Source organism: Vipera ursinii (genome assembly GCF_947247035.1).
Source record: "Vipera ursinii genome assembly, chromosome: 2".
NCBI lineage: Eukaryota > Metazoa > Chordata > Lepidosauria > Squamata > Viperidae > Vipera > Vipera ursinii.
In genome coordinates this window covers 249,383,171-249,455,259 of record NC_139513.1, presented here as the reverse complement: position 1 = coordinate 249,455,259, position 72,089 = coordinate 249,383,171, and positions in this window count along the sequence as shown.

Genomic DNA, 72,089 nt, shown 5'->3' with positions numbered 1-72,089 from the left:
CCAACTTTCCTTGATTCATGGATCTTACATTCCAGGTTCCTATGGAGAAAAAATCTTTACAGCATCAGACTTTCCTTTCACCACCAGACACATCCACAGCTGAGCGTCCTTTCAGCTTTGGCCCAGTCGCTTCATTCTTTCTGGCGCTACTAGTACTAGCCCTCTGCTCTTCCCCAGTAGCATATTGGACGCCTTCCGACCTGAGGGGCTCATCTTCCAGCGTCATATCGTTTTGCCTTTTGGTACTGTCCATAGGGTTTTCATGGCAAAGATACTGGAGTGGTTTGCCATTTCCTTCTCCAGTGGATCACGTTTTGTCAGAACTCTCTGCTATGACCTGTCCGTCTTGGGTGGCCCTGCACGGCATAGCTCATAGCTTCATTGAATTACGCAAGCCCCTTCGCCACGACAAGGCAGTAATCCATGAAGGGGATATATATATATATACACACATATATATATATATATACACACACACACACACACACACATATATATATATATATATATATATATATATATATATATATATATACATATATACATATATATATATATACACATATATATATATACACATATATATACATACATACATATATATATATATATATATATATATATATATATATATATATATATATATATATATATATATATATATATATATATATGTGTGTGTAAATTACTAACAAAGAATTAAAGGGAAACTGAGATGCATTTCTGACTCCTTAGTCGTCCTCAGCCAGCCATACCCTTCTGAGATTCGAACCAGGGCTCAGAAGGGTATGGCTGGCTGAGGACGACTAAGGAGTCAGAAATGTATCTCAGTTTCCCTTTAATTCTTTGTTAGTAATTTACACAAATATATGAATTGTCCGGTGTGACTACTGCCTGTTCGATAGCCTTCAAGATAGGCTGAAAACAGGAAATAAAGATTTGCCCCATGTTTGGGGCCTAGCAAGGTAATCTAAATAGTTAACATTTGAAACATATATATATATATATATATATATGGATCCTTGGTTTTTCGGGTTTTTCCCCGCGTAGAATTAAAGGTGTAGGCGCAACGTTTCGATGGAATCCCATCCATCATCATCAGGCTTCTGTTTCCTTCTTCTGGGAGAAGCATGTGGCTGTTTGTTCCTCTTTTTTAAACTGCCAGAGGGGGTGTGTTCTGTGGAGGTGTGCTCTGATTGGGTAGGGGACCAAGTGTGTTCTGATTGGGTGGGAGTGTGTTTTGAATGGTGGGGGTGTTCTGATTGGGTGGGGGTGTGTTCTGAGTGGATGGGCTGGTCTCAGCTGCCAGCTCCAGACCTGAGCTGGTGAGTTGTGCTGCTTTTGTTCGGCTTCGTGTTTGTGGTGGTGCCATGTTTTTATAGTGGGTGTCAGTTTGCTTATTGTGTGGTTTGGAGGGGTTTAAAGTGGCTGATGTTGCAGCTGTAGTTAGGTTTCTGTTTTGTGGTTGTGTGTCTTTATCGTTGTGGGTTCGGATTTGCTTTTTGAATGGTTGTGTGGTGGTGATGTCATGTGATGTTATCATGAGTTTGGGTCTGGTATCATTCTTGGTGGTTGGGCTTCGTCTGTCAATCAAGGCGGGTTTCCAAATGGCTGGTAGACGAGAGGTATCATCTCGTTTATTCATGCTGTGGGGGCGTTTTTCTATCTCAATGGCTTCTCTGATTATTCTGTTGTTAAAATGTTCAATTTTGGCAATAGTTTTGGTTTTTTTAAAATCAATTTCATGTCCCGTGGCTTCAAAGTGTTGGACCAGGGATGAAGTTTGTTCTCCCTTTCTGAGTGAGTTTTTGTGCTCTTCAATGCGTGCACTTATTCTTCTGTTGGTCTGTCCGATGTATGTGGTGGGGCAGGTGGTGCATGGGATTTCGTATACTCCTTGGTTTTCTAACCCAATTATGTCCTTGGGGTTTCTTAGGATGGTGGATATTTTTCTGTCTGTGTAGAATGCTGTTTTGATGTTGTGTTTTTGGAGGACCTTGCTGATTCTGTCTGTGGTCCCTTTTAACACAACTTGAAGGCCATCAAACAGGCAGTAGTCACACCGGTGACAGCTCATATATTTATGTAAATTACTAACAAAGAATTAAGGGAGACTGATATGCATTTCAAACTTATTAGTTTTCATCAGTCAGCCATACCCTTCTGAGATTCGAACCTGGGCTGATTGCACATTAGGCAGTTGTTTTTACCTCTTGAGCCACAGGATCTCTCTCGCTTTGTTAGCTTTAGAAGCAAGGGGAGATATGTGTCAAATACTTGTTAACTATTTTAGATTACCTTGCTAGGCCCCAAACATGGACATGGTGATGAAAACTAATAAGTTTGAAATGCATATATATATATATATATATATATATATATATATATATATATATATATATATGTATATGTATATGTATATGTATATGTATATGTATATGTATATGTATATGTATATGTATATGTATATGTATATGTATATGTATATGTATATGTATATGTATATGTGTGTGTGTGTGTGTGTGTGTGTGGATCTTTGGTTATTCGGGTTTTTCCCCGCGTAGAACTAAAGGTGTAGGGGCGACGTTTCGACGGAATCCCATCCGTCATCATCAGGCTGGTGGCTTCTGCTTCCTTCTTCTGGGAGAAGCATGTGGCTGTTTGTTCCTCTTTTTTAAACTGCCAGAGGGGGTGTGTTCTGTGGGTGGAGGTGTGCTCTGATTGGGTGGGGGAGTAAGTGTGTTCTGATTGGGTGGGAGTGTGTTTTGAATGGTGGGTGTGTTCTGATTGGGTGGGGGTGTGTTTTGAGTGGATGGGCTGGTCTCAGCTGCCAGCCTTAGACCTGAGCTGGTGAGTTGTGCTGCTTTTGTTCGGCTTTGTGTTTGTGGTGGTGCCATGTTTTTATAGTGGGTGTCAGTTTGCTTATTGTGTGGTTTGGAGGGGTTTAAAGTGGCTGATGTTGCAACTGTAGTTAGGTTTCTGTTTTGTGGTTGTGCCTCATTATCATTGTGGGTTCGGATTTGCTTTTGGATGGTTGTGTGGTGGTGATGTCATGTGGTGTTATCATGAGTTTGGGTCTATCATTCTTGGTGGTTGGGACTCGTCTGTCAATCAAGGCGGGTTTCCAAATGGTTGGTAGGCGAGAGGTATCATCTCGTTTGTTTATGCTGTGGGGGCGTTTTTCTATCTCAATGGCTTCTCTGATTATTCTGTTGTTAAAATGTTCAATTTTGGTGATAGTTTTGGTTTTTTTAAAATCAATTTCATGTCCCGTGGCTTCAAAGTGTTGGACCAGGGATGAAGTTTGTTCTCCTTTTCTGAGTGAGTTTTTGTGCTCTTCAATGTGTGTACTTTTTCTTCTGTTGGTCTGTCCGATGTATGTGGTGGGGCAGGTGGTGCATGGGATTTCGTATACTCCTTGGTTTTCTAAGCCAATTATGTCCTTGGGGTTTCTTAGGATGGTGGATATTTTTCTGTCTGTGTAGAATGCTGTTTTCATGTTGTGTTTTTGGAGGACCTTGCTGATTCTGTCTGTGGTCCCTTTTAAGTATGGGAGGAGGGCTTTGCCATTTTCTTGTTCTCTGTCTTGGGTTTTTGTGGGTGTCTCTCTTCGGATTAAGTTGGTAATCATGTTTCTTTGGAATCCATTGGCTGTTAGTACATTAGTGAGAGTGTGTAGTTCGGTTTTTTGGTGTTGTTCGTCAGCTAGGTGTTTTGTTCTGGAGATGAGTGTCTTGGCTACGGAGTTGATCTGTGCTGAGAGTGCGTTCAGATAGCGGTTTGTGTGTGTTTTTTTATGGTAGATAGTGTGTCCTAGGGAGCCGTTGGATTTCTTGTAGACTAAGACATCAAGGAAGGGAAGTTGATTGTTAGCTTCTGTTTCCATGGTGAATTGTATTTTGGGGTGTAGGCTATTGAGGTGTGTGAGGAAGTCATCCAGTTTTTCTTTGCCGTGTGGCCAGATTACGAAGGTGTCATCTACGTATCTGAGCCAGAGTTTGGGTTTGTGGTTGGATTTTTCTAGAGCGAGGGTTTCAAAGTGTTCCATGTAGAGGTTTGCAATGACAGGTGAAAGGGGTGATCCCATGGGTGCTCCTTCCATTTGTTTGTATCTTTGTCCATTGTAGATGAAGTATGTGTTAGATAGGCAGTGGTTGGTCAGATCTAGGATGTGTTTTGGGGGGTTGTATTTATTTAGGATAGCTGTCAAGGCTTCTTTGATTGGCACTTGGGTGAAGAGGGATACGACATCGAAGCTCACAAGTAGGTCACAGGGCTGTAAGTTTAGTTTACTTATGATCTCTATGAATTGGAATGAATCTTGTACGTGTGAGGTGATGGAATTTGCGTAAGGCTGTAGTTGTTTGGCAAGAAATTTGGCTAGATTTTGTAGAGGTGAGCCTATGGAGCTGACTATGGGTCTGAGTGGGGTTCCTTCTTTGTGTATCTTGGGCAGACCATAGAGCTTAGGACATCTGGATGATTTTTCTCTGGGAATGATTGTTTTCTGGATCTCTTCACTGATGGGGGTGGCTTTTATTTTGGATTTTGTGGTTTTTTCCAGGTAGGTGGTGGGATCTGTCTTGAGGAGTTTGTATGTGGAGTCTCGGAGTAGGTTGGATAATTTGGTATGGTAGTCAGATGAGTTCATTACCACCGTGGCGTTGCCTTTGTCTGCTGGCAGAATGATTATGCTGGTGTCATTTTTTAGGTTAAGTAGTGCTGTCTGTTCCTCTTTGGGTAAGTTGCTTTTGGGTGGTTTGAATATATATATATTCTGAGAACATGTAAAAGTATTTCCATTTTCCATTATTAACTTGCCACAAGGAACCCATGGTATAATTTCCTCTAAATATTCTTCATCATTCCTTTTGTCATATCTACTGCTTAACTTTGAATGCTCTAAAATAAAGGTCTGTTGGTGTATTGTAGAGGAGGTAAATTTGGGGCCAGGCTTCTAAAATAGGATATAACAAAAGAAAAACTATTTCTGATGACTGGGCGTCAGTAACTGATTCAGGATCGAGATTACGGTAGGAAGTTAACTAGTGAAAATGAATTGAAGAAAGAAGTTGAGATGAATAGGGCAGTATAAAAACTGAAGAATTTATTTGTAAAAAATTGGATGTAAAAATGATTTGATTGCTGTCTATGAAATTTAAATTCTAATAATGTTAACATTGTATGAATATAAATTAACATATAATTTTTGTCATTTTTTAGTTGAATATCTATAGTCACAACATTATTTAAGAAAGAAGGGCTCACTTCTAAGTCATTCTAAAATCTATGTCTCAGATTCAATGTACTATTGTTGTTTTTTTAAATCCCATTTATATCCCGCCCTTCTCCGAAGACTCAGGGCGGCTTGCAATCTAAAGCACAATGTGCTTAGCAATAGCCTTCATTCTATGTATATACCTGCTTATTAGGGCTTTCGCCCCCTAAGCGGCATTTTTACAAAGTCAGCTTATTGCCCCCAACAATCTGGGTCCTCATTTTACCTACCTTGGAAGGATGGAAGGCATAGTCAACCTTGAGCCTGGTGGGATGCGAACCTGCACTATTGTTTCACTGAAGTAGCTCATAACTACTTCTCTGTGGGCGTTCTCTGTGGGTGCACCGGATTTATGGAACCATCTTCTGGTCGAGCTCCGGATGGCGCCCGATCTCCGCTCCTTCCGGCACGATCTTAAAACCCATCTCTTTAAACAAGCTGGCCTGGCCTGATGGGACGGGGTGGGATTTTATAAATGGACTTCAATTTTTAATCTGTATTAATTTATTATCGGCATTGTTTAATTACTTTTTAATAATTTTTAATTTTTGTATCTAGTTTTTATGTATTGCCCTGTTCACCGCCCTGAGTCCTTCGGGAGAAGGGTGGTATATAAATTAAATTAATAAAATAAATAATAATAAATAACATAGCACCAAAAGCCTTTAACACTATGATTCTATTCCATGGTTATACAGAGGGATTTAATTTAGATATTGATATTAAGCCATGAATCAGTGGCCCAAATGGCCCCTCCAACTATATAATTCTAACCCTTGAATACCTTGACTATCATTAATATTATAATTAACATACCTGAAATAATGGATATGAAATGAATATACTGTCTGAGTAATAGATTTTTACCAAAAAGATAGAAATATGATCCTTTTTTCTTTTTTCTTTCTTCTTCATTCTTCTGTACATTTTAGGAATAATACAAATATATATTCTAAAACTGATGGATGTTTTAGGTTTTGAAAATGGTTTTGAGTTAAGCTACTTCTGCCCAAACTGGAGCTTTTCACAAATTTCATTTGATGAGTCTTTTTATATATGTCCCTAAAGTGCATCTCTCTTTGAAAAATAAGCTGCAAGATATAACCACTTCTTCAGCTTTTCCTAGGTATATTGATTTTGCCTTTAGCTCCACACTTCTCTCTACAACAAACTATCTCCAAAACCCACTTCCTTCCTAGACCAGATAATAAGCAAGGCAGAAAAATCAATATCAATTAGCCTCCATTCAGTAATGAATAGCAAATCAGTAAAGTATATATCGAAGAAAATGTAGACTCCATGTATGTCTATAGCAAAGCCGAGAGGTTGAATAACTGCATGAGAAAAAATAATAATAATAGATTAATTTCTACTTCTTTTCTTCAGCAGTCTGCATTTTACTTATTGCACATCATGCTTCATTTCATCTTTTTTGTTAATGGTCAACATTGATATGCTGTTTTTCTCTTTTCTCTTCTTAAATAAAACTGTCACCCACAATTCATGATGTAGATTTCAAATCACTACAAAAAGTTTTACAGAGAAAAAACATTAGGTCTTATTGAGCCTTGTATATGGTGCCTAACCTATTATTTTTAAACCCGATGGAAATCTTTAGGATTATTTCAAGGGCTCATGATTAACACAGTATAAATCTAGGACAGGAAATGTATCTAAATTTTGGGCTATAGTTGAAAAACTATTATATATTTTTTTAAATATAAGAGCATTTGTCATGAGAGCATTGCAAATGTAAATGTTAGTATAGGATTAGTATCTGTAAAAGAGATTGAACAATCTTTTGTTGTTGCTATTGCAGGGCCCACAATGATGAAGAAATAGGTAAGTAGGAGTAGCCAGGTGGGAGCCATTTTGAAGAAGATGACACCCTAACCCCTTGGGACATCTTCCTTGTTCTGATACAGCAGAACAGGTAGCTCTTTCATTTCTACCCTCCATTTTAGGAACATGGAGCCTTTGTTGCAAGAAAGAATTGAGGGTTTAGCTTCAAAGAAACAAAGTAACAGTGTTCCAAAGTTTTGTTTTAAAACGAAAATGTTTTCAAAATAAAGGGAAGGGATGGAAAGGGAAGCTTTACAGTACTGTGGATATTTAATACCAGTGAAATATGCAAGGACTGAATGTAGTATTAGTTTCTTTGTTTAAGGACAGTTCATTTACGGTTCTTTTACTTAATGGGCCATCATTGGCTCTATTGATGTATCTATCATTAGACCTGCCTTATTCAACTGTCTTTGCTCCAGAGATTCAGATGGTCCCAAAGTTGCTGATTTTTCCAGAGGGCTGTGAAAACTGGGATTTTCCCCACCACCAGGAAATGGAGTGCTGTAGAACATGATGTCATGGTGTTTTTGACAGTGGCTCCAATATGTTATGTTTACTTGGTCTGCATATTATGTTTTATCATAACTACTGATCAGTAGAGAACACAATAATCTATCCTAGATTGAAACAGCTGCATGGGGTAGAGACCAGCTCTTTTGGGAAGTGGGCATGTCAAGTACTACACTGATTCACAGCTGGGGCTACTTAGAACCCACGGAAGCACCACAGACCATTTGCTCTGAAACACTTAAGATAACTAAGGTTTGAAAACACAGGAATAGGGGTACATTTGTCCTAGGCTGGAAATGGAAGAGACAGTACTGTCAGTTCCTGCACTCCAGTATTTATTTATTTATTTATTTATTTATTTATTTATTTATTTATTTATTTATTTATTTATTTAATTTTAATTCCATTTATATCCCGCCCTTCTCCGAAGACTCAGGGCAGCTTACAAGCTTAGCAGTAGCCTTCATTCTATGTATATGCCTGCTTATTAGGGCTTTCACACACCCCAAGCAGCATTATTACAAAGTCAGCTTATTAAATTAAAGAGTCATGTGAATGAAGATGTTAATTTTTCAACCTCTTTAAAGTGTCACACCATTAAATTGGTGCCATCACAAAATTACACTGATATAATCATATTTACTTTACTGAATTAAGTACTTTATCTGTATACTTTAGGATAAAGTAGAGAAAAAGATAATGCTTTATACTGGAATGTCAGGCAAAACTTCAATAAGTTTTTTTTTTTTAAGAAACAAAAAGTTGCCAGAACAGAAGTATGACAGGTTTGTTATAATTTGTATAAATCTTATGTGGTTTCAGTTACAGGTAGAAGATGATGTTGATATTGATGATGCTGATGCTGATAATGGGAATAGTGCAACATCAAATAACCAAAATATAATTCATTTCTTTCACGGCTGTTCCAATAACTGAAAAACTGAGAAGCAATGAAAAGGTTGATTAAAACAGGTTTCCAATCTTCCTGTGTCAACATTTATAGAAAGAGAAAATTCTGCAAATTAATACCACCAAGTAATACACATCAGAAACATGCAGAAAATAAACTAGCTTGTCAACTGCATCTTATAAAAACATGCAGAGCTTTGATTAGGTCTTTATTTCAAATGAAGATTCAGACTGAAATATGAGCAAAATGTTTAGTAACCTGATCGCATACAAAAACAGAAATAAAAGAAAAATAAGCTTTAAGAAATTATTCTTTTGAGTTTGCACCTAGGAAAGAAAATTAAAACATGCAAATGAGTAAAAAGTATAATCATACTGAAAGTAAAATACAAGTTTTGAAATTTGAACAATGTATTTCTTGAAGGCAGTGAAATTTGTCCTATTTATTGTTACAAATATAAACTGGCTTATGCTTGATGATATTTCATTCATAAACAGAAAAGGGAATTTAAAAAAAATTAAGTCACTATTTGATTATCTTCCACATTTGCTTTCAAATATTGAGAATCAAAATTCCTAACAGGTAACTAATGAGCACCAGGTAAAATTCTGAAAACATAAAAAAAGGAAATCAATTTCCAATTGTAAAATAAAGAGGACTTGGAAGCTGCACCTTTTCTCAAAAAAATTAAAAACATTTTGTTTGTTCCTTAACCATTTTTATCTTAGGAATCAATCACTATTTTTTATTTTATTTTATTATTATTTTATTTTATTATTTTAAACATTTATATAGTAGCCCATTTTAATCAACTTTGAATGGCTCACAATCAAATACCAAAAACAATTAAAATCATAGGAAAACTATAAAATCAAATTGATTACATATTAAAACATCAACAACAGTAACAAAACTGGCACTTAATCCAATTTCTGAAATGTAATGATCTGGTCTTCTCCCAGTGCTTGGGGTGAAAGTCGTCTTCAAAGCCTTATGGAAGAGCCTTGGTGGAGCAGTGGGCTAATGCCTCCTTAAGTAACACCAGCTGCCTACAATTAGCGCAGGTTTGCATCCCACCAGGCTCAAGGTTGACTCAGCCTTCCATCCTTCCGAGGTAGGTAAAATGAGGACACAGATTGTTGGGGGCAATTAAGCTGACTTTGTAATAATGCCGCTTGAGTGTGTGTGTGAAAGCCCTAATAAGCAGGCATATACATAGAATGAAGGCTACTGCTAAGCTTGTAAGCCGCCCTGAGTCTTTGGAGAAGGGCGGGATACAAATGGAATTAAAATAAAAAATAAAAATAAAATAAAACTGGTGAAGGCTTGGTGAAGTTCAGTGGGGTGGAGTATTCCATAGGCTAGGAAAAGTCATGCTGTCCATCAGATGGCAATGTTTAGGGGAAAGAGGAGGAGAAAGAGGGTGGTGAAAGGATGTGATTCACACAAGTTTTGTTCTATTTGATATTTAATAAATCATTTAAGTATCTGGAATTTGCATTTTCAAAAGTGGGGGCTCACAAGCATCTCTTATTTATTTATTTCTCCCAGCAAACTTTGGGAGTGTCAGGACCCACCCCAATCCACATCTTAGGAAAATAAAGAACTCTTGGAGTCAGGTCTTGTCCAAAAGGAGTTTTTATTAGGACATGATCGGTTGTGGAAATACAAGACAGGATCTGGCATTGTGTTACACTTTGATACCTTATAAAGAGTTCCCGATTCAACCCCCCTCCCCTCAAACCCATTTGGTCAGACCCACATCAATTTAACTTAGGTGTCAAACCCTTTCATGGGAAAGAGGGATCTTACCGTGCCTTTATGACTATTGCCTCCTTCCTTTTCAGATTCAAATGGAGATACAAACCAGATCTCCTTCTCCCTTCCCTCCCTTTGTTGTTCTCAGTTCAAAAGGTTTTCTCTGGTCTTTGAAGACAGCCTACAGGTAGGCTGAATAAACATCTTCTCTTCTCCCCTCGGGAAAATGGCAGAATGCAGGGAGGGGTATAATATTTTAGACATACATTTATGAATGGGATATAAATGGATTCTGACAGGGAGAATCAAACATCACTTTATAATATCTTGAGACTGAATTTGCATATCTACTGAAGAACATAGTTGAATACTAACTTAATGCTAAGACATATTTTCCTCTTACTTTCCCTTCTCCTTACTTTATTGGCACCTAACTATCTTGTATAACGTTTTTGTAAACCTGGAAACCTATGCAATGTTTTCGCAAACCTTAGTAAAGAGGTTACCTCTGTGGATTTTGGATTTTTTTTCTTTATGGCCTTTGTTGTTGTTGTTAGCTGCGAAGTCGTGTCTGACCCATTGTGACCCTATGGACAATGTTCCTCCAGGCCTTCCTGTCCTCTACCATCTTCTGGAGTCCATTTAAGCTCACGCCTACTGCTTCAGTGACTCCATCCAGCCACCTCATTCTCTGTCGTCCCCTTCTTCTATTGCCCTCAATCTTTCCCAGCATTAGGCTCTTCTCCAGTTAGTCCTTCCTTCTCATTAGATGGCCAAAGTATTTGAGTTTTAGCTTCATGATCTGGCCTTCTAAAGAGCAGTCAGGGTTGATCTCCTCTAGGACTGACCGGTTTGATCGCCTTGCAGTCCAAAGGACTCGCAGGAGTCTTCTCCAGCACCATAGTTCAAAGGCTTCAATTCTTTGGCGCTCAGCCTTTCTTATGGTCCAGCTTTCACTGCCATACATTGCAACTGGGAAGACCATAGCCCTGACTATATGCACTTTTGTTGACAGGGTGATGTCTCTGCTTTTTAGTGTGCTGTCTAGATTTGTCATGGCTTTCCTCCTGAGGAGCAAGCATCTTTTTTTTTAATTCCATTTATATCCCGCCCTTCTCCGAAGACTCAGGGCGGCTTACAAGCTTAGCAGTAGCCTTCATTCTATGTATATGCCTGCTTATTAGGGCTTTCACACACACCCCAAGTGGCATTATTACAAAGTCAGCTTAATTGCCCCCGACAATCTGGGTCCTCATTTTACCTACCTCGGAAGGATGGAAGGCTGAGTCAACCTTGAGCCTGGTGGGATGCGAACCTGCACTAATTGCAGGCAGCTGGCGTTACTTAAGGAGGCATTAGCCCACTGCTCCACCAAGGCTCTTCTTTTAATTTCTTGGCTACAGTCCCCATCTGCAGTGATCTTGGAGCCCAGGAAAATAAAATCTGTCACTACCTCCATTTCTTCCCCATCTATTTGTCAGGAATTGAGAGGGCCAGATGCCATGATCTTGGTTTTCTTAATATTAAGTTTCAACCCAAGTTTTGCACTCTCCTTCTTCACCCGCAACAAGAGGCTCTTTAGTTCTTCTTCACTTTCTGCCATTAGAGTGGTATCATCTGCATATCTTAGGTTGTTGATATTTCTTCCAGCAATCTTAATTCCAACTTTTGATTCATCTAGCCCTGCCTTTCTCATGATGTGCTCTTCATATAAGTTAAATAGGCAGGGTGACAGTATACAGCCTTGCCGGACTCCTTTCCCAATTTTGAACCAATCAGTGGTTCCATGTCCAGTTCTCACTGTTGCTTCTTGGCCCACATATAGGTTTCTCAAGAGACAAATAAGATGGTCTGGTACGCCCATCTCTTTAAGTACTTGTCACAGTTTGTTATGATCCACACAATCAAAGGCTTTAGCATAGTCAATGAAGCAGAAGTAGATGTTTTTCTGGAACTCTCTAGCTTTCTCCATGATCCAGCGTATGGCAATTTGATCTCTAATTCCTCTGCCTCTTCGAAATCCTGCCTGTACTTCTGGTAGTTCTCAATCCACATACTGCTGGAGTTTAGCTTGTAGGATTTTAAGCATAACTTTACTAGCATGAGAAATGAGTGCAATGGTGCGATAGTTTGAACATTCTTTGGCACTGCCTTTCTTTGGAATTGGAATGTAAACTGATCTTTTCCAATCCTGTGGCCACTGTTGAATTTTCCAAATTTGCTGGCAAATTGAGTGTAGCACTTTTACTGAAACGTCTTTTAAAATTTTGAATAGCTCAGCTGGAATACTGTCACCTCCACTAGCTTTGTTGTTGCTCAGCTTTTCTAAGGCCCATTTTACTTCACATTCTAGGATGTCTGGTTACTTCCAACTTATTTGAATGCAGGGCTTTTGCTCTGTTCATGTATGGGTGGCAAATGAAGGGGGATTTGGAGAAAGAAGGGAGGGATACTGCATAGGAAACAATCAATAAGAGAGGTAAGAGTGGCTTAATAGCAATGGAAAGAAACTTAGAAAGGACCTAGCCTAATGGACCACCTAGTTAAAATTTATACCTTGAAACTTGTAATATTCTATTAATGTAATCATGCAATAAAGTAAAATTAGTTCATCTAGTCTAGTGTTCCCTGTCTGATTTATCTGGAAGGGCTGATAGCTTGTTTTGCTTTAAGATTTTTTGTTGTGATTTCTCTACAGCATATTTTGATCTGAGTTTTCCTGATTAGCACATTGTTAATGTTACCCCATTCCATCTCTTGAAATCCCTATTCTCGTACTAAAATGTTCCTCAGTGTTCCTAACTTTTAGAGAAGAATGTTGTCCTCAATATGCTGCCCCAAACCAAATGTAGGCCTTGAAATGAATGAAACTTTATATTTTCCACTTAGTATGTGACAAATTTAGCATAGGTACACTGCCACAAGGCAAAAAAGCTGTAATTATTCGGCAAAGACAGATTAAAAACCCAGCCACTGAATGTCCAACTTTTGCCTTTCATTTTCATCCTTATGGCTAATATAATGAATGGATCTGTTGCTTAATGAGAAAATGCAAAACAAGTGGAAAAAAATAATACTGAAAAAAGAATTGGCAGCATGAAAAGAAACTCTGAACAAATGGCTAGCTTAAATATATATGTGGCCCTCTCTATATGCGTTGCTTGTCACTGATTTATTTTTTTCTTCATAAAAAATAAGCAGAGAATCATATCTGGCTGAGGTCCTATTGCATGACTTAAAAGAGAGAAATACTGTAAATGATAGGATAAGGCGAAATAGAAGCTTAGAATGAAGGGCAAGAATAGAGATGACATATGGAAAAAAAATAGCCTAAGGCTTTCAAGTCAATGAAATAAGATAAGCTGGAGGATATATTATATTCTTAAATAGTAGGCCTATTTCTGATCTCACAATGAGTGCTTTTCTAACACTGGTTCTCTTTCCATAGCATTGCTATAGTTTATCTCTAAGGAACAAAAGCTAAAAATAAAAATAAAAAAATCCACCTAATTGAAAAAAGCCATTTTCTGTTAGCATGTGTGTGAGGAAAAATATCTCTGTTCACCTTGCTAAAGCTTATGATGAGATATCATAATACACATGAGGTCTAAAATATGCCTTACTGATGGTTAAAAAAAGGATTAATGGTTTCCTTTAAGCTCATATAATTTGACTCAATTGTATATTACTGACATCCAGTGGCACTGCCATGAAAACAGTGGCATAAGTAGAGTGATCTTTTTGCAGTGCACATGAGAGACATTTAAACTGAGGGCACTATATGCTGATTTAATCCATAATTAAAAGTAAAGCAAGATTTTGTGCCCCACCTCCAGTATCCAAAACAGCCATAAAGGGTGTAAATCATCATGCAGAGCAAGCAAGCAGTGTTGAGAGGGGAAGTTTTCATCTTTCCATAATGCTATTTTCTAATTTAACTCTCTTATTTCCCAGAAGATTATATTTGCCCTTCAGGAAACTACATGCACATCATTACAGGTTATGGCTCTGTCCTTGGAACTATTTGATTGAAAGTGCATCTTTTTTGGCTTATAAGAGATGAATTAGAAATTAGTCTGGCTTACATTTCAATGAAAATTCGAGTTATCTTTCAGTAATTTCATCTCCTAAATTCTGGGATGAAAAAAGTACTTGTTTGTAATGTGAAAATTAGTGTAAAATTGGCATGTTGCTGAAAGTAATGTCCAAACTTGTTACCAAAAAACATTTACTTATGGAGAGTTTGTATATTCTAATGGAAGAGAATATTGATAGCTCTAGATGGAACTGTGGACTGCTTGGTGTTATCTGAGTTTGGTTGTTTGGTTGATAGATCAACTATGGTTGAAACCATGGTTTCATCTGGGTAACTGGGAACATTCTAGACCAACCAAAATGCAAAAAATATGAGGGAATTCCTAGAGGTTTGGCATTCAGGCAAATCAACCATCAATAGACACATAGAGATAAACCACATGTACATACCATTCAAAAGAAACAATAAGGAGGCTAAGAAGAAACAAAAACACAGCCTACACCCTGGACAAGCAGGGATAAATACCAAACAAATGATCAAGTAGGAAACAATACTCAAACAAGGAACTACCAAGGAGAAAACCATACCCCCACCAATGGCAAGGCAAGACATCTAAATAGAGAGCAGACGCCATACATACTAGCAATGGTGACATTACCTAATTGATTAATGAAATGTCTGCAAGCAAACAATCAAGATCAGAGAGGACTGACATTTCCATAGTTTGTATGTTATTCTATCCATGAATATTAATGGTTGATAAATACATATTGTCTTTTTTTTAAAAAAAAGAAATCCACAAAGTATGAACTTTTGTAGAGTTAGAATAAAATTATGTTTAAAAATTATGTTTAAATAAAAGGAAATTAGAGGAAACTGAGGAAGAAAACTAAGATAGAGGAAATGAGAGAAACTAAGCTAATGAAACTTAGCAGAATTTACCCATCCCTAAAATTAGCACATTGCCACATGAGTAGCACATGATAACTTGATGGTTTTGGATCTCCCTCTCAGTAGCCAAAGAAAAGTGAGTAAGAGTTATATTCAAAAAGCCCCCTTTGTCTCTTCAGCTAAATACTAGTGGCATGCAAAGCCTTTGGTTGATTTTCTGCTCTCCATTTTTTAAGTTTAAGTTTAAGTTTTATTAAATTTTTATACCGCCCTTCTCCCGAAGGACTCAGGGCGGTGAACAGGGCATATAATAAAAATACAAAAATACAAAAGTTAAAATAGAATTAAATTAATGCCCAAAATAAAACAATAAAAATATACAAATAATTAAAACCTAAATTAACTCCCCATCAGGCCAGGCCAGCTTGTTCGAATAAGTGGGTCTTTAACCCGCGCCGGAAGGAGCGGAGATCCGGTGCCATCCGGAGCTCAACCGGCAGTTGATTCCACAGAGCCGGGGCGCCCACAGAGAAGGCCCTCCCCCTGGGGGCCACCAGCCGGCATTCTCTGACCGGAGGCACCCTGAGTAGAGATGATGGAATTGTTTTATTTTATTTTACTGATAGGTCTGTAAAATCCCAGGATAGCATTGTTAACTCTTTTCCTTCAAATGTCTTTCAAAGAATTGGACAGTGTAAACAGTTGTTGTGGAAATGCCCTGAGAAAACTGCTTCTCCCCTCCACAAACTGCCTTATATTGTGACAACCTGCATGTATTACGATGACAATACTAGACATAAAGATAAAAATTCGATTTGAAGATCAATTAATACAAATAAAATTAAAAAATGCCGCTGTCTTAGGAATGTTTAAAGGTAATGCATGGAACAATTTAGGAAATGTACAAAAGAAAATCTCAATCTGAAGAGTAAATAGGAGTTCACTTGGCATAAATAACAAATTAAGGTTTTAAGAATGTTGCTTTTCTATTTCAGATATGAAGGACTGATATGACATTGTTACTGGTAACTTGTGGTATAGAAAATAATGTTGGGCACAGGATATGTTGGCAAATATTAGAACTGTAAGGCAGAAGAAACTTTTTTTTAGAATAAAATGGTGAGTTTTATTTGTCGGTATATTGTTTTGTTTTTCAATAGGGTAAAATGTACAATATATGGGCTGTGAATGAATGCCAACCGATTACTAAAGTGAGTGACTGGTATGAAGGAAGTACACAGGAGTGGTTTGATAATGAGGTCATTGTGCTATATACAGAGGATGGATGAAGACGGAATTGCCAAACAAATACATAAAGGAAGAGTGATTAGGTTGAGAGGAAGGAGAAGAATAAGCAAGTCATATTAAGAAGGAGCTGGAGTCTTCAGAAAAAGAGGGGTGAGAAGTTCAAAGACAAATAAATATGAAAAGATATAAGGACATGATTGAAGCAAGGTTGGTTTATATACAGTAGAAAGCCACGAGGATGTACAATACATGCTGTAGCATTGCTATAAACTAGATTTAATTCCACTTTCTTTTCTTTATTTCCTGCTTTTCATTTCTTTCTTTTAGTACTTTATAGTTCTTTTTTGCATACTGTGTAACTGTGCTTGACCCCAAGGAAATAGCATTAAAGCTATTTTTGCATTAGCATTAGGGTTATATTTGTGTGTGTGTGTGTGTGTGTATTTTGATTTATTGATATAAGCTGTCTTGAGTGGTACTATAAACCAAAAGGCAGAATATATATTAGATGAATTCAAATAAATGAAAACAGCATTTGTTTTAAATCTTTGAATATTTTATTTATTTGTAGATTTTTTTTCTCATATATATTTAAAACAAATCAGAGAAAAGTGTATAAAACAGGGTATCTATCAGGATAACATGTCTCCTTGTTTAAAAATTTCAGAACAAATGTGAACCAAGCCTAGCATTTTTCTAAATTATGGCAGTGCTCCTAATGGCTCAAATATGTTTTCAACTGCCACTTTAGCCATTTTCCTGAGCTATCAAGTGAAGAGGTGTAAGACAACTTCTGACATAATTCATACAAAGTGCCAGCGATTCTGATCCTCTATGACACATATTTCATTGGCAGAAGGAATCACATATTCAAACAGTATTCAGTGCTGCCACTGAAAATTGGCAACTTAAAATAGCAACGACAGACAGTAATGCAGTAGTTCAATAGAATGCTGAAAGTCACAAAGTGGAGCTTGAGTATTAATATCCTAATATCAAAAACTTAAATGTGATTTAAAGAGAGAAGTCAATGACTGTCCATTAATCAGGTTTTCTTCCAAAGGTTAACAGAACAGAAAGTGATAATTACTCATCCCTTTTATGCTTTTTTGATTATCATTTCACAGACAGACTGAATATTTATGCAATGCATTGGGTGGGGGGAGTTTTTTTGTCCCACTAGTAATTACTCTGACTGGAAATTCTCAAGCTCCTCCCAATCTATTTAACTGTATATCTGTCTACCTATCTACCTATCTCTATCTATCTATTTCCATCATCTATTCTATCATTTATTTTGCCTCGAGAGTATAAGTTTGCTTTTCTAAAGGCTTTAACATGAATTGACTGAGCAATTTCTGCTTGTTTCATTGATATTATAAGAGATGCCATGAAAAATCAAGATTTATTGTTATTCAAACTTCTACTAAACAAATCCATTATTATGATCATCCTGTGACAGTTCAGTTGAAGAAAGCCTTTTAGAGAAAACGTGATCAGGCGCTTATAGTGTGCTTACAATTTTTTATATTTACTTGTCTTAAGGGGGCAGCAAAAGCACATCATGTGTTTTGAGAACTTGTTTATCTTTTCTCTTGTTTGATTAATTGCAGCTCTTGGTAGGATTGTAGATCCTGATGGGAACAGGATGATTTTTTTGGTTGTTTTATTTTGCTTTTTGGGATTGCCACCTTTGAAAAACATTGCTGTTGCTTAACTCTGTTAATGTTTGCTACTTATATATGTGAAAGAGAAAGACAGTGTACTATCAGAAGTACATTATATTTAGAATTGCTTATATGTTTGAGAGAGTTATAAGAAATTTTATGGAGATAGTAGAAGATATGCAAATTTATTCTAGCGCAAGTGTTTAAAATCAGAATGTTTTTGGATTTTGACATTGTGATGAGTTCTGATAAATGAGTATGCAAGAACATTTTATTCTGAGTTGCTCTTCACATTCACACTGAATGAAATATGTGAAAGTATTCACATATCAAAGCTAAAGTTAAGTTTTAAAGTAAAAGAAATTCCTAAAGCAGGTTTATAATTTATAATTGTTCAATCACTTTACTCTTATACTTTCTGGATACAATAGGTTAATTCTCACAATCAGCTTACTATGATCTAAGTCATAGTAAGTCCACAATAGTCCACAGACTATTATTTCAAGGAAGGACATAATTTGGTCTTTTGTATCCCCTCCCCAAGACACTAAAGCTACTTCTAATCAACTTCTTCCTCTACATACCAAACAAAAGAAGTATTTTTGACTTGTGTCAGCACAAGAACTGTCATCTCATTGCCTACTCTGCTTCTTTTCATTGTAGCCAAATTGTGGTTCCACCTAGCTATTATGCTCTACTGTCTCTTTCTCTCTGCTATCTCACTCTCTCACATTGGTAGTTGCCTTCCAACACCATTGTTTTTACAAATTCAACAATGGAACATGAACAGTTAAACTTTTTCCTTACATATTCATTGATGAAATGTGAAATGACTTCCTTCTTTCCTCCCTCCTTCCCTCATTCCTGTAAGGAAGGTAAATCCAATATGAGGGAAGTCAAAGGAACATGATTAGTGCATGTTTTGGGATACAGAAGCAGAAGAATCCAGCCCTCAGGTACATTATTGTGCTCAAACAGAGAAAGCGACTTAAATCTGGACAGAAATTTCTTCATTTCTAGTCAATTTATTCACAGAAATAGAGCTGATTTGTTTTTAATTAGAATTAAACATAGTTTATAACAGACATGTCAAACCCACGACTGTTTTGCCATTGCTGGCAATGGGGTGGGCGCAGCTTCTGTGTGACGTGTCCGGCTCATGGGCCGGCAGTTTGGCACCCCTGGTTTATAAGGTTATTTTGCATTTTATATTATTTTTCTTTATCACATTACGATTACAATTTTGTAGTAACTTTTGAAGGTGTTTGTTGGTCACAATGAAAGTCTATAGAAACCTAATCCGACCCCAGCCTTCAGGGTCTCAGACTGTGCACCTCTGATGGAAATAGTAAGCATCTATTTGTATAAATTGCTTGTAACTACTATATTATTTTTCATTATCTTTGTATGGATTTACACTGCTTTCAATTCCTGTGGGTTATTCTTGCCGCTTCTTGTTACAATGAAAGTAGTAAAATAATCAGATTTCTTTCGAATCCCTCCATGAAAAAAGGGTTAGACAATCATAACTTGTTTAAAAAAGAGATGCCTGAATTTTGGACAGAGAGAGGAACTAACAAAATGTTAAAAATTAAAAGGAAGAAATTGTAAAATACAAATAAGTTTATGGAGACATTTGGATTTAGTTGCAGTGCCAGTGCAGGTCAGAATATTGATAAACATCTGTTCAAGCAATCCTTGTCTTGGAAAGGCTAAGTGGTATCTCAGCAAGCAGATGCATTTTTGTATTACAAGCTTTGTCTCAAAAATTTTTTGAGAGAAATTGAAATGTGCTGGTCTTCAGTAACTATTTACATAGTTCACTCTGCCTATGAATATTTATTTATTTCATTTTTATACTGCCACAGTCACCATGACATTCGGTAGTAGAAAAAGATAACACATTCAAATATATAACCACAAATGCCATAATAATAAAATCAATAGCAATAAACCCTCCCAAAGCAAAATGGCATATAGCATCCCTGTGGCATTTTCTTCCTAATTATAAAAATCATCTAAAAAGATTTCTACTTTATCTTGCTTCTTGAAGGTCAAAAGAGTTGAAGTGAATCTTACTTCTCAGAAAGATTATCCCAAAACATGAAAACCTTGACAGAAAACATCTCTTAATCATCATATCTTAGTCATCATATCTAATTTCCAGGAGGAGGAAATGGAATTTTTTTATTGCCTGTGATGTTCATATTGGACAGGTCTAGTTGAAGTACATGGTTCCAAAAAAAAAACCCCTTACCCCAAACTATATTGTGTTTTACACTGTAGATTACATCCAGCATTTTAAATTACTCAAAGAAACCTATTGGCATCTTGGTAGGATATCCAGTGATTTGCTTAACCTCCAGTTTATATTTTGTTTCAAAAATGCATATTATGTGGGCATAATCAGTAGATAAATGATTACAACATTTCTGATTTCTTTTTTAATTGTTTAAAAATGAAGCCTAATCTACTTACCTGCTACTTTCAAATATATGTACTTCTGAAAAGTTAAGAAAAGTACTTCTGAAAGTGAGAAAGAAAGAAAGAAAGAAAGAAAGAAAGAAAGAAAGAAAGAAAGAAAGAAAGAAAGAAAGAAGAAAGAAAGAAAGAAGAGAAAAGAAAGAAAGAAAGAGAAAAATCCTGGAGCAAATACTTTTGTATGCACTTATATACACGCATGCACACATACAAACACACACAGAGATTAAAGATAAGTCATGCACCCAAATCTTCTGATTTTTGACCCAACTTGCAACTCAAAAATAGTATTAAGTATCGCTTAACACAAAAGGATCCCTTAAGAAAAAATATCTACAAAACTATATTATGGGAATATTATTGGTAAAATTACACATCACAATATGTATACATGCAATAGTAACTTTATTTTTCAGAAGTTTGTGCACAGGAATAATAGAGCTTCAGTAACCTGAATGGTCCAAAACTATCATTAGTGTCTATCTCTATCTAACTGTTCACCTTCATATTAAAAAATTAATACTTATACAGAGAGAATTGTATTTGATGATATACATTAGTTGTATTAGTTGTATTTATTTATTATTTATTTATTTATTCGGTTTATATACCGCCCTATTCCCAAAGGACTCAGGGCGGTTTACAAGGCAAAATTTAAAAACAATCCAATATAAAATTAAAATAAAATTAAATTAAGTCTAGCTGCAAAAATTAAATCACAATTTAAAAACATTAAACCCCTCAGCCCAGACCAGATAGCTCAAAGAGCCAGGTTTTTAGGTCCCGGCGAAATGAATGAAGGTCGGGGGCAGTCCAGAGTTCCGTTGGCAGTTGATTCCATAGGGCAGGCGTGCCCACAGAGAACGCCCTCCCCCTGTGGATCGCCCATCGGCAATCCTTGACCGGCAGTACCCTGAGGAGGCCCTCCCTGTGGGAGCGCACAGGACGATGGGAAATTGACGCTGGCAGCAGGTGCTCCCTTAGATAATCCGGGCCCATGCCATTTAGGGCTTTATAGGTCATCACCAGCACCTTGAATCTCACCCGAATGATACACATGAAGTACAAAGTGTTGCCCATATCCAGCTGTCACTAATATAATTAAGTCCGTTCACCTAGATATTGGTCATCCTCTTTTCTTTCCTTCCACCTTTCCCAGTACTATAGATTTATCAAGAGAGCTAGGACATTGTATAAAGTGTGCAAAGTGTAATAATTTTAACCAGATAACCTGCTATAAAGCAATTCTTTCTGTATTTGGGATCTTCTTCTGGTGTATACATATGATCAAATTGCCTTTGATCAACATTCTGTATAAGACCCATGCAACCTTATGGATCTTTCGGGTGCAAGAAACCAGTGAATTGTAATAATAGACAAACTGTTTGTACTCTCTTCAATTTCTTGGTTTTTGTAATGATATTCTTGCCATGACCATTTCAAAAATGCTACCTTCACTCTCTCTTGCATCAAAGTGGTATCAACCTGGGGGAGGAGGTTGGATCGAAATTGGCAAGTTGACAGATGTTCCTTTTGAACATATATGTGACATCAGTGCACTTATAAACGAGAAAGGCCTTGCACTGAGATGTTCCATTCACCATTTTGCTGCAGGAACTAAAATACATAAAACACATTTTTAAAGGCAAGCATTTCATAGTTAGTGAAATACCATTACAGATCTTTGCTTTTCTGTGTTCCTATATACACATTTAAAAATAGACAGTCATGCTTAGTGATGTTAGTATTATGCTACCAGTCCTTTCTCATATACAATAGAGTATTTCAAATAAAAATGTCAATCATCATACCAGAACATCAATCTCGGACTGTTTTCTTTTTTTAAAAAAGAAATCGATAAAATCAAAGCTTCTTTTTGAACCAGGCATTTGAGACAGGCTGTTTCAGTTCACTAAGTATAGATTTTACATAGTGTCTCACCACTAATCAATTTCAACTATACATGTTGTTTTTAAAGATTTTAGATATGTTTTGATCAGCATATATTTATGGAAAGCAACAAGTAGATTGGTAAGCCCTGATCCTGTGACATTCAGCCTACTTCATTTTTCCTAGCTGTTTTCTGATAACAACATTCCCTGGAGTGTTGTTTCTTTTCAAATGTAATGATCACAGGATTATAAGATTTAAGCTTTCTAGGGTAAAGTGTTGGGAAGAGAAAATTAGAACAGTATTCAATAGGGTTGAGCAAATTCTTTGAAGAGGCATTTCACAATGCGCTGGAGCACATATGAAAACTCTTTTTTTGAATCAGTAATGAAATTCTATATTTTTCCATGCTCAGATGGCTGTACACACAAAGGGCAGGTAGGGATAACTTTAATGATTCAAGAGGAAGTCCTTATTTCTGCCCATGTGGATTACAAAACTCCTCTTGTGAAGAATATGGAAAACCATAGAACTGAAATAAAGAAGTATTACTAAGATTTGAGTTTTGATAGGTCACAGATTCTATGCTTGCTTGTTCCTTCCTCAAAACAAAATCCATGGTTTCCACGATAGAAAATATAGGAAGTAGGGATATTGTGGAGAAGACTGTGGAGTGGATTAACTGGTCCTCTTTGAGGCAGAATTCAAACTCAGGAAGTTACTTTGGTGGGTATCCTTCCTCAGGTAAACATCTCAGTTCTCTCAGATTTCTCAGTAGACTTTGGTACAATTGAACTCAGCATCCTGATGGTCTGCCTCTGAAAACTGGAGCTGGGTTCTCTGTTTTGTATTGATTATATTCTTTTCTAAGAGGGAATTTTGAGATGATGGGGGAAGAGAAACCCATGGTTGCTATACAGTGAAGTGCTATTGGACTTGACTTTTTAATACTTACATGGAATTACTTGTAAGGGTCATCCATTGGATTGGGGTGAGGTATCATGAATATATCAATGAAATTGAGCTATACATTTCTATCTTGGGAAGATGTGGAGGAGGTCTTAAGCTGGTATCTGGAGAAAACTCAGGGAGGAGGTTCCTTAAATATTTTCTTTTAAAGGGAGATATAATTTAAGCAGAAATCATTTGGCTCTGTGGCTTCTGTTTTGACTCTGGGTAGATCTGAATTTTCCAAGGAGCAAGTCCATGATTTTGGTTCTTCTAGATCAGACATGTCAAACACAAGTCCCGGGGGCCAGATCCGGCCCGCAAAGTGGTTTCATGTGGCCCCCAAAGCCATCCTGGAAACAATGAGGGAACGGTGCCCACTGCCTTGGCCCTGGCACAGAGGCCCTCCTTCTGCCAGAGACCCTCAGATCTGTCCCACTCCTGCCCAGGCCCCCATAGGCACCCTTGATGCTAATGATGTAGAGCTGGTAATGCCCACCCAGTAGGCCATATGCAGTCTAGCCACACCCACCCAGTAGGCCATGCCCACCCGGTCCCCCGAGGGCAACCACAATGCTGATGTGGCCCTCAATGAAATTGAGTTTGACACCCCTGTTCTAGATTCACAGCTATTGCTTAATTTCTAAGCAAAGACAATGGCTTTGTTCAGCTAGTGCACCATGGTAACCTCATGTCTCTAGGACTAGGATCCAGTGAATATTACTATTTAACTTGTTTTAATGTTTATTTTTAAATTTATTACTGGTTGTCTTATTTTTTTAACCAATAGTGTTAGAATATTCCTGGGATGTGGTTGTATAAAATAAACAAATTTGTAAACCATGGTAACATGAGCATGGGTATTCCTGATGACATCTTTTAACTCAAATAAGTAAAATAATTTCCTATCCTTCCATTAACATTTCACAAATGTTCTCTTTTCTTTCCCATTAATGAAAAGAGTTCAAAAATATTCTTCCTCCCTTTCCACAATACTACATTAGCTTTGTCCATAGAGGATCTCCTTTATTTAGTTTTCTTTGGAAAATATCCTGGAAGAATACAATATGCTTGTTATATCTCTTTATAAATTGTATGCTGAGGTTGGAATTACTTTAAAGCATTATCATTCTTTCTTCTTCAAACTAACAGAAATGGCAACATCTCCAATTGTTTTTCCTCCTCTTCATTAAACTAACTTAAACATTCAATCAACCTTCATTGTAGCAAGTCAATAGTTAGTAGCCGCATTTCCTCAAAGTCCATTATAAGTGATTAAATATAGCAAATAACTTAGTGTTTGTGCACGCACATGTGTTAGAGTAAAAAAAAAAGCTGGTTCCATTAAACCATGTACACATTTGTCTGGAGGACAATGCAGTGTTTGAGTCTACTGTATTTGGAAGTTTGAATTTGTTTTTCTTTAAATCATTCTGAGCATCACAGAAATCAGCTTCAGTTACGTGCTTAGGTTGCTATGCCTTACTTCCAGATTCCCTTCATTTTAAAGATATAGTAAAATATAGAAGTGTATGCTTAGCTTCATTTGGCACAGCAGGAATGCATTGATTATTTAAATGGAAAAGCTAGGCATGCTGAGAAAAACATCCATTATTTTGCTTTGTAAGGACTTTTATTTGATAATGATTTGACTCAAGAAATTGTCAAAAACAGGATGCATGAATCCTTTCGAAATCAACACTTTATATGTAGCCAACAGCCTTATACTTGACCTGTATCCAGACTATCATGAAAATTCTATTGTTCAATAGAGTGGAGATAAATGGATGGGGATTTAAGTTATCACAAAATTATATTCTGTTAATATAAGAAATTAATGTCTTTATGTTGAAGACTTCCACCTGTTTGATTGAGGTTACTTTCAAATGCAGTTGAAACTCAGATTTATCAACTACTGAGATCTTATTTCAATATCACAAGTTAGAGAGAAACAAGCTTTTAGTTCGGAAGTTGCTCCCATTCACTAGAGTGTCATGGACACTCAACATAAAGATTGTCTGCAAATGAATGTCTAAAAAAATGAAATTAAGTTTCTCAGAGGTAATTTTTTCAAGTGCATTGAATACTGTGGCTCTTATATCAGAATGACTATTGAATACTATATAGTTAAGAGTACCGGGTTAGATGGCAGCATTTCTTGAATATTTAATTTCTAAATATTGTTTATTTTCTTTCTCTGGGGGGAGGGAAGAGGAAGGATGATTGGTTCAAATACTTGTGATTAGAATCTTGAGTGTGAAAAAAATTAAACTGATTCAAAACATTTCTGGAATTAAAACCAGAACTATTAAGGACACAGGTGTCAAACTCAGTCATGTCACATGATGTATCGTGACGTATTACAACTTTTTTCCTTTGCAGATCTGGGGTGGGTGTGGCCTGCATGTGGCCTGCTGCCAGTTTCACACACCTGATTAAGGACAACAGTGTTTAGTAGTTAGAAAAACCAATGTAAAATCTTGTTTTGTTTTGTAGCTATGCTCCTGGCAATGAGAAAAGATCCATCTGATGTGAAAAGGAAAGAGCATAAATGAAATGGTAAAAGAAACAACTGGTTGCTCATACACACATTTTCCAAAGAATGAAAAAGCATGTGAGATGAGCATAGGGGAAAGCCCATTAAACAGTCTTCTTTTTGCCCTTTCTTAAGGTATTAACAGCCTGTATCAGAGACAACCTATAAGGGAAAACTGTCAAATCCAAATTGGTCACAAATAAAATTATGCAGCTGATTCTTCACACTGATATAATTGCACACTAGTTTCTTCTTGGGATGGCAAGCACTTATCTATGTTTGGTTGGGGCAGCTTTTGACTTCTTTACCAGCAAGGAAGGAGAAAACGGACTAATGATACAATTAAATTTTATTATATTCAGCTACATAAAAGTGTCTAAGAGCATTTTAAGATCCATGGCTGAAATAGGTATTCAGTGCTGTGAGTTAGGGTTAGGGTTAGGGTTCTTCAACTGAGAATTCTTAACTTGGATTGGACCATATCGAATAGACTTACATACTACTTTCATTTAAGGAAGGTTGGAGAAATAGGGAGGTCCCAGATAATGCTGAATGACAGCTTCATTATTGGCTATGCCAACTAGGATGTGACTAATTATAGTTTCAAAACATCTAGAAGAACACAGGTTGTCAATTTCAGTATCAATATGACCTTAGCTCTAAAGGCTTGCCTGTGGGTTGCCAGTTAGAAGTTATTAATTAATTTGGCTTATGCAGTTTCCCGATAAAATTTAATTCATTGAAGCATTTTCTGATCTTGTCCTCATCCTTAATCTAATCTTGCTAGCAATCTATGTTATGGGAATTCCTGCAAAACCTTGGCAATACAGCAGCTCAGTAAACAGCCTGAAGGGAGAAGCTTTCTTTGTTCTTCCAACAAAATTCCCATTATTTTATACACTGTAATGTAATTTCAAAATTGGATATTGCACCTTAAAATTGACCTTGTAAGTATACTTAGGAATATACCCACTTGAATAGAAAGTCTTGAGAAAGTTTATTCTCCTTTGCTTCAAGGCAGCAAGATTGTCCTGCCCGGGAGATGTTTGTATGGTTAACTTTTCCAGACTAGACATTTTTTTTAAAAAAAGTATTTATCTTTTAGTGGAGTTCTTCATATTCAAAACATTTTACTATAGGCAAGGTTATATATTTTACAGCTGTATACTTTAAAGTGTTAATCCAAGTTCAACCTGCTTTGTTGAAAATTTTTAATAATTATGAAAATGGGCTGATCTCTTTGGGTAATGTGTATATGTGTCTCTTAAACATAGGATCAGACAATGGCTAAATTAGCTGAGAATAAAGCTGAGTGAGAATAAATTTGATCTCAGTCCTCTAACCCTTGCACTGCAATGATTCCTACTGAGGAAACCTATGCAGGATTACACTGTATGTGTTCTGAAGCTAACATTCATGAAGCCAAAGATGGATTACTCCAAATAATCATTTTTAAAGGAAAGTTATTTCATTGGGTAGGTTATGGACAACTAGCAACTAGATCAATAAAGTGAGACCTTTTTCTAAGTCCCTCAATGATGAATGCAACTTTTACTTTAAAGTTATCACCAATACAATCATATAATAAGTGCAGTTTAATTTGAAATACTTGGACTTCTTATTTTAACTAGTTTTGCATGAAAGCTCAATTTATGAGCTGTGGGTGTTTAATAATTCATTATCCTGGAAGCTTCAACTTTACCTATTAGACATAAATCTATGACAAAAGCTTGAAGGTAAGAGCTTTTATTAGATTAACAGGATGCAAGTATTATATACAAGCTTTGGGGACCTAATTAGGCCATTCCTCCTTCTAGTTTTCACTATATATTACACCTGACAATGAACTAGCTGTGAACAGGGACTGTTGATAGAAGCTAGAAGCAGATTTTTTTAAAAAAAGCCTAAAATTAGCTTTACAGAATAATTTCATATCTTGCAGCCATATGTTCAACTATACACTGAATTTTCAAGAATAATGACTATCTTCAGAGGCCTTAAATAAGAAATGGATTAAAAATTCAATTTAATTTCATCAGCTCCTTATTTCCAACTTCAGCTGTGTCCCTTTCATTCCCATATCAATTAATATTTTAAAAAATCACAACTTGATCATATAAACTGTTACTTTTTTATCTTTTTATGCCACCAAGTCAATCTCCAGAGTTGAGTGGCAATACAAACTGCTTAAATAAATCATTTAAATATTATATAGTTAAAAATATATTTGCAAAGTGTCTTGAATATGCAGACCACAGTAAGTTAAGAACTTGGTTAACTATCTTGATTCAACATATCACATGCCATTCAGAACAATATTAATATTGAAAGCAAAGACACATACAATATATTAACCCAAACTCAATGTAAATTTCATCAGCTCCACCTAGAGTACATATTAGCAACAGAGAAATGGAACTTCTTACTTGGCCTGAATCCTGAATAATGTCATTTTTCAAACAGCAGCTAAGGGAAAAAATGAACTCTGTGGGCACATGTAAATGGATGCTTTACAGGTTAATAAGCAAATCTGAATGTTGAGACCCCGAGCTGGCAAAGTTCATGCTGTGTATCATGAAATGCCAGACCAGATTTTCTTTTTCTTTTTTTCACTTCTTTCTGGTCCCTTTACTAGACTATAGCTTTGCAGAGCCTGTGCGCACACTATTTTTCCACTAGTGGGATTTCAGTGTCTCCAGTTATCGGAAGGGTATCTGAAAGCTATCTCTTCAGGTTTTTCCCCACTAGTCATGACTGACTTTAGGGGTGGTGCTCATCTCCATTTATTAAGCCAAGGAGCCAGAATTATCTGGAGATGTTTCTATGGTCATGTGGCTGGCATGACATCACACTGCAGCACAGAGTGTGGGACAAAACATGGAATGCTGTTACCTCCCTACATGTTTATTTGCAGTACCTATTCATCTACTTGCATTTGCATGCTTTTGAACTGCTAAGTTGGCAATTGAACAAAAGACAAACATAGTTATTTTCTTTCCAATCAAATTTCTTCAACTTGTTTAGAAAGTTACATATCTCTTTCCACCCATTCCAGTCACAACTAATGTTACAGTTATTAGAGCAAGTGCATATTACCAAAATGCTGACATGCTATTTTTTCACTTTCAAAGATTTCAAAAGACTTTTAAATGCAGCATAGTAGAAGTGCTACCTTTGATTCCAGGAGTATTTTCTTCAAAGAAATCACTCAGGTTTTGTCAGGTTCCCGAGGCCTAAACAACCAGACAAATATACACCATAAATTTACTATAAATTTAGAATATCTGAAAACAGTTAATGCCAACAAGTGAAAATTGCAATAGGCTAAATTTACATGGATTTTTCTTCTTAAGAAAGACTCTAATCTATCTAATAAGGTAAGGCAAACCAAAAATGCTTCCCAAGAAATTACCTCAGCCAGTATCTGAGATGGCATAGCCTTCAATATACCCCAAAGGAAATGCAGCCTAATTTGAACTGAGTAAGAGAGATTAAGGGTGGGAAAAGGAACCAGTTTATAGCATTTAAAAATTAGGTTAAATAATTTCTGAATTGGGAAATATTCTTATAGGTATAAGTCTGCATGCTATTTTTTATATTTTATTAGTTTTCCAATTTTACATTTGAGTATTTAAAAAGCAACGTGGTGACTGTGTTAATCAATAATTCAATAGCAAAATCTTTAGTACAAATCTCAGGTTACAACATCAAATATTTCTTCTCTTTTTCTCTTAACATTTATTATCTCATGTTCAAACTAGTACATTTCTAGTTATATCAACTCAATATAATACATATCTTAATTACAATCTTCATAAACAATCCATATTCTGTTATTCATTTTTACATAATTTTAAACTTCTCATCAATATTCCAGTTTAACCTTTGGTATCCATAATTTTCAGACCTTGGGTAACCAAGTTTCCCTTATCTCACTTCATAACAAACTATAATGTCCAAAATACACATTTTATCTATTTAAATGTAATCTTGTTCTATTTCCTAAAAGTTATTTATTTCCCACCATATTAAGTCATCTACTTAATAATACAATATCCCCTTTAATAAATCAAAACCATTATATTTATTGCCTGAGTTAATCAATAAGCCAAACATATTCATGATAATTAATTTTCTTTTCCCTTTTAGATCTAATTTTTCAATATTAGACAAATCAAATCCTTATTTTCAACTGGTTTCCAGATATTTTAAATCTAATAACCACAATTCCCCTTATCTCAACATCTCCCTTTAACCCTCTAATTGACAATATAAAATCCCCTCTAAAGAATCAAACCACCAATTTTTTCAACCTTATTCTAGCTTTCTTCCTTTGCCAACTAGGCTTCCATATCAGCACTTTTAGATCATCAAATAGATCTCCCTTCATTCTTATGTATGTTAGTTGAATTAAAGGAGACCATTTGATTGCCAGTTTTCTGGAAAGACTAGCCCATTTGTATTCATTTAGTTGTCACCCAGTTATTCCAGTCCCCCATGTTTGCTCTGATATATATTGTCTTCAATCTGTTCTTCTTTTTCTCAAATTTCTTCTGATTTGTATAGAAAGTCATTTCCATTTTCAGTGTTGTCACTTTCTTGTCTGGGTTTTCCATCAGCTGAACTTGTTGGTCAATTGAGTTCTGTCTTAATAGTTAATTGTTCCACTTCTTTTGTTATCTTCTGCATTGCTTCTTTGGTTGTAGTCAAGGTTTGGTTTTATTCATCTAGGTTGGCATCTTGGTCTTTTATTTTAGCTCTCATTTTATCACAAGCTGAAAGAATAGTTTCATGTGTTATTTTCAACATAATTCAGCAATAATTTTTTTCTGGTCTTCATCCATCTTTCATGTATTTGTAAATAATCTTTCTAGTAAAGGTTGTTTGTTAAGCAATGGTCAATAAAAGTTTACATTCACTGTTCAAGAAGACCAATTTTACTGCCCAGCTGTTCTCTTGCAGTTGAATCTCTCACAGATGGAGCCAAGGTCAAGAAGCTTATCTATTTTCTAGGCGTTGAACCAAGTCTCTTTTTGGGAAATAACAAATTGCCATACCAAGCTTCACCATTAGATGTCACTGGTACATCTTCTTTCTCTTTTTTTAAAAAAACAAAAAAGTCCCAAATTTTTCTAATTATTTTTCCAGTTTTTTTAAAGATAAAAACAAAAGTCTCCAGTAAAGGTGGGAAAGTTTTTGGTCCCCAAATCTCAGAAACATATAAATCTAATTAGATTGAAATTGTTTTTTTTAAAGCTTTGATTCCCCTGGGTAGTCAGACGCTGCCATTCTTAGAGGGTGGGATAGAAATTCCCTTCCCTCTCTCCTCACAAGGGGAAGATACTTCAAAGAGCTTTTACAGGAAGAAGGTACTTAGGGTAAAGAGAAGATAAAATCTTACCCACTTTCATCCATGTTGCTTTCAAAGTGATTGGTAATAAATTTGACTTCAGTCCTTCAAACGGAAGGACTGCCGCCCTTCTGCAATCAAGTGGGGTTCCTCTCCTTGCTTGTCACCCCTACAGGGCATCTTTCAACCCTTTCCAGGGTCCCCCAGCGGGATAAAACTGGGCACTGGAGATGAGGCTCTCCTCCATGTGTCCAGGAGGGCTGCAGTGGCAACCGGAAGTCAAGTCTGCATGCTATTAGAATCCATCCAAAATTATCATCCACCAGAAATGCTGACATTCTATTCTTTTACTTTCAAAGATTTTAAGAGACTTTTAAATACAACAGAGAAGTGATGATCGTTGTGGATAATTTTATAAATGGTATACTATTCTGAGGCCAGGTAGTTTTCAGAAAGCATCCAAAACCAAAGTTTATAAAAGAAAAAGCTGATGTCTAAGGTATTTGCATAATTATTTCTTTTTTATGTTGAGCAAGAGTGAAGTAGAGTTGGCCTTTACAGTATTTATAGTTCATCCAAGGCTGAAATTTTTACTCTTTTCTGGGCATCTGGAGGGTAACTTTTGGTTTCTTTTGGAATTTCTCTGTTTTTTCTTAGTTATCAGCCCTTCATTGCAGTTGTTGATAGAACACGGACACTGCAAGGAGTACTGGACCTTTATTGTTGTAGGGTGTAATAATAGAATTTTGCAAGACTAGTAAAGATTTTCTCTTTTCCCTTATACCCAAAAAGAATCAAGACAATGCAATTTTGAAATTTTCCTTACCTCATCCTTGTTATCTGGGCTAATATAATGGCAATTGAATTCCTTCTTCAAGGCCATATTTCTACTCTGCTATATTTGTATTTTGAGATCTAAAGAAGCAAGGACAAGTTAGGAACGCTTCAATCAGCTTTTCAGGGAATAAGCAATGTAAATAGTGAGATGTAGCTTTAATTTGCACCTTCTTATTAACTCTGTTATTGCTATGCCAATAATAATACCTTTCTCAGTTGAGAAGAAAAACAATAAATGTGGCAAAGCAGGGGTATTCAACCATGGCACTTTAAGAATTCTGAGAGTTGAAGTCCACAAGTCTTAAAGTTGTCAAGATTGGACATCCCCATGGTAAAGGAAAATTAATAAATTATTAATGAAAATTATTGGCTTTTACTCCAAGAGTATTTTACCCTCTACCTTCCCTTCTTTGTCTTTCCTTTTTCCTTAAAGAAAAGGGACATTGGCAGATACTGGCATTAGTTAATAAAGAGATATCTGGATGTACCCATAGCTTTAATTTATAAATTGTATATATCAAATCTAGAGAACTTAAAAAGTTGAATTGATTTTGCAGCCAGAAGAGAACTTAATGTCACCAGGTAAAACAATGCAGGAGAACAACTTACATTTTTTTCCAGACTTTTAATTTAAAGGAATGTAACAAATAAGATGAAGACAAATAAAATTAAGCAGATTGAAATTTTAAAAAGATACAACTACTTTTATCTCTCTTTCTTGACACTAGAATCCAAGCTCTGATGATACTGAGTGGTGCAAAATTACGTATAAAACCAACAGATATGTAAATTATGAAGTTTACTGCTACCTACTTAGTGAGGGCTACCAAGTTGATATGTTTCAAAAGGCAATTAGACAATTTCATGAAGGATAAATCTTTTATTAGTAAGGTTGAACTAAATTGAAAAGGATCATTTTATAGCCATTTCTGCTATCTTAAAATTAGCTGCCTTATTTTGGTTTCATTTAGGATGAAATTCCACCCTCACCTCCATGCTTTTTGGAAGAAAACCATAACAGTATTTTGCATTTTACTCCCTGCTTTCTCTAAAGTTCTGTTCAATGAAGATTTTTTTAAAACAATGGGTAATGTAAGATAATTTAAATTTCATCAAAATGAATGTTTTGTATCAATGTATGTATCATGATGAATGTATCAGTCACTTATGGTTACCATTCTGACTAACAGTTGAGTAGGAAAATATTCATTACCATAGGATGTGAAGTTTAGTTCTTCACTCGTTCCTTAAAGTTTATCTGGCTAGGGAGCTACAATGTTACATAGTTTTAATATAAATACAACCACATTGTGTCATGCATCTTTACATTCATGCTCAAAATATATTTTTGGAAACAGATGTTTATATATTTTCTGTTGCAGCTCACCAACCTAATAAGGTGGTGAGAAACATAGGTGAAACATATCACATTTATGATCTTCTAAGTCAAGATTGCGCCATCAAGATTCTGCCAGAAAAGGATTTTAGTTTAAATATGAAACATGAAAATAATTAAATAATAGATGGACTCAAAGAACTAAGTACCTCAAATCTCTAAAACAACTAACTACAATTAAAACAGTTGTACTAATTTTAAAAGTCAGGGTAAAATTATTACTCCTCCACCTAATACAAGGAATGGTACATTTGATACATACAGAAAAAAAATCACATTTCAACTAAGAGATGTGAGATTACCATAAGGCTTATTTGCCCAACACAGGAAAAGCAATTGAACATTAACTGCACCACCTAGACAATGACATACCTGCTTCAGTAACATAACGAATACATCACTTCATGGGTTAAGTGCAACTTCTCCCAGGCTATGCTGTGAAATGTGCCTGAGTTTTGCAGCTAGGAGGTTGCTAATTTTTGTATGCATAACCTCAGATAAACAAATGAGGCTATAAATAATAACTTTTCGCCTGACTGATCCAGTTTTTCATTTGAGTGACTCAGTATAACCAATTGCTGAACAATTTGATTTAAATGGTCAATGCTGATCAGACTTTCTTAATTCATGGTTCTATTTTTCTGCTAGTGATAAAATTCAGAAAGGTGAGGGAAGAAAAGGAAAAGAAAAGAAACAGGAAGGCAATACTGTGTATTGATCAGAAAACCTTCTTGTGCATATGGATAATTATAGTGTCCAGTAGTTCAGCAAAATAGATTAGCTATTTGGGAACACATTCGTCTGTTATTTATATCCCTTGAACCTGGTAAGATTCCATAAAATTTACTGTGTGTACTTACACAAAGTGTGGCTTGATTTAATTTTTACAAAAATAATTTATAGGGAGTAGAGAGGTGAAAAATTTATTCTACCAGTTGCCATTGAATAATTATAGATAAATTCACTACCTAGGATTTCTTCTGAATTAAATTTATCAATACTATCAGAAAAAGATGTAAGGAAAGGGTTTCTTGTTGTCTTCTTATCTCCAAGATTTTTTAAGTCACTTCTTACATTAAAACCATTGTTTTAGAACTTTCTAGATATGTGACTCAAAGCATACTAGGTTGTATGAGTGTGTCTAGTTGAATTGCCTTACATATTTATTTTTAAGATAATAATTTAAATATAACAAAATTGATGCTGCCCACGTATCTGGGTGACACTTTTAATAATTCTCAAGTAGTGATTATGTTTTCTAAGATTCATGAATTCCAATACACCTGGTGTTCATTATTCTTGAATTCAAGTACTTTCTTTTAAAGCTATTCAGATAAAATAGAAAATGGTTCATTGGAACTAATCAGAATATGTATAAGATATCAATGGTTTATCTCAGAGATTAGTAACAGGTAGGCTTGCACTAACCAAGTTGCCATAATGATTCTGGGATCTCCAAAATTAAGTTAGAAATTAAATTAAATGAATGGAAAAACTCTCAGTAGATCAAGTGTCATGAGATTCCAGAAAAGAATTTTGACATCTCCTGAAATTTCAGCATTCTTATGTAAATGTATGAAATTTCAAGAAAGATATTGTTAGATACTGGGATCGTTGCTTCAATGACAGGACGAGGCAAGTGAGTTCAGCAAAGATCATTGTTTATTGCTTGCAGGATCTGAACAGAGAAACAGGGCTGTGAATGCAGCAATTTATACCCTGGCCTCTAGGTGGCAGCCAATAGGTTTAAAGCAACCTATTGCCGCCCTAGAGGCAGCCAATGGCGGTGCTGGAGACGGGTTGTCTGAGGAGCTGGGAGCCATTACCCAGCTTCCCTGCTTAAGCAACCTTCCAGCAATTAACCCACGTGGTGTTCCCTTAACAAAACAAAACCCAATACATTACAGATATTGCATGTGATCACATGATGGTGTTTGTAGTGGGAAAGATTATTGGCCATTGTTATTCTACCTGGCAATAAAAGCAAGGAAGGGATGGAGTAGAACTGAAGTTGAGGAAAATCTGCCAGCCAAAATAGTAATATCCTAATCTGTAGGGGTGATTGCACACAATGTTTATATATAATACATAATATGATACTACTATGGCAGTTTAATCCTAAGGTTGCTTCAGAACTATCCTTCTATTCTTATTGTAATATAGAAAATAATATAGAAATAAAAATTAGCAGACTTACTACATGTAATACTTGGAAAAAACCGTTGGCTTTATAAATTCTACGAATAAGATGGAGAAAAAAAAATCAGAGACAGATCCATAAAACAAGATCCAGCTATTACAGTCCAGGCATTATTCATTCCTGAATCCAGATGGTTGCTGTGTAACTATTCAATCTTTATATTTATAGGCTGTAATGATTGCTCCCTTTCTTTTCCTTACTTGGAATGGGAAGCATTCCAGCCTAATCTTGGGAATAGATCCAGCTATTACTTGAACAGAGAGTAAATATCTTGCTACAGGACAAATCCTTACAAAATCAGAGAAGAATATAAATAGGCATAAAAGAAAGCTAATATTTTCTTGGACTTTCCAAGGAACAGGTTAAATCTTGTGTAGCACAGATGTAGGTCCAACTAAATGCCCAGAACAGTAAGAACATCCAAGGATGTAGTGATAACATAGAAAAAGTCATTCTTGAAAAACCAAGGATATATAGAGATGGATCAAAATCATGCCAAAAAAGAAGAGATACTCTTATAAATCAAATATATAGTCTAGTCAAGGGTATAATCCTAAAGATGCTCTCCTACTCCAAATGATTTAGCATCCTGCCAGTCATGTCTCAGCTTGGGCATTTAGGAAAGAAAGACATTTGATTCCATTTGTAGGGAAAGGTATACTTTATTAAAGCCAAGTGATTACAGCATAAGCAAAGCCAGATCTGAATATTCCCATGTAAACTTAGTGCTTTTCCCTTCTCCCTTGATCCTTTGTGAATATCCAATAGTATTCAAACTAAGTGTTTTGGTAACAGTCCTAAAGTTTGGGTCCTCTTTGGTGGGCGTTTGCACTCCATTCTCATGCTTGGGTCCTTGGATTTGCCAGGCTCTGCTCCAGGCTGGCACCTCTGGTTCATGTCATCCTGTCATTCCCTTTCCCTATATCCCCCTTACTCCTCCCTTCCCCCTTTTATGGCAAAATGCCATTGAAACAAAGCAAGGCTGAAGAGATATGATGGAGGATCTGACACACCCTTAACATTGAATTGGTGGCAAGTGGCTCTCCTGAAATCCTCAGAGAAATCAAATAATTGCTGATTTCTTTGGGAAGTGAACTGAAATGTACCCAGTAAGAAATATACTGAAATAAGGAGATGGAATTTATCCACTAGTTGTCCCTACCTGATGTAACACTGAACAGCTATAAAATGTTGTAATTATCCGTGTACTGAAATGATTATCCTTCTGCACCTAGAACTGATTATCATTTTATTAGCATAGTGGTTAATTGGATTGGCCTGTTAATCTGCATAGCACTTTTACAGTCTTTGCCTCATTCTCCCTCTCAGTGAGTGTGTTATTAATTGATATTTATAAAAAATGAATCAGTGGCATTAAAAGGTGGTTTCCTAATTGGCAGCTATGACAAAATTAGGGGATGTAGAAATGTGAAGTATTTATACTTGTGAATGCCTACACTTGGAAATGTGATATTTTACTCAAAATAGTAGTCCTACATTTAAGCAAAAGGAGGCTGGTATATGGATATAATCTTACAATCTATTTTCTACCCTTCAGCAAGATGGTAAGAAAGCAGTATCTGATGGTGCAGTTTCATTCTCTGAGCTTGTGGGTTGGTTTCTGAACATTTCATTACAAAGCTAGGTAACATCTTTAGCGGAGTTTAGGATTTGTCAGTGTCACTGTTCTTTTATTTATAAGAGCTTCAGATGTGGGTGTGTCAAGTGAGTGTCTGGTGATGTGTTAATCAACATCACATCAATTAAAAACCAGGATCCACAAACACCAGCTAGCAGTCAAATGCCACGATCCCAAATCCTTAATCTCTACCCACACCCACACCAAACAACACCAGTTTGACTGGAGCAACACTAAACTCATCATTTATGCTACCACCCACCATGCTCGTGAGTTCATCAAAGCCTGGCACTCCACAGGCAATTCCATCAACAGACATACTGACCTACAACCAGCCTACAAAGCTCTCAGAATCCAAATCAACCACACAGGCAACCTACACAAGCCTTCCTTCACCCCACCATCAGTTCACCTCCCAATGACCCTGACCTGATATAACATCCCATCACAAAATCTATCACAAGACACACCCACACCTGAAGCCCTTATAAACAGAAGAACATTGACACTGACAACCCCTAAACTCCATTGAAGATGTTAAGTAGCCGGGTAACAAAACATTCAGAAACCAACCCACAAGCTTGGAGAATGAACCTTCACTCTTATCCTACACCCAAGCTACAGATATTCACCACTATTGCAAATGCAGTATCTTATAGGAATGGGTTAGTCTGAATCAGGTCCTATGTAGGACCTGAATCAGAGATTTATATTTTGAATATCTGAAAAAAAGAGTTCTTTTACAGAAAATGGATTGAGTTTATCCAGAACAAGTATAGGGTTAAGAAGTTTTATGTAGCATTCGAATAAGTCTTCTTTCGTTTTTTTTTCTTTTTTTATTCTAGTTTTTTATATATATTTAATATTGTTAAGGTGTGTCTTATCCTATATAAGCTAGAGAGTGATGGATTTTAGAATTTATAGTTGTTAGTATATGGTTGTTTATGATTGCCTTTTTATATATATATACCTTGTATTTAGCTCTGGGAAGTCGGGGGGGGGAGGGGGGGTGGAGGGAGGGGGGGAGGGAGGGAGGTTGGGGGGAGGTAGGGGGGGGAGCAGGGAGGGGGAAGGGGTTTTTTTTAAAGGAAAACTGTATTTTAAAACTTTTCAATAAAAAAAGAGTTCTTTTACAGTATTATTTTTTTGACTAAAATTGTCCCTCCAACTATTTTTTGCTATTTTTGTTTTTTCCACCATGCTATTTGTTTGCAGCTTTAAGAAATAATTTGTTAAATTTGTTCAAGGAGCAGATCCAGCATACATTTCCCATAACTCAGTCATTAGTTTGGCCTTTGTATTGTTCCTGAATATTTTATCCTGTATGTTCTTCTATTAACCTGCTTGACAGATTAATGGTAATAGAGGTTAAGGTTAATTTACATGTTGTAGCATGGATAACTCTTAAATCTTACCACTTAGTAATTGTGAATAAATGGTAAACCATCAGAATAATTAAATTGGCTAGTTGTGGATTGCCAAAAATGAGCACTCACATCACCAAAAGGACAAGGAAAGGACACATAATAAAAGATGAAGATATATGCTTAATTATTCAAATAGAAATACAATTCCTCATATCTTGACTTAATGTCAGTCTGTTCCTTAAATGCTTAAATGTTAATCAGCAGGATTTCTTGAGCCTTACTCCTCTTGTAATGTACCTTTCTTTACTCCACACCACCTTTAGTTTATTAGCTATTTTTCTGCTTTGCTATATCAAACCTTGTATTATTAAAAGTAGCAGCATATCTAGGAGAGTTTAAGAATCTAGATGGCATAACCCATTTATGTGCACATTTAGGAATACTTAGGCACTATGATATATTTGTTGTTAAATATAGAATATGTACTTGTATTAAAATTTGCAACATGACAGTGTGGCTGACCTATGATTGAAAAGCAAGGAAGCAAATATATGAACAAACCACAGAAAACCATTTCCTTTAAAGATGAATAGATTTTGCAACTCAAAGATGGACAGTAATTAACTGGTCTCATATGGTGGAAAGACTGTCCTTTCAACAATATGTATGAGTCCTTCCTTCCCCTCTGGCACTTTGACACATGATCAGCACATGATCAGCAGAATTACCTGATCATGTGTATGCTCCAACTATGTAGGACCAGGCTTCCATAACTGGGTTTCAGTGTGCCAGGAAGAGTAGTTGTTATTTGTTGGGGATGAGCAGAGAGATTTCAGGCGAGAGCAGCAGAACCAGCTCAGCAAGACAACACCCAAGAAGACAAACAGAGAGGATGATGCAGGAGGACTTTATCAATTTTAATTCAAAATTAAATGAAATAAATCTAACAGACAGGATGAAGTACAATTTTATGGGAAGTTATTTCTTGATGAGTAACTTTAAATCTTCTGCTCGCTATCAATATACCTGACACTAATCTTGATACTAACATTCATCATTCATTTATGTTTCTATCTTCTACTACCAGTCTATCAGACTTTATTCCATCTTTAGAACTAAGGCCTTTTGTACAACATCTTCAAGATCCAGTGTGGGGGTTCCCACAGTACCCTCATGCTGCATGACAAGTAAGGCCTTAAAAACAAACAAACAAACAAATGCTGAAGTAAACTGTTTCGAGTTTCCCACAGTGTCAGAGGGCAGTCAGGCCTGGCAAATCTTGTCTGTTATCTTGAAATCAATTGCACAGCCTGATGCACAGAGAAATGGCTGCAGCCTGACTCGATCCATTTTGGTCACTGAAGAAGTTTTTTTAAAAAAAAAAAAGTGGAGGGGGGCCCTCTGTATTGATCTGGGAGGATTAGAGTGGTGACCTTTACCCCCTAGCAATTTTTACATGAAATTGTTACCTGGGGGACATTAAAAGAAAAAAGGGAAACTTTTACACCAAAGGCTAGCCTTGTATTTCAGGAAGAACTAAAGAGCTTGATGCAAGCTAACAGAAACACATTCATTTGAAGGGTTAAAGATAACTTTAGTGCCTGACTAGTACCTGATGAGGATTGTAAACTTCAACCTATTCAGCAGCAAAATTATAGGCACACAGAATTTTTTTCAAGCATATTTGCTATTACTGATTAGATATTACTGATAGTTTCAAATTATATATGTGCTCGTATAGATAGATAAGTAGATAGGCAGGGAGATATTCAAACCGACTAGGCTGCAATTTTACATATACATAATCAGGAATAAATCCCACTTCCGCTTGGAAGAAATATCTGTTTTCTGTCTAGTTCCAAAATGTCATGCAGAAAAGTACAGGAAAGCCTGAGTGATAGATGCAGAGATTATATAACGGAAATAAGGATGTGGCAAACAATTCATCCTAAATGATTGCATACTGTGAACTATTGCAGCCTTTGCCATCCTTTACTCTTTACTCCAAAGGTAAATATATTTCAAAAGCAAATGAAATGTAGTTGTTGTTGTTTTAAATCACTCCAAATATTACCTCATAAAAGGCTCATCAAGATCGAGCCTGTCAGACATCCAAAAAATAGGGCATTATGGGTCTGTCATTTGACAGGCACGAGTTTACAACAATCTACAAGGCCTTTGGAAGGGAATGAATATGAAATGACAGAAATGGAAATGACATATGCAAGCATTTGATGGAACACAACTGTTAGGTGTGCTGATAAGAGCAGCTGAAGGAATCCTGCCATCTCTTGCTAGAATCCCTCTGATTTCTGTGTCCTAATTCCTAATTATTATATCTATACCATTTTAACAAGAAAAAAACTAGTTCTTAGTTTAAAAACTGAGAAAGACAAGCAAATGACGACTGAATTTCTATGTATGTATGAAACAGTGTGATATATACATATCTAGGTCTTTATAATTATTATTTTTCTTCTATAGCCATGTTCCAGGCTGGGGTCACCACCTGTTTCCTGATATCAGTTATTTACAATTTAATTTTATGTTTATTTACAACTAGAATAAAATGATCTAAAAATGACACAGTATTGTTATACAGTATAACAATACTACCAGCCCAGGTCTGAACACAAAGCCAGAACTGTGTTGTTTCTGGTTTTTGTATCAGTTTTAAAATGCTGTGTATTACATCCCAAATGGATGACAGTATTCAAACTACAATGTGTTTGTGTTTGTGTTTGTGTGTGTGTGTGTGTGTGTGTCTGTCTGTCTGTCTGTCTGTCTGTCTGTCTTGTCTGTCTGTCTGTCTATCTCTCTGTATAATAAAATGTATGGAGCCTTTGACTTAAATATTAAAAGCTTAAATATTGGGTTTATAATACAAAATGAAAAAGAGCCTCCAATTTGTAGAAATTAAACAAGCAAAGCCATAAAGCTATTAATTTTTTTTAAAAAAATACAATTTTTGCATTCTTTTCTTTCAAACCTGTCTTCCTATCAGTGCCTAAGAGTAAGAACTATGTGCCATTTTATTCATTTCACACATCTAAAGCTTTTAAGAATTGGTAGATAACTTGCAAAGTCAGGATGACAAACTAGTGTTTTATGAATCAGTTCAACTTAACTTAGACATGCTGGTATGCTACTCAGTACTTTAAATCTCCCAGCATTGATTGATACAATAAAACATGTTCATTATAAAAGTCATTGGCACTTCTTCAAGCTGACATAAACAGCTTACAAGGTTTTTGCGATGATTTTTTAAGAAACTAGGTACAATATTCCTAGTTCCTTATTTATTTGAAACTGCTAGAATGAATTATAAGTAGTTAACAGGATTGGCAGATGAAAAACTAAAGTAGGCTGTAGTATGGATCATAATAAGATATAATGAAGCAGCAATCCTATCCACATGTTCCTTGGGCTCAGAGGGACAACTAAGTAAAACTACATAGGATTCCTCTGCATATTAAAAATGGTAAGTTGGAAGGGGCTATAAGTCAAAAGGCCAATGGTCCAACCATGAATCCAAATTTGCCATCCTCAGTTGCTAGCTACTATCCTACTATCTACCTGAACACCTGATTGAAAACAACCAATAAAGGAGACCTCAACGTATTCCTGTGTAATGGGTTCCACTACTGAACTATTGCTAATGGAAACATGCTGAATTTATAATTTCAAACAGAAAACTCCATTTCTTCATTTGATTTATTATTCTAAGGTGATTAATTAAGATTTAAGGAGGAAATGGAGAAAGCAAGAGTCTAAAGGGAAACAGCTGATCAGAGCTGAAGAAGAATGAAATATTCAGTATATTCTTTGACTTTAAGAAAAAGTAGCAGAGAAGTTAGCAGACGTTTCTTGAGAAAGTTATGTTGCTTATTTCTTTAATAATAGCTCTTTCTCACAATTTACAATCTTTTTAGAAAGATTGAATTATGTGAGTGAATTCAGTACAGTGGAATTTTGGGGAGAAGAAACCAAACTTTAGAACAGAAAATGTGGCGTTAAAAGCTTGAAAAAATTATTCAGAAAAAATAGTCAATTAGCCTAAGTATTCTGATAAACAATGTGATATTGATGTTAAGGTTGTGATAAAAATAAGTAAAGAAACTCAAGATTTATTCTATTGGATATTTGATTTAAAGTCAAAGTCTTAAAGAGATGTTCAAAATTCAGTAGCCATTTATAGGGTATACTGCCCAGAAAACATATAACTTTTAAACACCTTACAATGATGACAAATTCAGTCAATAGCAGTCTTTATGAACAATGCACATGTGAGATCTTTTCACTGTATCTGGAATGCCACTTGCAAATTGAGTTTGACATTGTGTGAAGTTTTGTTTCTATTCAGTTCTTATTCTTATATAATTTATTATGGTGACTTTTTGTAGATCTTCAGTACTGGCACTTAACCCGTGTCTTTTAGAAAATGGATCTTTAGAATGGAATGTAAAAAAATATAACAGGAGCTTACCCCTTTAAAAAATAAAAGAAATGGTTGAAAAAACAAACAATGACAATTTAACAAAACAACGGATTATTCCTCTTTTCCCTTTTTACAGCTTTTCTTCCTTTATCCTTGGATATATATTGGTGTAGAGTAAGATGGGCTACCTTTATTGTGTTTATTTTTAGTTTATCTCTACTGGAAGCCTGTGTAAAATAGAGTTAGTTTTTCTTTTTCTTTTAGCTTTGTCTTCCTTTTTTTTAGTCTTTTATTACTGTATTTTCCGGCGTATAAGACGACTGGGCGTATAAGACGACCCCCTACATTTCCTGTTAAATTATAGGGTTTGGGCTATACTCGCCGTATAAGACTACCCCTCTTCCAACGCACACTAAATAAAAATTAAAAAACATCAGATTTGATTTTAATATGGTAATTTTAATTCAAATGCTTATGACATGCAGGTGCTTAGTAGGAAAACTGTCACTTATAAACATAAGGCTGTTTGTCATCAAACATGTAAACATAAAACAGTGCAAGTGGATTAAATAATAATAATAATAATAATAATAATAATAATAACAATAATAATAATAATAATAATAATAATAATAATAATAATAATAATAATAAGAAGAAGAAGAAGAAGAAGAAGAAGAAGTTGGAGGGGACCTTGGAGGTCATCTAGTCCAACCCCCTGCTAAGGCAGGAAACCCTATAAACCCTGTAAAAAATCACAGACTGCAGCTTCTTCTCCAATTGGTCCTGCTTTCCCTGCACAGACTAAATGGGAGATCCGCTCCAGGTTTTCCAGCCAGCCCTGTCCCTAAATTTTCAGCACCCGGCGTATAAGATGACCCCTGACTTTTGAGAAGATTTTCATGGGTTAAAAAGTAGTCTTATACGCCAGAAAATACAGTATTTTGTATTTTTTTATTTACTGTGCTTATTTTTTCCTATTTGTGATTTTTCATGTTTTTAACTTTGATGGTTTTATTAAATTAAATTCCTCATACAAACACACATAAACAAATCAGTCTTGTTTTCAACTTGATTATTTTTAGTAAATTTATCTATAGTTCATTGGATAAAAATTGCATAAAAACAGGGTTGTTGTTGTGGGGACAATAAGAGGAGGAAAAATTCACCTTGAGCCTTTTGTAAAAATTATAAAGACAGGACACAAATAAAATAAATAATAAAATAAAAAATGAAAATGTAATATTGGTAATTTTTTCCACTATGTATTATAGGAAAAATCTATTCTATTTTTTCATATGGTTATAGAAATACATCAGACCCGTCAAACCCACAACGTCATGTGAGGTCACACAATGTATCAGCACTATTTTGCCATTGCTGGCAATGGGATGGGTGTGGCTTCTGCATGACGTGTCCGGCCTGTGGGCTGGCAGTTTGAAAATCCTGAAATACATTATGAATTGATCTAGTTTTTATCAAAATTATATAAAAACATACAAGCTTAAAAGCGTTTGAGCTACATTCATTGTTGTATTATTGCATGTTTCATGGGAAGAAGAGAAAAAACTGTCAAAATTACAATAAATATATCTGGAAAATAATTAAGGAATGGATACATTTTAAATCTTTAATGTCTGCTAATTTATAAATTAATTTCATTTATGCTATTAATATAGAATATTCATTGAATCACATAAAACAAAAAAACAAATTAATATTATTTGTCCTTTTAATGATGCTTAGGCAAAGTACATATTGCCTCGGATTCAGTAAATCAGTCTCCTTCCTTCCTTCCTTCCTTCCTTCCTTCCTTCCTTCCTTCCTTCCTTCCTTCCTCCCTCCCTCCCTCCCTCCCTCCCTTCCTTTTTTTGAATAAAAAGATACTGAGGAATACTTTAATATTTTTAAAATAATGCATTTCTTCCAAAGATTGCACTTAAACTAAAAACTCTATAAAGGTCACTTTGAATTTCATTTCTGACTTCTTTCTAATCAGAAATTCATGGGATACTGTACTTTGTTAAACATTTTCCTAAAATTGAAATATATTACAACTTCCACAAAAGAAGTTACATGATTTTAAAATGGGATATTTTGGCATAGTCATGCACAACTGTTCTTGATACATCCACTTTGACTTTGCTCTCAGGGTGCTTAAAAATCAACTCTTTATGATCTACTCCAGAATCTGATATCAAAAATATAGAGCTGGAAGGGAGGTTTTTTAGTCCAGCCCCTTGCTCAAGCAGGAGAACCTATACCATCTCAGAGAAGTGACTGTCTAGCCCAGGGGTCAGCAACCTGAAACAGTGAAAGAGCCACTCGGAACCGGTTTCCTCACAAAAGGAAAAACTGGGAGCTGCAAAAACTGTGTGCGCATGCACATACATGCGCGCATGTGCAGAACAGGGTTTGACTGAAGAGTGGAGCCAAGGCGAGATATGCACCTACCCTGCATATTTGAATTGATTGGTTGAACTTTTTTAGTCCCACTTTTTTTTTTTGGACTGCACATGGCAGAGGACTGGGAGCCGCAGGGGACGGCTGAAAGAGCCGCATGTGGCTCCGGAGCCGCGGGTTGCAGACCTGTGGTCTAGCCTCTTCTTAAAAACCTCCAGTGATGGAGTACCCGTGATTTCCACCGGTTAATTGTCCTCACTGTTAGGAACTTTCTCCTTAATTCCAGGTTGCTTTTCTCTTTGATCAGTTTCCAACCATTGTTTCTTGTCCTGCCCTCTGGTGCTTTGGAGAATAACATGACTCCCTCTACTTTATTTACTAGTCCACTGTTCCCATTCCTTTTTCCCTGTTAGATGACAAAGATATTTTTGATTTAGTTGCCTGACATTTCATCAGTTCTCCAAGACTTTTGAAATTAATACAAAATGGTACTTTGTATTAGAAAGTACTTTGGATATATTAGGATAATTAATGATTTTAATTTATTATGACTGCCCTCACCAGAAGCTTTTGGGCAGCTTACAATATCCAAATTCATAAAAATTTAAACAGCACATAAAATAAGGTATGGCAGCCCAAATTAAAAATAAGCAGACCCATAAAAACATGATGGAGACTTCACAACCATGTTATCCCCAGGTCTGGGAGCAGAAATAGGTCTTTGGGATAGATATCATCTCAGAGGGCAGGGCAGGGACATCAACAAAAAAGACATATAATTAATCTAATCTGGAATTTTGAATTAAATAGCAATGACCAGAGTATGGTTATGTCAATCTTAAGATTTATTTGTCCCCTTTATCCTGTTCTTCACAAAGATGTAACTTGGAGAAAATTACAGCAAAATCTTTTTATGTCTTTCTTATACATTGATATTGTAAGCTACCCAGAATCATATATTTGAGATAGGTGGCTATGAAAATGGAAGAAAGGAAGGAAGGAAGGAAGGAAGGAAGGAAGGAAGGAAGGAAGGAAGGAGGGAAAGAAGGAAGGAAGGAAATAATTTTACCTTTTATTTGCTTCCAGCTAACATTTTCCTTCTTCATGCAGCTGATTTTTATATATGTAAAAGGCCTTTGTATTGTTCTTTTCATTCTTCACCAACTTATTAGTTTAATAAGAATATTTTTTCATTGAAAGATAATAAATTTGTATTTTAATTTTTTAAAAACATTAAAAATTATTTAAGTTTTGGGTCCATAACCCTAATATGCGTTTCTTGCAAGCATATAACATCAATCTTGAATTGTTTTAAATATTGAAAAACTTTCTTTCTCTTCTGTGGTGAATTTAGTCCATTAACGTTCCAGGTTAGAAATTTAGTTGCCATGCGTGTCATCCCGAAGCTGTTGGAGCACATCTTTAATAGCCCTTCTATCTCCTTTGGGCCGCGCTCCTCCCACTGCTTCACTATAAGTACGCTTTAAAGGTTCCATAAGCTTCTGCTGGTCTTGTTCTTTTATTAGTTTTGCTTGTTTTAAAGCAGCACGTGTCAGCCTCTGCTCTCCAGCAACCACCGACGAGGCTGTAATTTGATCCCCTCCAGCACCATTCTCCTCTGTCTGTCCATCTTCGGTCTCTTGAGATTTCCCTTCTCCAAATTCCTTTGCAGCTTCCAGAAGTGATAGTGGGGTTGCTTTTAAAACATTATTGTAGAAATCACGCGCCTGTGTCACAGTAACCAGGCGGTATCTTTTCCCTTCATGCATCACCACCAATCCCACTGGAATCTCCCATCTAAACTTTATATCACGTTGCTTAAGTTCCTGCACAAGAAATGCAAAATCCTTCCTTCTCCTTAAAATCTTTGGAGGAATTTCCTTTAAAACCAAAACTTCTTGGTCAGCAACCACAACTTTAGTATCATAGGCGGCTTGAATAACTTCATCTCTATTTTCTCTCTTTGTAAAATAAACCACCACATCTCTAGGTAGCTTTCTCTGTCTAGCAATCCATGAATTCACACGGAAAACTTTATCCATGCATCCCTTTATTTCAGATGCTGGCTGACCCAGTACTGCTTCCAGAGCCTCAGAAATCAGCTGCTTTAGGTCTTCTTTAATATTCTCTTTTAAGCCTCTAATTCTAACAGCGTACTGCATCTGATGATACTGAACAAGACTCAATTCTCTGTCCATTTTGTCCCTTAAATCTTCATTCTCCAGTACCTTTACTTCTAATGTGGCATTCTTTTGACTCAGGTCCTCCACTTTTTCATCCAAACCTTGCACACATTCAGCCACGCTTTCCACTGTAGACAAAATGTCTACCCTCATCGCACTGAACTTCTCTTCTATCCTCTCCTCCAGTTTCTCCAATTTCTCCTCCACCTTTGCCAACTTATCACCCAGCATTTCTAATATTACCTGGGATTGTTTTTCAAGAGCATCTTGTAAATCCTTCGATGTCAATGCAGCAGGAGGAAGCAAAGCTTGCAACGATGTCTGTTGCACCGGAGAAGTTCCTGCACTCCGAAGAGTTTTTGAGGGAGGTTTAGATGCCATCTTTTTACTTTCACTTGTTGCGCACTTTCACTTTAAGTTTATAAAGTCCATTAAGCTAGAGAGTAAGAATAAAAGTCCTCTTCACCTTATCCTCCTGTACCGCTCTGCCTGCTCCTTCTTATTCCAGGGTCTTTCCTTCTGGCAGGGGTGGTCGCAAACTCCTGGCTCTGCTCCAAAAATCCGGAGCAGAGACGCTGAACAGCTGGGAGCAACCCAGGCTACGGGGGAGTTCAATCCTTCAGCCGCCCAAGCTTTAAGCTCAGGCAGCCCCGGAGAACTCAACCCCTACCTGGGGCCTCACCCCCTCCTCTTCTCCCGAGGAGGGGGCTTCAAATCCACCCGAACAGCTGATCGGCGCTGTTTCGGGTGAAAACAACACAGCTGAGCAGCGGGCAGCCCAAAACGGCTGTCTCCGGCGCCGCGCCACCACCGGAAGTCAAAGTATTTATCGAACTCAAGGTTGGGCATGCAATTTGTTGCCTCTGCAATAAATAAGAAAAACGGAGTGGTTGTTTATCTTAAAAGTGCTTTAACAGTGGACTTAATTGAAGCAGATAAGCATGGAAGATACGTTATGATAGATTTGTTGCTAGAAGGCAAAAAAATGCTTTTAGTTGGACTGTATGCTCCTAATCAACAACAAGCTGACTTTTTTAGTTTACTTCATACAAAGCTTACTCAGTTGGATTACAAATCGTTTATTTTGATGGGGGACTGGAATGGTGTTTTGGATATACAGATGGATAAGGCTGGTTTTTTTAAGCGTGTTCCGTGTCATGCCAGATTGCCTAAATCTTTTTTTGAAATGAAGGATGATTTGGAACTGCGAGATATTTGGCGTGACACACACCTGCATGAAAAGGATTATACTTTTTTTTCTGATAGACATCAATCTTTTTCCAGGATTGACTTCATTTTGTTGACTAATGACTTTTTTTCTAGGATTAAGAAGGTAAAGATCTGTGCAAGAGCTATTTCTGACCATAGTCCAGTATGGTTAGAGATCAATAAGGACAATAGAGATAGGCGCTCGTGGCGCGTAAATGAGAACTTGTTTAGAAATCAGAAAAATGTGGAAGAATGTAAACAGCGGATGAAGGATTTTTTTGAAATTAATATGAATAAGGATACTTCTATGGACATGGTTTGGGATGCTAGCAAGGCCTATATGAGAGGGGTGTTGATATATATGAATAATAAACACAGACGTACTTTGGAAGCTAGAAGGAAAGAATTGGAGAATGAAATTAAGGAAAAAGAGAAGGCCTTGATTGAGAACCCATTGGATGTGAAGACTAAGGAGGTTATTAAGCTATTAAGAGGACAATTTGATAAACTAATGGCTGACCAGGTGGCAACCAATTTGCGGTTTGCCAGGCATAATACTTTTTGCAATGCTAATAAGCCAGGTAGATGGCTAGCTTACAGACTAAGGAAAAAGCAAAGGGCTTCTAATATAGACAAAATTGAGCATAAGGGAAAGGTTGTGTTTCAACAGGATCTTATTAAGGAAGCCTTTGTGGATTTTTATTCTAAATTATATGCAAAGGAGAAGATTAATGAAAAAGACATTGATGTATATTTGGAGAATGCTAGCATCCCGGTTCTTACGCAAGCACAAAAAGAGGAGATTAATCAATTGATTACAGAAGAAGAAATTCTTACAGCAATTAAGGCGTTGAAGGTGGATAAAGCGCCAGGTACGGATGGTTTAACTGCGGCTTACTACAAAAATTTACAATTAGAGTTGATAAAACCGTTAAAGGAATTGTTCCAGATAATTCAGAGAGGGGGAAAGGTGCCTCCGTCTTGGAGAACTGCTTTTATCTCTTTGATTCCGAAGGAAGACCAAGATGTTACTCAAGTAAAAAACTATAGACCGATATCACTTCTAAATACAGATTACAAGATATTTGCTAAGGTGTTGGCTAATAGATTGATGAGGGTTCTGCAACAGGTGATTCATGGGGACCAAACTGGGTTTATTAGTGGTAGGCAAATGAAAAATAACGTGAGGCATATAGTTGATGTGTTAGAATTTTTGGAAAGGAACAACCAGATCCCTGCGGCGCTAATTTTTTTAGATGCTGAAAAAGCCTTTGATCAATTGAATTGGCAATTTTTGATGAAAGTTTTAGATAAAATGAATTTTGGGGATAAATTTTTGCAGCCAATTAGGGCATTATATCAAAAACAAACAGCCCGAATAATAGTTAATAATAGCTTGACAGAAGCATGTAATATTGAGAAGGGTACAAGGCAAGGGTGCCCGTTATCGCCTTTGTTATTTGTGTTAACATTGGAGATATTATTGGTAAAAATAAGGAATTCGGAAAGAATTAAGGGTATACAAATTAGAGATCAGGATTATAGATTGAGAGCGTTCGCAGACGATCTGGTTGTTACAGTGACTCAGCCGGAGAACTCTGTTGTGGACCTGATGGAGATAATAATGCAATATGGGAAGGTTTCTGGATTTAAAGTTAATGCGCAAAAAACTAAAATTCTGGCTAAAAACATGACAGTATTGCAAAAGGCCCTTTTAGAAGGGTTAACTGGATTTGAGATTGTTAAAAGGGTCAAATATTTGGGGGTGCTTTTGTCGCCCTCTAATACAAAGTTATATAAAAATAATTATGAAAAATTATGGGGAAAAATTCAAAAAGAAATGGAGAGTTGGGAAAAATTGTAATTGTCTTTGTTGGGGCGAATCGCAGCAGTGAAAATGAATGTCCTGCCTAAATTTTTATTCCTATTTCAAATGATACCGGTTCTTAAGAAAGATTCTAATCTGGAGGAATGGCAGCGAGGTATCAATAAATTTGTTTGGGCAGGGAAAAGGCCACGAGTTAAACTTAAGATTATGCAGGATACTCGTGAAAGAGGTGGTCTTAAAATGCCCAATTTTAAATTATATTATGAAGCTGCTGCGTTAGCAGGAATAAGTGATTGGATTAATTTGACACAAGAGAGATTATTAAATCTTGAGGGCCACGACTTGTTGTTTGGCTGGCATGTATATTTGTTGTATGATAAGAAGGTAGATAATGTGTTTACAGTGCATATTTTAAGACAGGCATTGCTGAGAGTTTGGAAGAAGTATAGACATAAGTTAGACTGTAAGATACCATTGTGGGCAATTCCAAAACATGCAATAGAAAATATAAATGTTGGTTTTAAACATGATGTGACTACGTATAAGGAGATTTTAAGCTTGGAAAGAAATGTCTGGTGTCTGAAACCATACAGACTCTTGCGAGATGAGAAGATTGTTCAAACTTGGTTTCAATATATCCAGCTACGGGCCAGGTGGAAAGAAGACCAGAAAACTGGTTTTACAATGACTGATGAAAATCTGATAAAGCAAATTAGAAATCAGGGTCCAGCACATATTAAACGGATATATCTTGCATTGATAGAGATTGACTCAGAAACAGAACTTGTTAAGGATTGTATGATAAAATGGGCCCAAAACATCCAAGAAGTTATTACAATGGACATGTGGGAAAAGATTTGGGTGAGGAACGTAAAATTTACACAAGCTCAAAATTTAAGAGAGAACTTTTATAAAATGTAAAAGGTTAAGGCCTTTTGGATAAAAATTTGGTGGAATATGCAGAAGATTTTCAAGCAAAGGATAAAGTTTTGTCCGCAATTTTTTTTGTTGGGAATAATCACAGATGCTACGGTTGTGGACACTAAGTTGATGCTGAACTTAATTACGGCAGCAAGACTCTTAATAGGTCAGTATTGGAAGAAGGAGGAACTGCCGACTATAGAAGAATGGACTTTAAAGGTTTCTGACCTGGCAGAGATGGCAAAGATTTCGGCTTATTTGAAAGATCACTCGCAAGAACGTTATATTATGGAGTGGAGAAAATGGATTGAGTATATCCAGAACAAATATAGGACTAAAAAGTTTCATGTAGCATTTGAATAAGTCTTCCTTTCCTTTTTCTTTTTTCCTTTTTTTTCTATATGTATTTAATATTATTAGTGTTTTGTAATTATCCTATATGAGCCAGAGAGTGATAGATTTTAGAGTTTATGGTTGTTAGCATATGGATGTTTATGATTTTTTTTTGTCTTTATACCTTGTATTTAGCTCTGGGAAGTCGAGGGGGAGGGGGAGAGGGGTAGGGAGGGAGGGAGAGGGGAGGGGGAGGGGGACTGTTAAAGATAAAATGTATGTTAAAACTTTTCAATAAAAAAAAATTATTTAAGCTTATGACAACCCCCAAATTTTGCCGCACAATACAGAACAATTTTTTTGCTTGTGAAATGTAAAAATGTCTTCCCAGTTGCAATGTATGGCAGTGAAAGTTGGACCACAGAAAAGGCTGAGCGCCAAAGAATTAAGGCCTTTGAACTATGGTGCTGGAGAAGACTCCTGCGAGTCCTTTGGACTGCAAGGTGATCAAACCGGTCAGTCCTAGAGGAGATCAACCCTGACTGCTCTTTAGAAGGCCAGATCCTGAAGCTAAAACTCACATACTTTGGCCACCTAATGAGAAGGAAGGACTCACTGGAGAAGAGCCTAATGCTGGGAAAGGTTGAGGGCAAGAGAAGAAGGGGATGACAGAGAATGAGGTGGCTGGATGGAGTCACTGAAGCAGTAGGTGTGAGCTTAAATGGACTCCAGAAGATGGTAGAGGACAGGAAGGCCTGGAGGAACGTTGTCCATAGGGTCACGATGGGTCGGACATGACTACGCAGCTAACAACAACAACAACAAGGCCAAGAAAGAAAGTCTATGCACATTATGAATTCCAACTAATGACCAAGAAATTATTCAGGTAAAGGGTTTTGTCACTTTTCAGAAAGATATAAGCAACTGAGAGTTCCCAGTTGACTAGGAAATAATAAAGTTGTGAACAATTTATAAATAATCTAGAAAAGCTATTAGCTCTAAACACTTCTTAAAAACTAATTTCCTTCAGAGCTTACACCCATATTTAAAGATTAAATCATTCAATGTACAGTATTCTTATTAGAATTAAATAATAAATTTATTTTTCTGAAGTAAATTGCAGATTAGATAATTACATCTTAACTACTTCAATACCTGGACAATAAGCCCATACTTAATAAGTGGCACAGCATATTGGTATTTGTGAGGGAATTTACTCACACGTACACAGATAGACAGAAAGGCAGACAGACAAACAAAAACATGCACTTGCATCTTGAAAACAAAAGTCCTGACTGTTTAACTTTCTTATAAATATCATAAGAAAGACCCAAGAATAGTGCAACAAGAAACTGACACTTCAGTGCTAGAAAGATAACGCAGACATATCATTAATCCAAGTTTTGTGAACTTGGATCAATGATAAGTATTTGCTTTAAGCTTATGAACTTGCCTTCATCAATGTATCAGAAACACTGGCTAATATTATTTAGCGTGATCAAGTTTTGACGATCTGTTTAAAAAACTAAGCTGTATTACTTTCTTAATATGCAATGTAACAAGTTTTCCCCTTTTTTCCTGTTAGTGTTTTTTTTTTTCATTTGTTCTTGTTTTGCTCCAACACTGGAAGTTTTTAAGAAGTGAATGGATAGCCATTTGTCTGAAATGGTATAGGGTTTCCTGCCTGAGCAGGGGGTTGGATTAGATGACCTCCAAGGTTCCTTCCAACTTTATTATTATTATTAATACTGTTGTTGTTGTTGTTGTTGTTGTCTCAAAGATAGCAAGAAAGACCTCTTCCTATTAGAAAGTGTTGACCACTTGTATTTGGTTCCTAATGCATGATCAGTCTGATCTTCCATTTCTTCTCTTTTGATCTACAATTTGAATTCACATTCCTTTCATCTCACAAATTTGGGGTAATTTTCCTTCATTTTCATCGACTTTCATCATCATAAGCTAATTTCAAGAAAACAAACAACTTTGAAGAGTGTATTTTAAATGTCCTAAAGATTGTGACAGTTGGTTTTCTTCACCAAGGCCTGGATATTTACTCAATTGCTTGCTTTTAACATTCAGTTTTATACAGGCTACACTACTAAAGATGTTTTCTCACTTTGGACAACTGTGATCCAGTTGTGAAGAATGCCTTGAAAATAAAGCTACTGCAACTGCCTGCTGATTTGCCTGCCAGGAATACACTACACATCCACTGAAGCCATCAATACTATTGACTTTATTGAATAATTTGTGGTGTTCTTCCAACACAGTTCCATCTACACAAAACTAATAAGGAGAAAGAGGCAGCACATCACAGCTAACTCTACCAGTGGTCAGAAAAATATCTTTGTTGTTCAAAGGATGAAAGGAAAATTAACTTTGGCCCCTGTTGAGTCAGATGGAGATGTGAAAACTAAAACAGCTACCAGTTTCTGGATTTTTGTGTTTTGACCTCTTTTTAAAAAAAACCCACAAAAAACCCTTAAAAAGTCATTAGCACATTTTCTCCCCATTCATTTATCTAGAATGAATTTTTTAAATTATTATTATTATTATTATTATTATTATTATTATTATTATTATTATTATTATTATTATTATTATTATTATTATTTCTGGTACTTTTGAGTCAGGGTTGATTGCTGGCAAATACCTGGGCAGGCCTCTGTATTTTTCTTGGCAAGATTTCAGAACTGGTTTACCATTGCCTCCTTTCTAGGACTGAGAGAACATGACTGGTCCCAGATCACCCAGCTGGTTTTGTGCCTAAGGGGACAGTAAAACTCAAAGTCTCCAGGTTTCTATCCTGGTGCCTTAACCATTACACCCATCTGACTCTTTTATTCCAGCCCTTTTTTTCTCTGCTTACACAGCATTTCTATGAAAAAAACCCCTACATGTTCTGTCTTGAAAAGCCATTTAGTATTAGTTTTAGATTCTCCAAAGCGCCTGAAGGCAAGACAAGAAGCAACAGATGGAAACTAGTCAAGGAGAGAAGCAACCTAGAACTAAGAAGAAACTTCCTGACAGTTAGAACAATTAACCAGTGGAACAACCTGCCTCCGGAAGCAGTGAATGCTCCAATGCTGGAAGTTTTTAAGAAGAGACTGGACAGCCATTTGTCTGAAATGATATAGGGTTTCCTGCCTGAGCAGGGGGTTGGACTAGATGACCTCCAAGGTCCCTTCAAACTTTATTTTATTATTATTATTATTATTATTATTATTATTATTATTATTATTATTATTGTTGTTGTTGTTGTTGTTGTTGTTGTTGTTGTTGTTGTTGTTGTCTGCAAAACTCTGGATTTATCTCCACTAGAATCTGGTCAAATTCAGCATCTTATTTAACAATCCTAGGTAAGTCTGCTGAAAAAAAAATCATATTTACTTTGTTTCTTACAGCATTCTCTCTCTCTCCTCATCCATCCATCTTTTTGCAGGCATGTCAAACTGCTGGCCCATGGGCCGGGTGCTTCACGCCAAACCCACAACTTTTTCCCTATTGCGAACAATAGGGAAAAATTCATGATACATATCGCGATATCACGTGATGTTGCGAATTTGACATGACTGATCTATTGCATTCTCTAATTTCATATCATTTTATTAAGTTCTGCCCTAAATAATAAATTATCTCAAAAAATGTTATATATTGATTTGGTTTTCTTATCTGTGATAGAAAAAACTGGCATTACTTCTTGATCATCTTGCAACCATTGAACGTAGACAATTCCTCAGACGTGGAATTTATTGACTTGTCTCATCTTTGGAGAGCAGATTTAGATACCTGCATTTTCAAAGTCATATATACATAGATCATTTATCTCTGCAAGATTTGACCAGATAGAAATTTCTGCACATTAATCTTTTATTTTGTTACTGAACTATTAGAACAATGGAAAAGAGTTTAATAATCTATATTAATTTTTAATAAACAAATATAGATTATATGATGTATATCCAAAAAAGTAAAATACAATTACTTGTTATTTAAGAAATAAACAGTTGCTCACATCTGTCTATTAATACATTAAAAACGTCCTGTTATTTTATTCCCAAATGAAATTAATTCTTAAAGGAAATACTATAATATAATATATGAAGTAACAGCATAGTAATAAAAATGTTGTTTCCACAACTGGTGGTTCCTTGGACTAGAACTGTTGATGGTAAAAATTAAGTGTATTTCTAGTAAGACCAGGTTTATCCCTGATCTACCACAACTGACATCTATTGCTGAAAACTGGAAGATGAGGAAAGGGATGTTTTGATTCTAAGATGGCGGCGCCTGGAATGGCTGCGGCTGCATTGGCTCTTGAAGGCGAATAGTTTTGGGAGGGATAGTAAGGGCTATAGGCCACATGATCAGGAAGATTTTAACGTGTTTGAGCAACATGGTGGAACTAAGGTAACATACGACATACGACCGACAATCTTTGCTGGCCTGGCGAGTTTCTAGTTGTTTTGAAACTGTTGGTGAGACCGTTAAAAGTCGTTGGTGCTGTTTGAATTTGTTCTACCAGCAGCAAGATCTGACTGCTGGCCCAGTGATGGATTCTATTGCAAATCAGGGCTGTTTCCAGAGGAGGTAGAGGAGGAGAGGACCTGGAACTTATGGAGCGAAGAAACTGGATGAGGCTGTCAGCAGGCCCAGAGGAAGAGAGAGAGGCTTTTGGAGGAGTTGGTGGTGGCAACAGCATGCTCCAGGGGCAAAAAGAAGCAAGGCCTCTTTAAGGAAAGGGTGGAAGAGTCAGGATCAGAAAAAGGAAAGAAGGCGAGGTTGTCAGAATACAAGCTAACTTGAGGGCTAATCCACATGGAGCCCTATTTCCATCTGTCCTGTTTGCCATCGTTCACTCCCTAGAGACTAAAATGGACAATGTGAAATTTGAGCGGGCCCCGAACAAGGAGTATATATCGGAGGTGGTGACCCTTTGAGAGCTGTATGCAACGAAATTTCATTTTGATGTATGCGGATTGGTGTACATTCAAAGTGACAATAAAGTTATCATGTTTCGTCTTGAAAACCTCTTCTTCCAGTTTCAATCTTCCAACATCTTTTATTCCAGGGAATAGATGGGTGATGGAGCACCATAATAACATGGTTTAAGAGAAATCTTACACGCTTCACTTGGACTTTGATGAGAATATAGGGGCCTAGATTTTTTAAAATACATGGCACCTGACCAAAGAAATTGATGGAGCTAGGATGAATTAATGTGTAGTAGCAGAAGAAGAAAATAACTTGATTTCATATAAATTGAACAGGATTATCAGATTCTTTTAATATAATTATATTCCATAGACCTTCCTTCCTTCATTTGTCAGATTTGTAGTTGTGTAGCCTGTCTCCTAATTTTCCTAACAACCAACCTTTTGTGTAGATTGAGTTGAGACAGTGTCTGACCTTATGTCACCAATTACCTTCCATGGCTGAAGGCAGAACGGAACATATTTCCTCCTATCATGCACAACGTTGAATATTTTCAAAGATTCTAGTTCTGGCTGGCTGGATTAAGGTTCGCACCTTCAAAATGGATTATTTTTGCTGTTCTGGATATGTTAAGGGATGTAGTGATGCAGTTCCTATAGATCAATCACTGTATCCTCTTTCTGGATAGCTACCTGTCTGAAATGGTGTAGGGTCTCCTGCTTGAGCAGGAGGTTGGACTATTAGATCTCCAAGGTCCCTTCCACCTCTATTCTGATTGCAGTTTAAATTCTCTAACTTCCTGTATATTTGCAATCAGCTAGTAGGGAATATCTGGGACTTGCTATTTCCCTGTAGCTCTCATCCCTCCCCCATCCCTCCTTTAGAGCTCTTGTGCTTTTGCATCAGGAAATGATTTCCTGAATTTCATATAGAGACCTTCTACCTTCCTTCTTTTTTTTCATCTTTTTCTTTTCTGTACTGAAGGAGCCATTTTTTTTACCTCTCTTTCCACCCTCTTTTCATGAGACTTCTGAGATATAAATATCTCAAGTCAAGAACTTGAGATAGAAATGTATCTTTTTTATTTATAACTTGCTATATTGAAATGTAAACAAAACTGATTTCTCTGACTAAAAAGAAACCAACAGTGAAGATAAGATTATCAGTGCAGAACTTAATTTTGTTCCTGATGTCTAAGATCTGAAAGGCAAGTATCATTTTGTCAGCTGTGAGCTGTTTTTATTTCACGTTCAGACTTTTTATGCTGCTTCTCATCAGTTCATTTACAGTATTAATAATAGGCTTGTCTACTGCAATATTTATTTTCAATCACAGTTATCTAATCACAGACACAAAAATATTTTTGTGTGTAGACAATCTTTTCATTAATGTGTTCATATGCTCCAATGTTATCAAGGTAAATAGAAATTGTTTAGATTGATAACATATATGGTTTAGCATAGAAGAATGCATTTCAATGCGTTTAAAAATCAGTTATTTTTTATTATTATTTACAAAAGAGTAAGTTTATCTACAGATCCAGAGAGGAAATGGCAGATCTGCACTTCTTGCCTTTTTACAAGCAATTTCAGATCCCAGATGCTAAGCACTGGAAAATATTTCTTCCAACAGCAGCATCTGGTACTTTGGCAGATTCCATAAGCAATTTTGTTTAACAGCTTTAAAGCTGCTTCTGGGTCTATTACATGGTTAATCTGATGGGCTGTCTGGTCTGACTTGTCCTCCTGGATGCCATATGCCAGCAGCTAGAGAAGCAATGAACTGTTTGTCCATTATATTGGCAATAAAAACACAAGCTAGGAAAGCTGCTAAAATTCTCTACTTTATTTCCATTTACCGATTATATGCTCACTGCTTAGTGACATAAACTAATGCAGGTGAACCTACCTGAAATTGCCATTCAGCATGATTTAGATAATATTTTCATTATGGTAACATATATGATCACTTGTTCTGAATACAAGTTATGACATATTTGTCCTTGTCAGATGGGAAGGGATAGTAAATGTCAGGCACACAAGCAGTTGATAAGATACCTAAAGTGAAATTATTATTGTATGAAGACCCATATAATAAAATATCTGTCCTAGGGTTGTTTAATTACAATGCCTTTATTAATCCTACATGTGTGCATGTATGAACCTTTAAATTTTTGTGTGAGCCTTTAATTAAAATTGTAACAAATCTAATATATATTCATTTATAGTTCCATATGATGGGAAAATAACTTTGAATTATTCATGGGAGAGGAAATACAAATGTATGCTTCTTTTGTTAGCCAGCTTCATGAACTTATACCTCAAAATGTGAAGTACCATTTTCTCTTTACTGTGTTTATTTATCCAAATCTGCCTTCTTTCTTCCATGCTTCTTTCCTTTCAGCTGCTTCCTGGGAAGCAAGGTGAATCTCTTCTACATTCTTCTGAACCTCTTCCCACTCCAGTGTTAATTTTCTTGGTCCTCAGCTTCTTCAGTAACCCTGCTTACCAATAGCATTCACTATGGACCAGTAAAGATATGCCCCATACCCACAATTTGCCTAATTTGTTCCCTAGAAACCTTGTTTCAATCAGTCAAGGGTCCAACTTGCAGGTTTTCCTGAAAAGCTAGGAAAATTTCTCCTACTTTGACAAGTTTAAACAAAAAAAAGAAGAAGTCTTTGTTCTGGCAACTCATCCTTCCACAGTCCTTCACGTTTATCTCCTGCCTTTAGAAACTGATATCTGCCCATAACTGTATCATTTGCATTGTACTAATGAGGCATTTACACAGATTATGCAACTTTCAAGAATCAGGATGAGATCTAGATTAAAAATATCCCCCCAGCAGATAGTTTTCATCAGGTTTTAAAGAAGAGAAATGAATAAAGATGCAAGAAATTATTTATTTTGAAAGTAATGTCTGAGCAATTTCCCTTTCTCTAGTAATAGTTCTTCCTTCCTCAAGCATTGCTATGCTGCCTCCTCTTTGTTGGATGTTGTGGCTTGGAGGGTTGAATGAAAAACTCTGGGGATTTATATCAAGAGCAGTTTCTGCTATAGAGCCACTCATGATGTGAAGATCAACCAGCTGTCCACTTAAAGCCAGCAGGAACTGTAATTGGGCAGCAGTGTTGCAGGAAGATTCTGGAGGCAGATAATAACTTTAATGACTATAGCAAAGGCATCATTCATAATGCATGGGAGGAGACAATGATAATACTTCTTTATTTTACCCAGATATTCCCATGGATAGATAATACAAATTATCTATCCCAGGGAAAGATAATACAAAGTGATTGGTGATATAATAGAGGACAGTATTTTCAATATTAAGCAAAAATCAAGAACACAGAAGCCTAACCTCAAATATCCAGGAGGGAATCCAAAAGTAATGTTAGAAAATATTACTTCACAGAAAGAGTAGTGGAAGCTTGGAATCAACTTCCAGTGGAGGTAGTGGGTTAATTATCAGTAACTGAGTTTAAACATGCTTGGGGTAAACGCATGTCTATCATCCAATAAAAATAAAATAATAAAAACAAAGAGCAGACTTCATGGACCACTGGGTCTTTTCTGCCATCAATTTTCTATGTTTCTATGCTTTTAGAATGGCAGATGCTAGGCTTTTCAGAATGGGCTATACTCAACTTGGTATTGGGAAAGAGTTGAGGATCTTTTGGAGCACTAATAATGTTTATAACATGGTAAAATTAAATCCTGAGGGGTGTCTGGTTGCTGATATTGCTATCAAAAGTAAGAAAAGAAAAACCTGGTGCTTCAAAGGGAGAACAAGAATATAAGAATATGAAGATCATAAAACTATTGGACAATTAAATGAATTGAATACATACTGATATCTTAAGCATCAACAAATTTAAGTGCATTGGGATTGGACCTTTTCAGTCAAAATATCATAGTATTTACACTGAAAGGCATGAAAAACAAAGAGGGAATAGTATTGCTATCACAGTGGAAAAAGATAGGCAGCTCTGAGTAGAATCCACTTAATGATTAATAGCAATTAGAATTTGCAGAAACTATTTTATATGATTTTATGTTATGGTTATAATTATGCTCCAATCACTTATGCAAACAAAGAGGATGCTAATGAACCTTATGCTGAAGTTCAAACTATCAGTATGACACGAAAGCAAACTATGCAATTTGTGGTTGAAGAGTAAAATGCCAATCTTGGAAACATAGTTGGACTGTATGGCTTAGGGAACAGAAATGAAGCAGGTGAAGGAGTGTTGAGAACTATTACGTGAAATCAAACATTTGTTAAGGATGAATTTAAAAGAGATTACCAAGGATCAAGAAACAAACGAAAACAAATACAGTGTCAGAATAACTGGTGGAAATGGTGAAGAAGAGAAGCGAAAATGAGGAAGGAATTATACAAAGATTTCCTGTTACAAGAGACAAGACACAATGTCAGGACCCACCTCAATCCACATCTTAGGAAATAAGTTTTAGTTTAGTTTAGTTTTATTAAATTTTTATACCGCCCTTCTCCCGAAGGACTCAGGGCGGTGAACAGGGCATATAATAAGAACTCTTGGATGCAAGTTTAGTCCAAAAGGAAAATGTTTACTAGGAAGGAATCGATTGTGGGAATACAAGACGGAATCTGAGAAAAGTTACATTTCAATCCTATATAAACCATTCCCATTCCAGTCCCTCCCCTCATCCATTTGGTCAGGCTGTTGTCAGTTGCTAGGTGTCAGGTCCTTCCCTTTTCAGTTGTAAATGAAGACACAAACCAGATCTGTCTGTCCCCCTCCCTTCCCCCGTTAAAACATCCCCTGTTGTTTGAAAATCGCTTTAGTAACCATCCTCTCCCCCCCACTCGGAGAGATGGCAGAATCCCCAGTAATAGCACGTTGTTCTACCTATACAATTATGAAATGTGATATAAATGGATTCTGACACACAATGAAGATGGTTGTAATGATAGGGGAAAAAACATGGAACAAGAAGGAAGCCTTTCAATACATCTCTGAACTTGAGAAGACATTCCAACTTTGAACTACCAATGCTAAAGGCTGCCAATGAACAGGGACTGACTAATTAATAATGGGAGGAGTATACTGAATTTCTGTATAGTACAAATGTCAGCATTCCAGATACTTTTCCTCTTTATAAGAATGCCAGCAAAACAAGAAAAGAACATAGTGGCCAAGAAATTGGAAAAGGTCAGTGTTCATATCAAAAAAGGAAATTTAACTGAATAAATCTGTTATGGAATGAATTACTAGGGTGTCTTAGAAGAACTAAAAAAAAACCTGACATATTTTTAAAGTTGTTTCATCATCCCTTTTCCAATTGCACAACAACAACAACTACTATTGCTACTATTACTATGGATCTCACTATTTGGCAGCACCTAGTTGGCCTTAATCTGGGCCTGGAAGTTAAGATAACCAGAAGGGAAATAATGAAGAAATAGGACTTTTGGTTTGAGCAGAAAAACAATGGAAACAAAGGGATGACCCTGCACACCTGTGCTGTTTCCATGAAAACTGCATGGACTGCTCTTCAAATAATAATAATAATAATAATAATAATAATAATAATAATAATAATAATAATAATAATAATAATAATAATAATAATAATAATAATAAACAATATAGCCAAGATATTGCAATGGAGTTTGGCTTGGACAAATGTGCCACACTTACTCTCAAGCAAGGAAAAATAGTGAAAACTGAAGGAATCAAGATGCCCCACAAAAATAACATTAAAAGTCTGGACGGGAAGATTACTACAACTACTTAGGTATCCTTCAAGTTGACAACATCAAGCACACTGAAGTCAAGAAAAAGTTTAGAGGTGAATACATCAAGAGAGTGAAGAAGATCTTAAAGTCCAAACTCAATGGAGGAAATACTGTGAAGGCAATCAACACCTGGGCAATTCCAGTCATTAGATACACAGCTGGAATAGTGGACTGGACTCAAGCAGAATTAAAAGCAATGGATAGGAAGACCAGAAAAATAATGACAATGAATCATGTCCTTCATCCACAAAATGACATTGACAAACTCTATCTACCAAGACAAATAGGTGGACGTGGAATCCTGCAAGTATATCAGATGGTTGAAGAAGAAAAAATGGCTTTGGAAGAATATCTGAAGGACAATGATGAAGATGCACTGAAATTAGTATATCAGGAAGGCTTACTGACTACTGGAGAGACCAAACTGGCCTACAAGAAAGACCAAATGAAGAACAGAATAGAGGCATGTCCTGGCACTACATGGCCAGTACATTGAAAAAATAACTGTGAAAGCAGATAATAACAAGACCTGGCAATGGCTAAGAGCAGGAAAGTTGAAGAAAGACACCGAGGGACTAATTCTGGCTACACAAGACCAAGCCTTAAAGACAAATGCATACAAAGTCAAAATTGAGAAGTCAGCAACAGACAGTAAGTGCCGCCTATGCAAAGAAGCTGAAGAAACAGTGGACCACCTGGTAAGCTGCTGCAAGAAGATCTCACAGACTGACTACAAACAGCGGCATGACAAAGTAGCAACAATGGTGTATTGGAAGATCTGCAAGAAATATCATTTGCCTGTAAGCAAGAACTGGTGGGATCATAAAATAGAGAAAGTCATAGAAAATGATAAAGTTGAACTGCTCTGGGACTTCAGAATTTAAACAGACAAGCACCTGCAACTTAACACCCCAGACTTAACAATTGTCGATAAGAAAGACAAAAAAGTCTGGATAGTGGACATGGCAGTGCCTGGAGACAGCAGAATAGACGAGAAAGAACTGGAGAAGATAACAAAATACAAAGACCTACAAATAGAAATAGAAAAACTGTGGCAAAGGCAAACAAGGGTAGTACCAATAGTAATAGGCACCTTTGGTGCAATCCCAAAACAACTGGAGCACCACTTGAGCACCATTGGCATTGACAAATTTGCCATTAGTCGTTTGCAAAAGGCGGCCTTACTAGGAACTGCTTCCATCCTGCAATGATATCTGTAATACTATCAAACATCCACATCTGCCTATGCCAGGTCCTTGGTAAGGACTCGATAGATAGACAAAAATGCCAAATCCAGTCTGAACATCTGGCTGACTGTGCGATGATCAACAACAACAACACCAACAACAACGTTGGAAGTCCAACCCCCTGCTCAGGCAGGAAACCCTATACCATTTGAGGCAAATGGCTGTCCAGTCTCTTCTTAAAAACTTCCAGTGTTGGAGCATTCACTGCTTCTGGAGGCAGGTTATTTAACTGGTTATTGTTCTAACTGTCAGGAAGTTTTTCCTTAGTTCTAGGCTGCTTTTGTTGTGTTTGACTCAAAGGAGAATGTTACTTTTATTAGTTGCACATCTATCACTCCTTTGTTAATAATCTCTCTTTTTCTTAGATTTTTTTAAAATCTCTCTTTCATTATTTTTTTTAAATAACTGAAGGTAGTGAACATTCCTAACATTCCTAATATTCCTCACTCTTCCTATTTTCCCCACAACAACACTGTGGGCTGAGAGTGTATGACTGGCCCAAAGTCACCCAGCTGGTTTTCATGCCTAAAGTGGGATTAGAACTCACAGTCCCCTGGTTTCTAGCCTGGTGCCTTAAACAATAGACCAAAGTGGTTTTCTTAAAAACATGCTTGCATTTATTCACAACATTCTATCTAAGAAAAACTCATTAGCTACTAATTTATTCTCAAATATTAAATCCATTTGTGTCACTTTTTTTAATTGTATGTATAAGTAAATGGCATAGAGGTGCAGATCTAAGATATAGCTCCTCTAGACTAGAGACTGCAACTGGAAGCCTTCCTCATGTTCTTCTGGTCAACTTTCTACTGCTCTTCACCAATAAAGACACTTGCTATAGTATCTGACTTGAATATTAACCATAGAATGAAACATTTAGAAAGAACATGTGAAAAATATTTCTTATGCCTCCTACATAAAGAAGAGAAAATGCTTTTCATCATTTCATTTTGCTAAATGTCTGTTCCTTTGTATCTTGCTATATTTCTGCATCACATGTGGTCTTATGCTTCTTTCTTTTTTTCTTAAAAAAAAGCTTTTCATAAATACTATAATTAATGGAATGAATACGTCTGTTACAAATCAAAGGAACTGTGAAGAAGTAAATAAGCACATGGGATTCTAAGTCAATGAGTGCATATTAATATTCTTCACATAAAGGTTTTAGCATAAATCATATGTGCCTCATTAAACGCTAGCATAAATATAAAGGCAGTTATGAATTTATAATCAGAATAAAATCTCCATAGTGACAAATTTATTGATTGATATAGTTCCTTGATACTAAAATTGTATATACCATAGGAGGCCAGTATATAGCTCTTGAAGTAATGTCCAACAGGTGAAGGATCATGAAATTTATTTGCATCTACTGATAACTTACAACAGATTTTTTTTATAAAATTCCACACAAATTCCTATAAATAAGGGATAGTAAAAGCCTAAAATTCAAAATAAAAATAATCATCCCCAAACTTTAAGCTGTTGTGCAATAATATCCAGAAACAGCTGTGCTTTGCTGAGTAGTAAGAATCATATTAAATGCAATAGTGATTAAATGAACTGAGGCTTAATTCTCAGATGACAAGATGCATCAAACTGCTTATTATATTTCAAGCGGTATTTGACCTGACACTTGCTGAATTTAGTCGGCAACAACTAGCGTGCATGTGCGGGGAAACTTTTACCTTTACCTTTAAGAATCATATTAATGGCAAGGAGTTCTAAATTGGTGCCGCCATCCATAAGAAAACATAGGCTTGCCTTCCAATCTTTACAACTGATAGAAACAGGCTATTTCTTGCAGACAGAAGAGAACCTGCTAATTCCTAAATTCAGCAAGTGTCAGGTCAAATACCTCTTGAAATTATAATAAGCAGTTTGGTGCATCTTGTCATCTGAGAATTAAGCCTCAGTTCATTTAATCACTATTGCATTTATTAATGAACTGATCTGGTGTTCTTGGCATATTGATGTCACACCATTTGTAATTGATTATAATATGTTTCAGTAATTGCACACATATGTTTTCATGTTTATAATATTTGTTTGCTTGCTTGCAGTTTTATAGGCCACTCAAGTCAATCAAACTTTGTGCCATACAATTTTTCAGATTAATAATTTGGGATTAAAAACAGATAAACAATTCAAATTAAAGCTAAAAACATACATTGTAATAAATTTATAAAATCCAGGAATAAACTTTTAATACATTAAATCTAATTCTTAAAACTATTTTGTGCTACATTATAATGAAATAAATATCCCTAGCTGCTTTCTGATTCTCATTTTCTAAAATGAAGTTTTAGGATTATTTTTCAAGCTGAGAGATTAAGATGACATAGCAGGTGAAAGACAACTAATCCTATTACCAAATTATGATTTAATATCAATACTACTCTGTATGAAGAGCTAAAGTTAAATTATTTTAAGTTTTTCTCTTTTGGGTATGCTGTTTTAAAAAGAATGCAATAATTAAATTTGCATTCTTCAGTTTGCATTTGTCAATATCAATGTGGTTTTAATATGCACATGTGCAAGAATAATTTAGATGGACATTTTAAAATAAGTTTCATAGGTCAAGTGATGAGCTAGCAATAAAGTTAACAAAATAATTTCCAATTTAATACTTAAAAATATATGAACCACTATTTTTAAAATCTAGCCAAACTCTGGATTGTTTTACTGAAAGCCTTTGTTATTTAAAGTGTGAATATGAAGTTGTATCCAATTGTATTTGTCTGTTGGTTAAATTAATGCTAGTGGTAGATACAATTCTCCCCCTCCCAACCTCCCCCCAACTTTTTTCTCAAACCACAATCCTATACTCCCTTCCACAAATTTTGGATAACTGAGGAATGTTTGATGGATGTGGCCCTTAATGGTTTTATCCTTTCAAACTTGTCTTCTGTGTGAATATAGAGTTTTATTTTTATCCATTCAATGTGATGAAAGGATAAATATAAGAATCAAAATTGTCCAATGGGATACCCCCAAAATACCCTGTGCATGGAATCAAGAAGACTCACAACCAACTTTTTAATTTCTTGGGTGGCCTGGGCCCCTGCAGATTGAATGATATCTTGAACTATCCTAGGGTGTGATATATTTACAAATGACTATTTTACATTTTCTTGCCTGGTCTCAAATATAAAGCTGTCTTTCACTGAGCTTAGTGTAGTAAATTGCCTTTTACTATTTCTCTGTTGAAGAGAACTCTTGCAAAGTAATTGTCTTTGCAGAGTTATTATAGGATATTCTAGCAAGGAATCCTTCATGGAGTTTTTTTAAAATAGGGTCAGAGGATTCCCCTTACTGGGTGTGCTCTGTTTCACAGGTTTGATGCTATGGTGAAAGAAAAGCTGTGGAAGATTGTATGTATGTATCTGAATAGATTTAAATATTGAATTCCATTTTATATAGAAGCAACCCTTTTATATAGCAGCCTTTACAGTAGACATATAAAACTTGCAACATCACATGATGTTGCACAACGTATTGGAGCTATTTCCTCATGACACATCTGACCCGCAGGCCGGCAGTTTGACACCCCTGCTTTACAAACTGGTAAACTTAGAATTAAGAGTGTTGTTGTTCACTCAATATAATGAAAGAATGAATAAAATAATTCAAAAATTTCAGATGGGACAGCCCAGAATGATGATGATGATAATGATGATGATGATGATGATAATAATAATAATAATAATAATAATAATAATAATAATAATAATAATAATAATAATAATAATAATATAACACTGTGCATGCAACTGAGAAGAAGCACAACCAAATTTTTAATATCTTGGGTGGTCTAAGCATCTGCTGATTACATATCTTTGAACTGACACTATAAATTCTTCAGTCCTTGCATAGTTATTTTAGCTATTTTACATAATATGTTGTTTCACCTGTCTTTATATCAATTTTTTCAAAATTATTTATCACTTTTAAAACTGTATGTTATTCCAGCTGAGTTTTGGCTGGAGCAATGAAATTACAATCTGTAGCAAGTATTGAGTTAGATCATTTTATGTCTTCCAAGTGTCTCTGGGTGATAGTAGAATATTTACTGTCAGGGAAATCCCAAGGATAATTGAATTGAAAAGGATAGGGGGAAAAAATCAACTCCATTCAGAGAGACTCTCTTACCAAATTAAATGTTTATTTATTTATTTTTTTATTTTAATTCCATTTATATCCCGCCCTTCTCCGAAGACTCAGGGCGGCTTACAAGCTTAGCAGTAGCCTTCATTCTATGTATATGCCTGCTTATTAGGGCTTTCACACACACATCCCAAGCGACATTATTACAAAGTCAGCTTATTGCCCCCAACAATCTGGGTCCTCATTTTACCTACCTTGGAAGGATGGAAGGCTTAGTCAACCTTGAGCCTGGTGGGATGCGAACCTGCACTAATTGCAGGCAGCTGGTGTTACTTAAGGAGGCATTAGCCCACTGCTCCACCAATTCTGTTGCATGCAGAATTTCCAGAACACTTTACTCTGTGGGTTGCCAGTAAGGAAACTGTATTTAAAAGTAACTATTATTTTTTAAATAATCCTGCCATTTCTGTCTCTGCTGGTAGCCTTTTTCTGAAGTTAAAAGTAGAGTATTAGAACCTCATAGAACATAAATGAAAAAAATATTATATTAATAGAAATTGAAATATAGGTGAGGTAGCAATAGTAAACTGGTTAACTATTTTAAGATAAGCACGGCACCAAATTCACTTCTTTTTTATCGCTCTACCACTGTTACTGTTTTGGTCCAAAGGTTTTGAGCTGTAATTCTGTTTCTTTCTTTCTGTATATACCCAGGAGCAATTTTTTAGAATAAAATGTAGGTTCTCAAATTCATTTCCACAATTTAGATAATGGTACATTGTTGAGGCCTTCATATAGCTTACTATTTCCTATCTATTACATTGTAACCATGTTCACACTACCCCTATTACACATATCAACCTCACCAATACTGAGAGAAGATAGGTACTTGTATTAAAGCTAAAAAAATGTGTTAAAAAGCTTCCAGTATGTATTCTATCTGTAAGCTATGACCTTTTTCAACTTCTTTTTAATAATATGTGTTATAAAAGTATAAGGATAAGGAATGCACTTGGAAAGAACTAATTATGTGCATAAATAAGAAAGAGGTATCACCTTGTTAACACTGCCTTACATTTTTATTTATATATTAACCTACCACCTAGTATAATAAATTCACATTTTAAAAAACTTTTTGTGAATAGATATGCTTTGTGTCTATGTTGAAAAATTCAATGATACTTTGAAACATCTCACAGACTTTTTATTTCATGTTGTTAGCCAACACATTTTAGTGTCTCATGCAAGATTACAAATTATTGACTCAATAATAACAGTATCATTTTGTAAAACATGAATTTGGCTGAATTTCAAATTGACAGTTTTTCCTTCAGAACTGGGAGGGCCACCAATGGATAGGTCATGTCTCAGCATGACTGTTCTGAAGTATTTGAACGGTTGTTTTTGCATAAAGATAGGCATACCATCAAAGAAATACCACAAAATGTAGAAACTCTAATACCTTAATGTCCTTGGCATGATTATGGCTTGCGGGAGTCTTAAATATGATTTGAGGATTGAGACAGAAAAACCTAGCATGTGGAGATCTTCAATTGTCAATTAGAGAACATCACTGAATCTGTAACAAGTACACCAAGGGCATGTTTGTCTGTAGAAGAAAAAAATTAAAAAGACATGTCTCCAGTGAGTTATAAGAGATAAAGTAGATATGTAAATAATGACACTTGTGTTCAGTGCCTGCCACCCCCTTCCCGCCAATTGTAACTGAAGTACTGGCACTTTTCCCCCCACACCAGTAATCTAGGAAAAACATCCCTCAGAAAATACCTGTTAATAAACTAGTATTTATAATGCCATTTACATTCACTTCTTTGATGAAGCAGAACCATCTGGCATTAGCCAGATGCAGAAGTGAAGACTTTCATAATATATCTTTCTATCTTCCCATGAATCATTGCTTGGTCTTCATGCAGTACTCTTCAGCAAACTCTCCAGGTAAATTATTTTATGCATGAAAGGCTTCTCAAAGTGAAAGACTTGAAAATATCTCAGAAAACAAGTGTTTATATACATGATCAATTTTATTCTTTGATATCTAGTTAATAAAATCAAATTCCTTTAAGGTGAGGGCACTTTATTATTTTTTTAAAAAAATGTTACCAACAAAAATAACTATTTTAGGGAGGAAAAATAATGAAAAAGGTTGGCAGTGGATCTTTTATCAACTTGATGGTAAAGGGCAAACAAATTGTACAATAGGTTATTGTCTTATCTTTTTTCCTTGGGAAAACATGTTCAGGAACTAGTAATAAACTTGCTAAGTAAACTGAGGATTGAGCATTTTTATTATATAGACTTCCACCAAGAAATATTTTCAATGCATATCAAAAGCAAAAGATGAGAGAGTTTTTCAACCACTTTAATCTCTTTTCATCATTATCACTTTGACTGAAAGGTTGAATTTATTTGGACAATTATGCACAAACAACCACTTTGTGATAAATCAAGTTTTAAGCAAAGTGTTTCTCTCAGATATTACCATGACAAGCTTATGAATTATATGAGCTTTTAAAGAAACAAATGTATCAAGATTAAAGTAAGGCCTTTGGTGCTTATTTCTCATTTATAGGAACCTGCAATTTAAAAATATTACATGATAAAATTTGGTATTAATCACTGCTTTTTCATGTGACTTGCTTTCATCTTTCTCCAGAATTACCTCTTCTGGATAAGACGATAGGTGATGATAATAACATCTACTAGACTAGGAGTGTCAAACAGCCGGCCCATGGGCCAGTTGCATCATACGGAGGCTACGCCCACCCCAGCAATGCAAAAAAGTCATGATACATCGCGACACATAACATGACGCGGCAAGTTTGACACTTGTATACTAGACCAACAAGCATCCCATGAAATGTGGACCAGATGTAGCTCATAATCCCATTTTGTGGTCTTGAAGATTGTCCATTCCACCCATCTTTGCCATCAAATTTCAATAGAAAAATACTCTTAATCCTTCCTTCCTTCCTTCCTTCCTTCCTTCCTTCCTTTCTTTTTTCTTTCTTTCTTTCTTTCTTTCTTTCTTTCTTTCTTTCTTTCTTTCTTTCTTTCTTTCTTTCTTTCTTTCTTTCTTTCTTTTAAATATAGTTGTCGGGCAAAATGTATCATCTGATCTTAATATATTGTATTTCAAAGTGCTATATCTATTAACCAGCAGATAAATAGTTAATAGGCAAGGCAATTTAATTAAGAATTATCTATTTACTTACATGTTTTAACACAGTCTGTTTCGTAAAGTGCTTATTATAAAATACAGTTGCTTTCTGTGCAATTATCATCACATGAAATTTAATAACAAGAGTAAAATTTATTTATCATTTCATCTCAAGACTGACTTTTGAAAACTCTGCCCCCTTTTTATTGTTTTTATAGTATATGTTTTCCTTTGGACAACTCAGGTATTTTTTGCTGTGTACCATATTATTCTGCTCTGCCTTCCTACAAGGCTTTTTCTTTTTTCTTTTAACATTTCCAGTCTTTTTTTCCCTAGTTAATGCTGTTAATTTGACAGTTTTTTTAAAAAGAAAGATTAAGTAGTTGCAGTCTGCTTTGACCAGCTATTTAGCTAAAAGTGAGATTAAAAAACAACTCAGAAATATGATTTTTTAATGCTCTGCTTACTCTCATAGAAGTGTGCATAGTCTTAAAAAAACAGGTCAAGCAATGTTATTTGGACATAGTTGTCTCAGAAAGAGGATTAAACAATAACTGAACAGTTTTCTGAAATATGTCAAAAATATCATAGGCAATCGAATTTCATTTTCACATTTAGGAAGGAATTGAATTCAAAATTAACAAGGTACTGTAAGGATTGTATAGGAGAATGTGATCATTTATTGTCAATTTTATTCACTGTTGCTCAATTTTTTTCCCTAGAAAAGTTGTCCTTT